The 72,089-nt window shown below is 36.8% G+C and overlaps 1 protein-coding gene across 1 annotated transcript; it reads left to right on the forward strand.

Moving 5' to 3' along the window:
• Positions 1–14,580: 14,580 nt before the first annotated feature.
• Positions 14,581–30,790, forward strand: AADAC (arylacetamide deacetylase). The gene is made up of 5 exons (XM_023232085.2): positions 14,581–14,857; positions 17,965–18,187; positions 22,979–23,048; positions 26,966–27,137; positions 29,869–30,790. Exons 1-5 carry the CDS (start codon positions 14,720–14,722, stop codon positions 30,463–30,465), a joined length of 1,200 nt encoding a protein of 399 aa, XP_023087853.1. The 5' UTR covers positions 14,581–14,719; the 3' UTR covers positions 30,466–30,790.
• Positions 30,791–72,089: the final 41,299 nt, after the last annotated feature.

Consider the following 72,089-nt stretch of genomic DNA (forward strand, 5'->3'; position numbering starts at 1 on the left):
TGGAACCAAAAAAGAGCCCGCATTGCCAAGACAATCCTAAGTCAAAAGAACAAAGCTGGAGGCATCATGCTACCTGACCTCAAACTATACTACAAGGCTACAGTAACCAAAACAGCATGGTACTGGTACCAAAACAGAGATATAGACCAATGGCACAGAACAGAGTCCTCAGAAATAATACCACACATCTACAGCCATCTGATCTTTGACAAACCTGACAAAAACAAGAAATGAGGAAAGGATTCCCTATTTAATAAATGGTGCTGGGAAAATTGGCTAGCCATAAGTAGAAATCTGAAACTGGATCCTTTCCTTACTCCTTATACGAAGATTAATTCAAGATGGATTAGAGACTTAAATGTTAGACCTAATACCATAAAAACCCTAGAAGAAAACCTAGGTAGTACCATTCAGGACATAGGCATGGGCAAGGACTTCATGTCTAAAACACCAAAAGCAACGGCAGCAAAAGCCAAAATCGACAAATGGGATCTAATTAAACTAAAGAGCTTCTGCACAGTAAAAGAAACTACCATCAGAGTGAACAGGCAACCTACAGAATGGGAGAAAAATTTTGCAATCTACTCATCTGACAAAGGGCTAATATCCAGAACCTATAAAGAACTCAGTCAAATTTACAAGAAAAAAACAAACAACCCCATCAAAAACTGGGCAAAGGATATGAATAGACATTTCTTAAAAGAAGACATTCATACAGCCAACAGACACATGAAAAAATGCTCATCATCACTTGCCATCAGAGAAAGGCAAATCAAAACCACAATGAGATACCATCTCACACCAGTTAGAATGGCAATCATTAAAAAGTCAGGAAACAACAGGTGCTGGAGAGGATGTGGAGAAATAGGAATACTTTTACACTGTTGGTGGGATTGTAAACTAGTTCAACCATTTTGGATTGAACTAGTATGGCAATTCCTCAAGGATCTAGAACTAGATGTACCATATGACCCAGCCATCCCACTACTGGGTATATACCCAAAGGATTATAAATCATGCTGCTATAAAGACACATGCACACATATGTTTATTGCGGCACTATTCACAATAGCAAAGACTTGGAATCAACCCAAATGTCCATCAGTGACAGACTGGATTAAGAAAATGTGGCACATATACACCATGGAATACTATGCAGCCATAAAAAAGGATGAGTTTGTGTCCTTTGTAGGGACATGGATGCAGATGGAAACCATCATTCTTAGCAAACTATCACAAGAACAGAAAACCAAACACCGCATGTTCTCACTCATGGGTGGGAACTGAACAATGAGATCACTTGGACTCGGGAAGGGGAACATCACACAATGGGGCCTATCATGGGGAGGGGGGAGGGGGGAGGGATGGCAATGGGAGTTATACCTGATAGAAATGACGAATTGATGGGTACTGATGAGTTGATGGGTGCAGCACACCAACATGGCACAAGTATACATATGTAACAAACCTGCACGTTATGCACATGTACCCTAGAACTTAAAGTATAATAATAATAATTAAAAAAAGGAAAGAAATAAAACCCTAACATGCAGGAGTGAAGGACACCAGTAAAGCTGCCCTAGGACACTGGTGAAAATGCATCGCAGTTGGCAGAAGGGAATAAAAAACAGCAACAACAATGACAACAACAAAAACCTTCTATGCCACAAGGAGGAGCAGCATTTGAAAATGAGAATATTATAGCTAAGAAAATAACCTTAAGCTGGGCACGGTGGCTCAGGCCTATAATCCCAGCACTTTGGGAGTTCAAAGCCAGTGGATCATCTGAGGTCAGGAGTTTGAAACCAACCTGGCCAACATGGTGAAACCCTGTCTCTACTAAAAACACAAAAATTAGCCGGGCATGGTGGCACATGTCTGTAATCCCAGCTACTGGGGAGGCTGAGGCAGGAGAATCACTTGAACCCAGGAAGCGGAGGCTGCAGTGAGCTGAAATGGCACCATTGCACTCCAACCTGGGTGACAAGCAAAACTCCGTCAAAAACAAATAAATAAATAAATACCTAAAAAAACAAAAAACAAAACCTTAAAAGTTAGGCTTAGTATTCACATATCTGTTTTACGATTGAAGCATAGTATTTATGGGGTACATGTGATATATTGTGGCATGTGAGAAAGGTTTGCTTTTGGATGAGTTAAAAACTACAGTTAATAATTTGTTATCGCTTACTGAAAACTAGATGCCCTTGTAGTACAGATGAGTCCAAATGACTATACACAATTGGTTTAAACAAGCCCCAATGATCCTGATTCATCAGGAAAGAATCTTTGGTTGGATTCATGTCAGGATTAGCAGGATTACTTAAAGGTCCTGGTTCTTTAAGAGGATAGTGTCAGAAGAATTATAGCGAAACACAGCATTAAATTTTGATTCTCTCCTGGGCAAGTGCTGGTGTAAATTGAAATTTTTCCATTTGTGTCATCCACTCTCCATGCAAAAATTTTCTTGACAACACAGAAAAAGGTGGTTATCCAAATTGTTTTCTTGCCTTTCTAGAACATAGAACCGTGTTAAAGAAAGAGTAAGTCTTGGCTGTGCGCGGTAGCTCATGTAATCCCAGCACTTTGGGAGGCCAAGGCAGGAGGATTGCTTGAGCCCAGGAGTTCAAGACTAACCTGAGCAACATAGCAAGACCTCATCACTACAGATAATTTATTAAAAAAAAAAAATTAGCTGGGAAAGATGGCACACACCTGTGGTTCCAGCTACTCAGGAGGATGAAGTGGGAGGATCCCTGGCGGTAGAGGCTACAAAGAGGTATGATTCTACCACTGCACTCCAGTACTCCAGCCTGGGCAACAGAGAAACATCCCCTCTCAAAAAATAAAATAAAATAAAAGGAAAAGAGTGAATCTTACATTAAAGACAGCAGAATAGCAGAATAAGCTTAAGGACACATCAAGGACTCCTTCATTTCTTATCAAGTACCTTGATATTCAACAACATATCAGGTGAGGTCACATATTAACTAAGATGGAATATGAAAGTGCAAGAAGTTATATAGATTAAAAGTTATATTTATAAAGCCTACTTTAGTGCCTTTTGTATTACAAAGTCCTTTATTTTTCTCATCTGCCAGTCAGCCTTTCTAAGACATGACTCAAAGTTTCTTTTGCAGCAAGGTTTTCCATTATTCAGTACTCCAGTTTGTTTCTCTCTCCAGTGGGAGGATGTGCTTCTACTATTTTTTCCAGAATATCTGAGAATTAATATGCTTTTCTCCAAGTCGGTGGGCAAAAGCCCTCTGCCCAGTGACGACCTGAAGATACAATAATGCTAGCAGTTTGGACAGAAGTTGCCAGAAGTGAGTATTTTCTTTTTCACAGTGCTCACTGGAATTTGTACTGTTAACTGCTAACACTTGATACAACATAACAATCTGTTCTGCTGATAAGAATTCTCTGGAATAGAAAGTTAAATAATAGTTTGGGGTGGGGGTTTTCCAATGTCTATTTAATTTCAGGCATGGATATAAACTATAATGCTGTCTTGTTGAAGAAACAGAGTTACAAAATGAGAAGAAACTCTTTTACTTTGTGATATTGGGAGTCCTCATAGCATATTGTATCTATACATTCCTCTCAGATAATGTTAAGGAACCATGGAAAATAATGCTGATAAAAGCTGTTGTGGAAAGTCGTCATATTCGGAAAGTGAAAAAATGTATTGATCAAGAAAGACAAGTTTTCTAGGATTCTAGTTGTTTTTCTTTTTAAAAAATAAGTTTTATATGTACTTGGTTTCTTATTGTCAAATTTTACTGGCTTCTTTATTGTATCCCTGAATGATCCTAAAGTATACCACTAACAAGATGAAGAAGGTGATATCTGGATTATATTTATAATAAAAATGATCTAATAGCAGTAAAGTCATAAAATATACAATAATTTTAAAACATTCTTCTATTTAGATATGATTTTTAAATTTCATACAACTCTCAGAAGTCATATGTTTGAACTACTCTAACTGTGACATTTAAGCATTAATAGTAGATTTGGGGTATATACTACAGATGGGTAAGTTCTTATGAAAATATACTATAGCTTCACTGACTGAAAAAAATGCATAAAAACTATGAGAGATGTGGTTAGTAGCTTTGGAAGAATGTCTCTCTCTACTATGACTATTTCACTGACAACCTGACCCAGTCGGTCTCCATATATATATATATATATGCACACACACACAAGTATATGTGTGTGTGTATATATACTTGTGTGTGTGTATGCGTGTGTATATATACACACACACACATATATATACACATACACACATATACCAATGTATACAGAGAGTAAATTTTAACCGTAACAAGTAAGAATTATTTGGTGGTAAACATTAGAAACTGCTGAATCTTCACAGGAAGAGGTCTTTGATCTTAACATCCACAATTCCAAGAATGGAGAGCGTATTACTTTCTTATATACCCACTCCTTGTCTGCAAGATAATTTAAAGAAAATTTTATTTTTTAAATAGTAATATATTTAAATAGTTGAAAATCAAAGCAAAATGAAAAAAAAAAGTATACAATGACACATCCTGCTGCCATTTCTAACTTTATTTATCCTATTCTCAACCCAGTCATCTATAGATCATCAGTCTTACTAGCTTCTTGTGACCCATCCTGGGTATTCTGTGTACAAGTAATACTGGTAATAATAAATACAGATAATAGAAAAATATACTCTTATCCTTCTTTCTTTCTTACATAAGAAACAGCATCACATGTATGCTATTATGGTCTTTACATTTTCATTTAATTATACATCCTAGAGATGTTTCTACACCTTTACATACAGATTGTCCTCATTCTTTTACATAGTGGCATAGGACTTAATATCTGTATAAACCATAGCTTATTTAACCAGATCTGTTCAGATGAAAACTTTTGTTCTTTCTAATGTTTTGTCATTACAAACAATAAAATGGTATTTCATATGGTTTGGCTATGTTCCCACCCAAATGTCATTTTGAATTGTAGTTCCCACAATTCCTGTGTTTTGTGGGAGGAACCCAGTGGGAGTTAATTGAATCATGGAGGTCTTTCCCGTGCTGTTCGCATGATAGTGACTAAGTCTCACAAAATCTGATGTTTTTATAAAGGGGAGTTCCTGCACAAACTCTGTCTTGCCTGCTGCCATGTAAGACATCCCTTGCTCTTCTGCCATGACTGTGAGGCCTCCCCAGCCACGTGGAACTATGAGCCAGTTACAACTCTTTCCTTTATAATCACCTGGTCTCAGATATGTCTTTATTAGCAGCATGAGAACAGATGAATACAGTATTATATAATAACACATTTAATTTGGAGGCTAGATTTTATCAATAAATAATCTATGCATTGAGCCAATTGTAATTTTGCTACTCTTTGCAAAATTGTCCTTTAGTAATTTCAATTCCTACAAATAAGGCATGAATATACCTTTGTCCTGTTAGCTTCTCAATAAAGTGTGTTGTGATTTTTCTAGATTTCATTTATCCAATATAAATGAGAAGCGGTATCTTAGTATAATTTAATTTTATACATCAGTTATTAAGAGTAAGTTTTAAAATCTTTTATGCTTGAGTCATTTGCATCTATTTTCCTTTGAACTCCAAGAAGCTTCTTTGTCCAATTTTTAATTGGGTTTTTGTTTTTTTTAAAAATTTCTATATTAAGAAAATACAATCTTTTCCAATTTGTCTTCTGTCTTTATTACAATAAATTGTCCATGGTGAAGTATGTTTTTTTAACTACTCTTCATTTTTAAATCAAAATTTATTGGTCTTCTAAATCATGTCTTCTAGAATTTGATTCATAGCTAAGAAGTTTATCTCCACTCTAAGACTATAGAATAATTCCCCTTTAGTGTCTTCTGGAGCTTTCCTGGCTTCCTTTTTATGTTTATTTTATTTTATTTATTTATTTATTTAAATTATACTTTAAGTTCTAGGGTACATGTGCATAATGTGCAGGTTTGTTACATATGTATATATGTGCCATGTTGGTGTGCTGCACCCATCAACTCGTCAGCACCCATCAATTCATCATTTATATCAGGTATAACTCCCCAATGCAATCCCTCCCCCCTCCCCCCTCCCCATGATAGGCCCCATTGTGTGATGTTCCCCTTCCCGAGTCCAAGTGAGCTCATTGTTCAGTTCCCACCCATGAGTGAGAACATGCGGTGTTTGGTTTTCTGTTCTTGTGATAGTTTGCTAAGAATGATGGTTTCCATCTGCATCCATGTCCCTACAAAGGACACAAACTCATCCTTAATCCAGTCTGTCACTGATGGACATTTGGGTTGATTCCAAGTCTTTGCTATTGTGAATAGTGCCGCAGTAAACATACGTGTGCATGTGTCTTTGTAGTAGCATAATTTATAATCCTTTGGGTATATACCCAGTAGTGGGATGGCTGGGTCATATGGTACATCTAGTTCTAGATCTTTGAGGAATTGCCATACTGTTTTTGAGGCAGAGTCTCGCTCTGTTGCCCGGACTGGAGTGCAGTGGCCGGATCTCAGCTCACTGCAAGCTCCGCCTCCTGGGTTTACGCCATTCTCCTGCCTCAGCCTCCCGAGTAGCTGGGACTACAGGCACCCGCCACCTCACCCGGCTAGTTTTTGTATTTTTAGTAGAGACGGGGTTTCACCGTGTTAGCCAGGATGGTCTCCATCTCCTGACCTCGTGATCCGCCTGTCTCGGCCTCCCAAAGTGCTGGGATTACAGGCTTGAGCCACCGCGCCCGGCCAGCTCCTTTTTATGTTTAAATCTTTGCTGCAGTTGGAATATATGTTGATAAGTAATGAGGAGTTTAGATTGAACTTTTACTTTTCTCAAATTTTCTACCCCAGTCCCATTTCTTGGAAAGTCCATTGTGATATAAGATCATTATAAAAGATTTGTGCAAATCAGGCATCTAAGATAAAGCTGAAGTGCTTCCTGCATAATCTATGAGATTTAATTAGATAAAGATAGGCGTGGAGAGAATAGCATAGTATATTCTTTCCAAGAAAAATGGTGGTGGTACATTCAATATAAAGGAGCAGATTTCCCTTAAATGCACAAGTGGCCAAAAATGAGGGTGAAAATGGCATTTCTGAGCACTGTCCTCAGAACACTAGAAAACCATCACAGCAGCCTACCATGAACCTGGAGCTTGGATATTTTTTTCTTTAATTTAAAGTTTCACTTGCATTAAAAAAAATTCACTCAGTCAGGTAACGTAAATGACTTTCAAACTTTTAGCTGTGATCAAGTTTTCAACATTGTTCAGGGAAATACTTTTGGAATTTAAATAGTAATCACAATCGAGATTTTGTGTGGCCCCATTAGGTACTGATGATTAATTATATTTTCAGTAGCAAATCAAGACTCTTCTCAAGCATTTGGAAACTTATTTTGGTTTGGATTTATTTTTTCATTGCCAAATTTATTTGAACTTCTCAGTAAATCTCTTTCTTTCTAGGAATACTGGAATCTGCTCACAAACTTGGAATATCAGGTTTTGGTATATCTGACATTATGGTCACTGAATAGTTCTCGCTGAATAGAGAGGCAAGAAATACGTTGTGCCTCACCTAAGTAAAATAGCCTGACCCATAAAAGTGTTATGAATGAAATGCCCTGTTATGGGATATTGAGAATCAGAGGCCACCAAATAAACCTACCTTTATTACTACAGAAAAACACCAACCCTGCTAAGCCAGGACTAAAACTGCTGTAAATCAGTACAGCGTGTTATCATAGCCATTCAAATTTAAAACAGTAATGACAGCACACACCACAGCACTTCTCACTAGCAGGACTATCTATTATTGAAGAAGAGCAGAAAATACTCATGGACCGGGAAAGGACCAATTTGTCTGCTAACTTCATGACAGGACACCAAAGCTATTAGTAAGGGTGCCCCTAGACTCTGCCTAAAGATCTCACAGAACAGAAACTTTCTCTTCCACATTTAATCCTTTAAGCTGAGTTACAATGCTACTACTGTATGCGAAGTCTGGGAATGCTTACACAACACTAAGGAAATACCCGATGCCTTCGCCTTTGTAACTACTAGCTCTATTGTGGTTTTTTGAGTACACTGATATTCATGACACGGGCTCACATATTTGTTCTTTTAGGGAAGCATCATAATAGTCCAGCCCTCTCCTCTGTACATCCATATTATCCAATGTGCGTATAAAAGTGCTTATCAGAGTTGGCTACATAATTTGTGGAGTGCAGAGCAAAATAAAAATAAAGGACACCTTGTTCAAAAGGCAGACTTAAAATGCAGTTAAAAATATTAAAACACAAAGACTTTTCTTTAAAAAAAGTATTATTTATAAAATGTAATAGGAGTACTAGTGATATGAATACAACATAAAGTTACAAATTGCAAAACCATGTTTGCATCATTTTATATAATATAATGAATAACAACAATCAATTTATCAGTGTGTTTTATTGATTGATCATAAGATTTTCTGGCCCACTTTTTTGTAAATGTATTTTATCGTTCAAATTTAATTTTTTTAGCTTCATTTTCTTTCTTTCTTTCTTTCTTTTTTTTTTTTTTTTTGGAGACGGAGTCTCGCTCTGTTGCCCCAGGCTGGAGTGGCATGATATCAGCTCACTGCAGCCTTTGCCTCCCGGATTCAAGCAATTCTCCTGCTTCAGCCTCCCGAGTAGCTGGGACTACAGGTGCACGCCGTCATGCCTGGCTAATTTTTTGTATGAAACTAGGTTTCACTATGTTGCTCAGGCTGGTCTCAAACTGCTGAGCACAGGCGATCTGCCTGCCTCGGCCTCCCAAAGTGCTACGATTACAGGCGGGAGCCACCGTGCCCTGCCCATTTTCAAATGACATAATTGAAAGTGAAGTCAGTTATTCTTGGCAAATGCAAGACTGCAATTAAGTTTTGATGATTTTTAATTTTGAGAAGGCTCATTCTTCTGATACAACTGTTAGTAGAAGCGGGAAGAGTATTTTATGGACTGTCACAACATTGGGATACATTTCTGATAACATTTAAAATATAAACTTCAATGCATCTGGAGTTGATGATTCCTTTGAAAGAATTCTTTAAAAAAGATTCAACTCTTGATATAAGTGGTTTTATAAAAGTTTGAATTAATTTTAAATGTACATTTGTACCACGAAATGTTAGTATTTGCTCTGACATTACCTATAACCTGTGGAGGCTGTACAAGAAACTGAATTTTTTGTATGCCTACTGTTTTTCTGCATACTTGTTCTAATCATACAATAATAGCAATTAAAATAATATTCTTCTAATAATAATAACCTATTATTAGACCATGTAAGAATTAATGAGATACGAGTGTTAATCATCAACTAATACTTTTTTTTTTCTTTTTGAGATGGAGTCTTGCTCTTTCACCCAGGCTGGAGTGCAATGATCTCAACTCACTGCAAACTCCGCCTCCTGGGTTCACGCCATTCTCCTGCCTCAGCCTCCCGAGTAGTTGGGACTACAGGCACCTGCCACCACACCCAGCTAATTTTTTGTATTTTTAGTAGAGACAGGTTTTCACCGTGTTAGCCAGGATGGTCTCGATCTCCTGACCTTGTGATCCACCCGCCTAGGAACCCAAAGTGCCGGGATTACATGGGTGAGCCACCGCGCCTGGCCAATAATTTTTAGTATTGCTATCTTTCTCCTTACTTTTTTCAGCTCTTGCTTCATTAACGATGAAGTTCTGTTGTTATATGCATATACACTTAGAATTGTTATGTCATCTTGGAGAACTGAACTTTTTGTTATTACAAAATGTCTCTATTCCAGTTAATATTCTTTTTTCCCAGACACTTATATGAATATTTTTCTCTTTCTTGAGATCATTGTATTAAGATTTCTCCTTGAACATCATTTTAATAATATTTGGAGAATAGAGAGGATGTTAAAACAGTGCTTACTTTACCATCTTGCTTTATAGGTATTTCCTTTTGAAATATACACTTGAAAAATGAACAGGATTTTTTTCTTTGAAATTTCAATAACTAGGCCTTCCATGAAAAAGCTGTAGAAGTTTTTCATCTACTTTATTGAGTTGTTGGTCTATTCCTTCTTTGTATGAGTTTGTTATACTTTCTATATACTAATATTTTCATATTTTCTTATTTATATGTGTTACATATATCATTATCCACATTGTAACTTGTCTTTTCTTTCCTTTCTTTTTTTCTTTTTTTGAGATGGATTCTCGCTCTGTCGCCCAGGCTGGAGTGCAGTGACACAGTCTCGGTTCACTGCAACTTCTGCCTCCTGTGTTCAAGCAATTCTCCTGCCTTAGGCTCCCAGGTAGCTGGTATTACAGGTGCCCACCACTGCACCTGGCTAATTTTTGTATTTTTAGTAGAGACAAGGTTTCATTTCACCATGTTGACCAGACTGCTCTAGAACTCCTGACCTCAAGTGATCTGCCTTGGCCTCCCAAAGTGCTGGGGTTACAGGCGTGAGCCTCCATACCTGGTCACATAGCTTGCCTTTTCAATCACTTTATAGGGCAGTTTGATTAACATAAATTATTAATCTTAACTAAACTCAATTTTTCAATATTTCTATCATGGCTTTTGATAGTTTCCTTTGTTTTTTCCTTAACGTGTGTGTGTTTTATTAAATTTTTCTTAAGGATTATCTCCTCTTACCCACTGTCAGACACTCAGAAGTATAGGAATAGCAGAAGACCTGCACTTCTCTCTTCCTATAGTTTTGTTTTTCTCTAGGCTAAGCTCATTTAATCTGACTGAGAGGCCTTCTGCTAAGTTTGTTGTCCAAACTCTACTTTCCTTTCAAGTTCCAGTTTCACTCCAAGCTGAAATTCTTTTCCTTCTCTTACATCTTTATGATTATCTCAAATAACGTTGTCTATATCTCTGGTAAGATCTTGTTTTGTCATTCATGTCTCTCATTTGGCTCCAAGGTTTTTGTTGGTGGTGGTTTTGTTTTGTTTTAGGATGATGAATTTACCTGATTCCACTTGGTCTCCACAGTATTTCACGCAGAATTATAGACCCATAATGGTATTCCTATTGAATGATGGGTAAATGAGGATTCATTTCACTTAGAATAATTCTTATTTTACAACATTTGAACTTCTGTATATTAAGGTGGTATCATTTTTCCAAGAATATGTAATTTAAGACCATTTGGATCATATCAGATATTAATGTGCACTTTTTGGTTCAAAATTATTTTTGACACTTAGAATGTGTGTGTATGTGTATGTGTTTTATTTTAGACCCTGTTTGCTGAAATGTTGGGGCCAAACAACTTGATAGAGCCTATGATGTTCCTCTCAAGATTCCTAAAGCTTCCACCAACCTCAGATGAAAATATAACTGTGAGAAGTAAATTTAACAGCATTCTTGTCTGCATATGTGTGCCAAAATGGAAGCCAGAATCATGAAGAAGAAGCTTATTTTATAACCATGGTGGTGGCTCATGTTTGAGTAGTAATGGTGAGTATCAATTGTTGGAAAATTTATTTAATACAATTCTGATATTACTTTGACTACTCATATCATAATCTACAAATTTAATATCATATTCTTGCTTCCTAAATTTATTTCATTAAAGCAACATAAAGTAATTGAATTTTTGAAATCTCAATCTAAATAAAAGTTTAGTAACAGTTGAACTTTGAAATATTTTACTAGTTTTTTGCCCTACCTAAGAGTTTCTGACCCTTCCATTCACTGACAGAACTTACAAATTTCACAGATTTACCAAGCTCCTTTGTGAGCTTGCCAACATACTGTTGCATTGTGAGCTTGCTGACATACTGCTGGAAATGACTTATTTTTCTTTCGTGGCTCAAATAAATAATTCTTTTCCAAATATGCTTTTCTCATGTCCCCAAATAGAGGTAGAAAAACTGCAGAGTTTCCATATACTAAAATTAAATATTGGCTGGGTGTGATGGCTCATGTCTATAACCCCAGCACTTTGGGAGGCCAAGGTGGGAGCATCACTTGAGGCCAGGAATTTGAGACCAACCTAGGCACAATAGTGAGACTCAGTCTATAAAATAAGTATAAACAATTGAATATTAAGGCATGGTTTGCTTTCTTTGAATTGTTTCCTGCTTAACATCATAGGATTAAATAATGGGTTGTATTTTCCTTTTAATTTTTTCTCCAACAATATTATTATCCTTTCCAAGATCAAAGCGTACTCCAGAAAAAATGCTTCAGTTTTCCTGTTTAATAAAACAGCTAGTATTTTTTTTCATGTGGAATATTTCAACGAACAAGACAATAGATTAAATGTAGAAAGACTGTTCAAGGCTCAAGGTCCAGGGTGCTGGGAGTATGGCCTAGAAGGGAAGGGATGTGCCCCCTTGCTCTGCTAGTCTATGCCCTACAGTGAAGCCAGCAATCAGAGGAAAGCCAGACAGTCCTTTGAAGTGTGGAGCTTGGGACAGAGGCCTCAACTGCCTAGATTTAAGGAGGGTTCTGATTGCCAGTGTTACAGGTTTGGGCTTAGAGTGTGCTGACCTGAAGCAACTTGCAAACGGTGAAGAGAGAGGATACACTCTTAGGTGACTGAGAAGGGCTAGAGATCTACAGGAAGCTAAGAGAAAAGAATATCAGGAAAGAGGATGGACTTAGTAATTTTCCTTTTTGCATACAAATATTTTTTAATTTTATGCAACAGAACATAAGACTTCAGTAATGTAAAATGAAAATTAAATGTTAACTTGAAAAACTATAAAATTGCAAAAGTAATGAAATCGAGACAATCTTGTAGTGTTAAATTTAAACATCGTTTTAAACTCATATTTTCAAAATCTATCTTTTCTAGCTCTGCAAACTAAAATGGCTTAGTACCAATGAGTACATATAATGTCAAGATTTTTTTCTCTACTAACATTTGCCACTAAAGGAAACCAGGACTCCTTGAAGAAATTATTTACTCCAGGCTTCAGCCAGGAAAGATTTATGTATGTATAAAAAACGTTATGACAGTAAATACACGAAGGTGTCAACATCAGTGAGCTTAGCAATGTAGGAATCTGATTTATTATTACTGTTAGGGTCCACCCAACTGGACTGTTTTCCCCTCCCAAAGGCCAAAAGTAAAACCCCCTACCCCAAACCCACCTGTGACTGTCTGACTAGAGGCCAGCTGTTTCAGGATGTGGTCAAGACGTCTACCTTACATAACAGAGCTGGCAAGAAAAACATCCCCAGGAAGCGGTCAGACACCTGGCACAAAGTACCCACGCCCCCAACCTTTTCTTTTTCCTTTACCCTGACCCATTTCTACACCCTGTACAACCTTGCTATAGCCTGTAAGCGGGGCTGCTTTCTCTGCTTTTGTCAGAAGGTAGCCGGGCAGGACTGACAATAAATCAGCTTGCCTGAACTTGAGTCTATTGGCCTCATTTCTTTCTTGGCTGTCCTTCCAATTATGCCTTACAATTATTATTTTTCTTTTGTGCATTTTAATTGTATAACATATATGTATATATACACACACACACACACACATACATACATACAAGGTCTTGGAAAAAAACTAAGTTGTTTGAAAATGTTTTCTATGTACTCTCCGAGCTACCTTGATTTTTTCTGGCTTTAGTACTTGAAGTATAATGACCTTGGCGAAGTGTTTTAGATGTTTAAAAACCCATTTTACTCATTTTGAGAAAATAATAGTACTAATCTTATAGGTGTCTGGACTCAGATTATATATCCAAATCACTTCACATAGGGTTTGAATCTCGGAGTAAAAAATAAATGTCCACTATTACTATTATCATTACTATCATTATTATTTTTATAATCTCCCTCTCAAAAAATTTTCAGAATGAATTGTTAATATTTCTGTCTCTGACAAGATAATCTAAATTTTATAAGGGCAGAAATAATAGCTATTTCGTTTTCTATACTCTCAACACTTTAAGAATATATTTGTCCAGGCGCTGTGGCTCACTCCTATAATCCCAATACTTTGGGAGGCCGAGGCAAGCAGATCACTGGAGGTCAGGAGTTCGAAATCAGCCTGGCTAACATGACGAAACCCCGTCTCTACTAAAAATGCAAAAATTAGCCAGGCATGGTGGCACAGGCCTGTAATCCCAGCTACTCAGGAGGCTGAGGCAGGAGAATCTCTTGAACCTGGGAAGCGGAGGTTGCAGTGAGCCAAGATTGTGTCACTGCACTCCAGCCTGGGTGACGGAGTGAGATTCTGTATAAAACAATATACACACACGCACACACACACTATATATGTACATATATATGTATATGTGTGCGTGTGTGTATATATATATGTGTGTATATATAATTTGTTTTTTCCATGATAAGCTGTTTTAAAACAAAGATTCTGAATTCTGTATGTTTTCTATGGATAATTCTGTTAGAGTTAAAGAATTTTTTCCCAAGTTGTTACTCAATACATGCTGTCTGTTGGAATACAAATAACACTACAATCATTGACGAACTTTGCTCTAGTTTCCTATTACTCATTAAACCTTGAAGTTGCACTTAACACAAGTGTATCTGGATAACGGATAAAATTTTGACCTTATTATGCCAATCCTTAAACTAAGTGAGTAACTCTATATTCAAAAGAGCAAGATAAAGCTTTTGGGTGGAGCCGAAGCACACTGCTTATTAAAGTACACTATTCAGGCACATCATGTAAGTTTACTTTCTGTGTTTCTAGAGACCAAGAAGCAGGACGTACACCATGGGAAGAAAATCACTGTACCTTCTGATTGGGGGGATCCTCATAGCATATTATATTTATACGCCTCTCTCAGATAACATTGAGGAGCCATGGAGACTGATGTGGATAAACGCAAATCTGAAAACTATAGAAAATTTGGTAAGTTTGGAATTTTATGAATTAAGATGTGCATACACCACGAATTGACCCAGAGAATTAAGTTTTTCAAGATTCTATTCTTTCAATTTTTTGATTTATTCATCTTTTAAAATAAATGCTGTGGCCTCTGACGATGTATTACTTAGAAATGTTGTTTGTTTTCTGTCTTATGTATTGGAATCATGTTAAAAAACTATCAAGAACAGCAAGCAAGGAGTCATTTGAATAAGTTTTACTAAAAAGTACTTTGTTTAGGTAGCTTTAATGTCATGATAGTGGCTCTCCTTTGAATTATTATCTTAGGTAGGGTTTGTTACCTAAATTTTATACTCAAATTAGAGATCATCTGATTATGCAGCACTGTGTTGGTTATAGATTTTTATGCATTTATCTTTAGAATTCAGAATATAGACTAAGGACATGTAAATAAGTTCTCAAGAAAAGTTTCAATAGGCAGGCTGGTTGGCACATGCCTAGGATTAACCACGAGAGGCACAATATGCATAAATGAGAAGGGGAGGGAGACTTGGGTGTCCTGGCAACTGGCTGCTTGCCAGGGCAGCTTGAATGCTGGCAAATTAAAAAGGTGTAGCTCTCTCTGGATCCTTGAGGATATTTTACTATTACTTCTTTGGTTACTTTATTATCTTCATTAAAAAAAAAAAAAATCTCTTTTCAAAACTTAAACCAAATGAATGTTGTAACTCCTGGATTAATCTTTTATTTTGCATTTATTCAACAATTCAACTCTGTCAAATCCTATTAGGCAAACAAGTGGTCTGTCCCCACACGGTTGACATTCTAGTGGTGGAGAAAAAAATCAATTAGAATTAAATGAATAAACGATTTTAATTCATGAGAAGTACCTTGAAGGAGGTAAGATGGAAAAAAAGAGTAATTTGGGCAGAAGGCAAGAGTGGGATACTGTATGTATGGCAAGAAAAAGCCATTCTGAAGAGGAAACATCTACTTAGGGACCAGAAGAATGAAAAGAAACCAACCATTCTAAGTGCTAAGACAAATGTTTTCCAGCAGAGACAGCAGCAAGTACAAAAACCCCAGCTACAGAATATTGACAGTCCAAGAAATCATATGAAACATTTGGGTTTAATGGGGAAATTGTTGCAATTAGTTTGGAGAGTTTAGAAGCCACATTATACAGTGCTTTGTGGGTACTGGTAGCAAGTTTTGATTTAATTCTGTATGTGATGCAGAACTATTAAAGAGCTTTAAGAAAGGGACACATTTTTTTCCCTCATATTTGCTGTCTGTGCTACAATATGTGAGAGGTCTTTGATTTTTTTTCTTGGAGTCTTTATATTAATCTTTTTATTTATTTAAGCAATTATATATATATTCTTATCTGGTAGCCTTTTCATTCATTCATTCATTCATTTACTTACATTCTGCCCACAATTTATGAAAGTAACATATTTTCAGAGCTCTCAGTAGATATACCTTTTAAAGGTTGTTTTAATGCTTTTTCTTATTCCTGAATTATCTGCTTGTTTGTTTGCTTGCTTTTTTGTGGTCAATTATGCTCCTGGTTTGTCTCTTTTTTCCTGATTAGTTTTCCTGGCTTCTCTGAAACGTCCGGCAATCTTTGAGTGTTCATACCCTTTATTAAATGTTTACATTATGAACATTACATCAAGAATCAAACTACTCGATTGAGAATCCTGGTAAATATCATTTACTAGCTGTGTAGGCATGGATGACATATTTAACCTTCCTGGGCTCACTTTCCTCATATCTGACATGGATACAAAAATGTATCTTCCTCCCATATAAGCAAGTTGTTAATATTACTGAGATGACTACAATAGAGTGCTCAGAACACTGACTCATTCTACAGTGAAAGGATGGGCTACAGGCAGGCAAGCTGCCCTCCCTTTTTCTCCCACTCATTCCTTCCCTCCCAACCCTGACTCTCAGCTCCCATGTACAACCAGTTGCATAGCCACACCTCACTGCATCTTCCTATTTCTAAACTAAACCAGTTCCTCGACCTGCCAGGATTTTTCCTTTTCTTACTTGGTTAGCAAAAGACTTAGAAAAATGTATTTACTTCAAGTCTCAGATAAAATTGTTTTTCCAGTGGCTACTCCCAGGTAGCTTTTTGTAATCACGTGCTGTTTGCTCCCAAGGTACCTTGTACGGAGCTCTGTCATATGTTTACATTGTTTTGTAACCATTTATTTATCTGTCTTTCACACTTAACTCTGAGATGCTTGAGAATAGCATTTGTCTGGTTCATCTCTGAAACCCTAAAGCCTGGTAGAGAGCCTGACACATTTTAGTGAAATAGGAGCTAAATTAGTAGCAGGGGTCAATATAAAACTTCATTTTTGCCCTCTAAAGGTTGCTGAAAGTCAACTGACAGGTCTGGTTAATAGGAGAAAAAGGCATATACATTTTTTAGCATACGTAATAGAGTTACAAAACATAAAACCTCAAAGAAATGGCCAGATGGTTGACACTTTTTTTTTTTTTTTTTTTTTTTTTTAACTATCCTGAGGTTACAGAAAGAATGATGGCTTGGCCAAAAAATGTTATGGTGGCAAGACAGGTTATGGGAAGAAGAGAAGAGGAGACATGGTTAGCGAAAGTGGTCTTGTTAGTTACATGGATCCTCATAGGCAGCAGCCCTCAGAGAGAATAGATGGTAAAATTTCTTTCAGACCTTTAAAGGTGTCAGATTCTCAGTAGATTTTTCCTAGATCTGGACAAATAAAGGCTCTCAGAGAAAGCCTGCATTAACGCAGATTTTCTTTGCAGATGCAAATCATCTCCACAAAAGAAAAGCTCTCCAGCTATTCTTGTATTTCCAGCCCTTCTGAAAAGCCGCCTTGCAATATGTCAATGAGATATATTTTGGGGATGAAATATTTTTATTTCCTTCACTGTATACTCCCTCTTTTTTAAGAACCACCCTAGGCATAACCTTTGAATTTTGGTTTCTTTTAAAAGGACCAAACAAGATTCATGCATGAAAATTTAGTTCATTCCATTTGAGTTTATTAAGGGTTAATGTGTACCTGTGAGTCCATAGATGTCTTTGCCATTTGATACTTGAATTTTAAGATGTTTTTGAATTTCATTTTTAGGCTACATTTGTGGAGCTGCTGGGACTTCACCACATTATGGATTCTCTTAAGGTTGTCTGGAGCTTTTATGAAGTCCCACCAACCTCAGATGAAAATGTCACTGTGACTGAGACAAAATTCAACAACATTCTTGTTCGAGTATATGTGCCAAAGAGAAAATCTGAAGTACTAAGAAGGGGATTGTTTTATATCCATGGTGGAGGCTGGTGCCTGGGAAGTGCTGGTAAGTGAATGCTTTGAAAAATCTCTGTCACTGAGGTAGTTTGCAAACATTTTACTAAGTCTTCAGCAGGTATACATGCCCTTCGGCATGGACATTAACGCCTCTTTTATCTTCTCGTACTTTGTTCTGATGGCAAAGTTTTACTTTTCCTTGAATCTTTATATCACTCTTTTCTGCATATGCATTTCCTCATCAACCCAGGTAGAGGTGAGAAGACCCTTTTTTTTTTTTCTATTTATTGCAATTACTCTAAGAAAGTTGTGCTATTTCTGTCATTCTCCACTTGATATTACAGAACCATTTAATGTTTTCATCCATTTACTCAAATTTACTATATGCCTGGTAATACTTTGAGATCTTTGAATGTATTTTTGAATAGACAAAATTTCCTCACACCTGTAATCCCAGAACTTTGGGAGGCCAAGGCGGGTAGATCACTTGAGATCAGGAGTTTGAGACCAGTCTGACCAACATGGTGAAACCCCGTGTCTACTAAAAAAAAATACAAAAATTAGCCGGGCATGGTGGCAGGTGCATGTTATCCCAGCTACTTGGGAGGCTGAGGCAGGATAATCTCTTGAACCCAGGAGGTGGAGGTCGCAGTGAGCCAAGATCGCACCATTGCACTCCAGCCTGGGCAACAGAGCAAGACTCTGCCTCAAAAAATTATAATAATAATAATAATAATTCCTGTCTTCCTGTCTTCTTGGAGCTTACATTCTAATGAAGACAGTCTTTAATCAATTGATAAATAACTAAAGAATACAGTGTGTTTTAAAGTGATAAATGTAGGAAATAATAGGTCAGAATGTTAGAAGAAAAACCTTAGACTAATTGGCACCGTCCCAAACCAGAATAGGTTCAGAGAGTCTCCAGCACTGCCTCATGGATGAAGAAGAGTTACGAATAGAAAAAGGAAAGTGACATTTAGAAAACAGAAGTGAGGTACAGAAATAGGTGGATTGGTTACAGCTCAGCGTTTGCCTTATTTGAAACTGGTTTGACAAGTTGGTTACCTTTGGCTGAAACTCAGTGATTGGGACAAGAGTAGGTTAGACATCCAATTAAGTTACAACTTACTATGTATCAAGAAACCTTTAAACTAAGGAAAGAGGCAGCTTTGGGCTAAACTTAGTTTATTTGGCAAGAGTAATCAAGATTGGGTGTGAAGGTTGTATATTTCTTAATGTATAGAATTATAGCAGAAAGAGAAAAACGTTTAGAAGTGGAAATACTGGGATAAAAGTCCCAATTGTGTGAGAAAATCATCCTAACCCACCTGAGCTCTAGGGCTCTTGATATTTATCAGTTTACCTCCAATGAATACAGTATAGATTAACTGGAGGAGTGAAGATTGGACTGGGCCTACTAAGTTAAGAACTCTGAACTCTAAAGAGGAAGAATAAATTAGTCCTGAAAAGAAAATGTTACAAGCTTGAAATTAAGCAGATTTGTCCATTGATGTGGGAAGTTAGAGGAGAAAAAGACAGAAAAAGAAAGAGACAGATCTGAGTGAATGTCTCATTTCTGACAGACTGACTGGGAGGGTGAGGACAGATCTCTGGAGAATGGAAACAAAATTGTTGGGTGAAGGAATAAGCAGACAGCAAAGCACTGAGGTGGTCAAAAAAGTCAAAAATGAAAAGAAAGCCAAAGAAGGTGAGAACCTCAAGGAAGACGAAATAATAAAAGTACTGGATTGTGTAGAAATGTCAAGTAAGTAGGATGGAAGTATGTCTCTTGGATGTTGAACTTTTTATATTAATATTGTTGAGGAGAGACTTGCCGACATGATGGATATTCACAGAGAAACACATCACAGCAAGCAAAAAGAGAGAGAGAAGAAAATAAAATGCTAAGAATAATTGCTGGCCTTGTACTGATGGAACGTATCTCAAAATAATAAGAGCTATTTATGACAAACCCACAGCCAATATCATACTGAATGGGCAAAAACTGGAAGCATTCCCTTTAAAATTGGCACAACACAGGGATGCCCTCTCTCACCACTCCTATTCAACATAGTGTTGGAAGCTCTGGCTAGGGCAATCAGGCAAGAGAAAGAAATAAAGCGTATTCCGTTAGGAAAAGAAGAAGTCAAATTGTCCCTGTTTGCAGATGACATGATTGTATATTTAGAAAACCCCATCGTCTCAGCCCAAAATCTCCTTAAGCTGATAAGCAACTTCAGCAAAGTCTCAGGATACAAAATCAATGTGCAAAAATCACAAGCATTCTTATAGACCAGTAACAGACAAACAGAGAGCCAAATCAGGAATGAACTCCCATACACAATTGCTTCAAAGAGAAAAAAATACCTAGGAATCCAACTTACAAAGGACCTCTTCAAGGAGAACTACAAACCACTGTTCAGTGAAATAAAAGAGGACACAAACAAATGGAAGAACATACCATGCTCATGGATAGGAAGAATCAATATTGTGAAAACGGCCATACTGCCCAAGGTAATTTATAGATTTAATGCCATCCCTATTAAGCTTCCAATGAGTTTCTTCACAGAATTGGAAAAAACTACTTTAAAGTTCATATGGAACCAAAAAAGACCCCTCATTGCCAAGACAATCCTAAGTCAAAAGAACAAAGCTGGAGGCATCACGCTACCTGACTTCAAACTATACTACAAGGCTACAGTAACCAAAACAGCATGGTACTGGTACCAAAACAGAGATGTAGACCAATGGAACAGAGCAGCGCCCTCAGAAATAATACCACACATCTACAGCCATCTGATTTTTGACAAATCTGACAAAAAAAAGAAATGGGGAAAGGATTCCCTATTTAATAAATGGTGCTGGGAAAATTGGCTAGCCATAAGTAGGAAGCTGAAACTGGATCCTTTCCTTACTTCTTATATGAAAATTAATTCAAGGTGGATTAGAGACTTACATGTTAGGCCTAAAACCATAAAAAACCCTAGAAGAAAGCCTAGGCAAGACCATTCAGGACATAGGCATGGGCAAGGACTTCATGTCTAAAACACCAAAAGTAATTGCAACAAAAGCCAAAATTGACAAATGGGATCTGATTAAACTAAAGAACTTCTGCACAGTAAAAGAAACTACCATCAGAGTGAACAGGCAACCTACAGAATGGGAGAAAATTTTTGCAATCTACTCATCTGACAAAGGGCTAATATCCAGAACCTATAAAGAACTCAATCAAATTTACAAGAAAAAAACAAACAACCCTATCAAGAAGTGGCCAAAGGATATGAACAGACATTTCTCAAAAGAAGACATTCATACAGCCAACAGACACATGAAAAAAATGCTCATCATCACTCACCATCAGAGAAATGCAAATCAAATCCACAATGAGATACCATCTCACACCAGTTAGAATGGCAATCATTAAAAAATCAGGAAACAACAGGTGCTGGAGAGGATGTGGAGAAATAGGAACACTTTTACACTGTTGGTGGGACTGTAAACTAGTTCAACCATTGTGGAAAACAGTGTGGTGATTCCTCAAGGATCTAGAAGTAGAAATACCATTTGATCCAGTCATCCCATTACTGGAGATATACCCAAAGGATTATAAATCATGCTGCTATAAAGACACGTGCACACATATGTTTATTGAGGCACTATTCACAATAGCAAAGACTTGGAATCAACCCAAATGTCCACCAGTGACAGACTGGATTAAGAAAATGTGGCACATATATACCATGGAGTACTATGCAGCCATAAAAACGGATGAGTTCATGTCCTTTGTAAGAACATGGATGAAGCTGGAAACCATCATTCTCAGCAAACTATTGCAAGAACAGAAAACCAGATACTGCATGTTCTCACTCATAGGTGGGAACTGAACAATGAGATCACTTGGACACAGGAAGGGGAACATCACACACCGGGTCCTATTGTGGGGAGGGGGGGAGGGATATCATTAGGAGATATACCTAATGTAAATGATGAGTTAATGGGTGCAGCACACCAACATGGCACATGTATACATATGTAACAAACCTGCACATTGTGCACATGTACCCTAGAACTTAAAGTATAAAAAAAAAAAAAAAAAAGAAGAATTGCTGGCCTTAAAAGGACTTAGTTGTGAAATTAGCAAGAAAATTATAGATTGAAACGAGAGCTAAGTAAGAGCATTTTCTTTTATTTTTGTGCAGGAGAAATATAAACAGGTTGGTAGACTGAAATAAATGAAGGCAGTAAGTAGAAATATGTCAGCCAAGTAATGGGCTAGGAGTGTTGACTAATAGATACACATCCCAGAGGAAATGAAAGGGAAGAAGATTTAGAGCACTAGTAAAATAATTGGATATAGATAGGAAGGTTGGAAATGGAAAAAAGAGTATTACGTCTTCCTCTTAGATAAGAGAAAAAGAGACAAAGACAGGCCTCAGCTAGGTATATTCTTACAGTAGTAGTACAGATGCAAGCAGTAAGTTCCGGTGTTTGTTTAAGGGGACCTAGTTCTATTCCACTTATATTCAGGGGCCTTTTCTATTGTCCCGTGCAGACTTAGGTGATCCTTGAATCTGACATAGAAGGATCAATGGCAAAATGTGCAGGACAAAAGATAAAAGGGAGGGAGAGCATTAGGAGGTTCGCTGGGAAACTTGAATTCCACTGAGTCATGGATGGATGGCTTCTTATAAATACAGTGTTAAATTTGTGTCTCCTGTTTTAAGGTGAAATAGACCTTCCAGAACGTGAAAAAAGTGCAGCAGGATTTTTTTGTGAAGGAAACAGCCTTGTCTTCATTTGTCTATTTTACTAATATGTTGCTTTTATCCTTTTATTTCAGCTGTAAATGATTATGACTTGCTGTCAAGATGGACAGCAGACCGACTTGATGCTGTTGTCATATCAACCAAGTAAGAGTTGTGCTGTTTGGTTTTCTGGCCAGATGCCTGACATGCCAAGATTCTCTCAGCTTTCTTTTTTTGTTTGTTTGTTGTGCGTGTGTGTGTGTGTGTATGTGTGTGTGTCAGAGTCTCACTCTGTCACCTAGGCTGGAGTGCAGTGGTAGGATCTCAGCTCGCTGAAACCTCTGCCTCCTGGGTTCAAGTGATTCTCAAACCTCAGCCTCCCAAGTAGCTGGGATTACAGGCGCGAATCACCACACCCAGCTAATTTTTGTATTTTCAGTAGAGATGGGGGTTTCACCATGTTGGTTAGGCAGGTCTCGAGCTCCTGACCTCAAGTTATCTGCCCTCCTCAGCCTCCTAAAGTGCTGGGATTACAGGCGTGAGCCACCACGCTCAGCCGATTCTCTCAGCTTTCTCAGCCGATGCATGATTATGCCAAAAATAAATGTTTCTCAGATGACACTAAGTAGGCAATTGCAAGTGAGTGCTAGGCCTGACCTGATTAGAGCTGAGAAAAAAAAAAAAAAAAAAAAAATCTGTATATGTGGGTACATGTGTTATTTAGGCAAAAAGAAACACCAAAAAGTAAAAAAAAAAAAAATGTTTTCACATAAATTCAAACTGTATCATTTATGGACGTAATTACCTGGACGATATTTCCTTTCAACCCTTAATTCACGGTCTTTAAAAATGAGTGCCCTGGAATCACAGGATCATCTATAAAAGTGCATTATAAATAATTTCCGTAAGTGATAACTTTCTTGAAACAGACTTAGCCCAGTGTATAGCACTTGGTGAGCCTAAACTGTAGGCTATATAATTTTAAATATTTAAAATACAGTCTACAATTTAGGCTCACCAAGTGCTATACACTGCACTAAGTATATTAAAAATTTATTATCAAATTAAACAAATAAATGAGGTCATATAAAATTGTGTTAAATAATCCACTTATGGAAAGAGCACTTAGGGACAGTAAAATTAGGGGTGGATTGCTGGATAGACCCATGCCAGAGCAATATATATTTAAATTGAAATTTCAGAAAGTAAATGAACAGTTAAAAAATAACATATGTATCCCCATTTGTCAAGTTAATCATTATTATAACGTTGGGACATAATCTTGATCAATATTTGGTTGTATGTGATCACTCATAAATGTAGTGGCTAGAATAATATTTTGTAAAATGCAATTAGAAAATCAAGGCTTATGGTGTTTTGCATTCCAACTTTATTCTTAAAGAGAATTTTCTTAAACATGGCAAGTCAAATTACAGGATAAGACCTACACCTGTGTTTGATTCATTGAAATGACTCGTAAATCGCATGCACTTGAAAGATAAAATATACTTTAAAATACGTATGAAATATATGCCTTACCTTCAAATATTCTCATTTTATTGATATTAAAGATGAAGAACTCCAATATTAAAAGATAGATAATTTTGGTTGTATCTAAATTAAAATGACCAATAAGCACATGAAAAGATGTTCAATATCATTAGTCATTAGAGAAACGCAAATCAAAACCACAATGAAATACCACTTCACACTCACTAGGATGGGTATAATATATATATTTAAAAAGATAATAACAAGTGTTAGTGGGGACATGGAAAAATCATAATCCTCTATGCTACTGGTGCGAGTAAACACTTTGACAGCTCCATAAAACGTCAAACGGAGTTACCATATTGACCCAGTATTTCCATTTCTAGGTGTATACACAAGAGAAATGAAAACATGCCCATATAAAAACTTGTATGTTTGTAGAAGCATTATTCATAAATCTTAAAAGTGGAAGCAACCCAATGTTCATTAACTGATAAATGGATGGATAAAATGTGGTATATCTATACAATTGAATATTTAAAATTCAATCAAATATTTAAATAAAATGCGGCATATCTATACAGATATTCAGTTGTGTAAATATATCACATTTTATTCATCCATTTGTCAGTTAATTATTTGTTTGTTAATAAAAAGACTGCTACAGTATGGACAAATCTTGAAAATACTGTGCTAGATGAAACGAACCAGTCATAAATGTCAAGTTTTGTGATTCCATTTATAGAAAATGTCCAAAATAGGGCAAATGAGTAGAGACAGAATGTAGATTAATGATTGCCTATGGTTGGGTTTGGAGGATGGTGAGAAATGAGAAGTGACTACTAATGGGTATAGGATTTCCTTTTAGCGTGAGGAAAATCTTCCAAAATTGATTGTGGCAATGATTGCACAACTCTGAATATATTGAAAATCACTGAATTGCATACTTATAATGTGTTAATTTTATGGGTTATGAATGTCTCAGTAAAATAGTTATATTAAAAATTCAGGTTGGGTGCAGTGGCTCATGCCTGTAATTTGGGAGGCCGAGGCAGGTGGATCACGAGATCAGGAGTTCCAGCCCAGCCTGGCCAACATGGTGAAACTCCATCTCTACTAAAAATACAAAAATTAGCCAGGTGTGGTGGTGGGCACCTGTAATCCCAGCTACTCGGGAGGTTGAGGCAGGAGAATTGCTTGAACCCGGGAGTTGGAGGTTGTGGTGAGCTGAGATTGTGCCACTGGACTCCAGCCTGGGCAACAGAGCTAGACTCTGTCATTAACAGAAGTCTTAAAGTTTGTGTGTGTGTATATATGTGGGTATAGACATATGTGTACTTTAAACAGTTTTAAATACATATATACTTTTTCAAATTCAAAATATAAAAACACCTACCAATTAATAGAAGTATAGGGGAAAGACTCAAAAAGACAATTTACAGAAAAGGATATCCAAATCATCAAACAATATATGAAAATGTACTGTATACATCAGGAAAATACAAATTAAGACTATTGTGATACCTTTATATACTCAAAATTATAGATAAAATGAGAAAGACATAAAATACCAAGTGTTGATGAGGTTTTGAATCAACAGCACTTCCATAAGCTCTGGTTTGAAAATGACTTGGTAGACTACTCAGCAAAACTCTTTGACATTATTAAGTAAAGCTTATGCATACCTCTGTTACTATCAGTAGCACAGGTATATATCAACAAGGATACATCCATATGGTCACAAAAAAACATGTACTAGAATATTCATAGCAGCACTGTTTGTGCCCAAGACTGCAAGCAGTCTAAATCCCCATAATATTTTTTTATCTGGAAAACTATTTATTTGGTATTTATTGTTTGTTTAATCATTTGCAAGAATATTTAATATGTGATCTACCCTCTTAATGAATTTTTAAATTTGCATTATTTTTGACTCTACAGCAGATCTGTAGAGCTTATTCAACTTGTTTGACTGAAACTTTATGCCAGCTGATCAGTAACTCCCCATTTCCTCCTCCCCACAGCCCTTGCAACCATCTTTTCACTCTGATTCTATGAATTTGACTATTTTAGACACCTTATAATAAGTGGAAACATACAGTATTGGTTATTCCATGACTGGCTTATTTCACTTAGCCCGTCAACATGTTAATGGCTAAATGATTTGTGGTATATTCAAACAATAGGGTACCATACAGGAAGATAGAAGCAATGTGAATGAGGCTCAAAAACATAATGTTGAACAATTGAAACCAGATACATAGTATATGCTATATGATTTCATTTATTTAAAGGCAAAAACTAGGCAAAATTAATTTATGCTGTTATGTCAAATTAGTGGATACTTCAGGAATTAAAGAGAGTAAACAAAAGGTTTCTGGGATGCTGGCAATGTTATATTTCATGATCTGAGTACTGATTATGTGGCTGTGTTTAGTTTGAAAATTAAAGAAATTATATACTTATGTGCACTTCCAGCATGTATTAGGTTGGTGCAAAAGTTATTGCGGTTTTGCCATTATTTTGCACCAATAATATATTACGTTCTAATAAAAACAAAAAAAAGTGTGAAGTATGTTTTCTCTCTACAGCTACAGATTAGCACCTAAGTATCATTTCCCAATTCAGTTTGAAGATGTATATAACGCCTTAAGGTGGTTCTTACGTAAAACAGTTCTTGCAAAATATGGTGTGAACCCTGAGAGAATCGGTATTTCTGGAGATAGTGCAGGAGGGAATTTAGCTGCAGCAGTGACTCAACAGGTATGATGTTGATAATTTCTATGCTTTTTAAAAATAGTCTACTTACAAACATATCTAACGCATGTATTAAAATATAAATGCAAATAGGAGATACTAATTTTTTGAAACTATTAAAGAGAATATTGAGAAGAAATGACTAAAACATTATAATGTCAATCTCTGCTTCTGTCATAGATTTTTTTTTCTTTCTTAAGGGAATGTTAATTCTTTGGATAAATCATTAATTTGAAATTATAGCCTGCATGTGGTAGCTCAGAAGTGCAATCTCAGTGCGCTCTGAGAGACCAAGGCAAAAGGATCACTTGAGACCAGGAGTTTGATAGCAGCCTGGGAAATACAGTGAGACCCTGTCTCTACAAAAATAAGTGAATAAATAAATGAATAAATAAATAAATAAATAAAATAAAATAATAAGAAGAAAAGAAAAATTAGCCTGGCATAATAGTGTGAGTTTGTAGTCCTAGCTACCTGGGAGGCTGAGGAGGCTGAGGCAGAAGGATCTCTTAAGCACAGGAGTTCAAGGTTACAGTAAGCTATAATCATGCCTCTGCACTCCAGCCTGGGTGACAGAGTAAGGTCCTGTCTCTTAAAAGCATAAAAAATAAAATAATATGTGTCAGCAAAATATTATACTAACTAGGTGAATGAGATCATGTAATTGTGAGACTAATGACCCTATTACCCTATTAGAGGTTCAGACGAATTCATAGAATCTTCGATGGCATATTCCTCTATTACCATAAAAATAATCCTATTTTTAGAAAATTATCAACACATTCAAAGATTCCCATGCTACTTACAAAGAAGAAATATGAACAATTCAAAAGATTTTTGTATGTAGATGTAAAATCAGATCTTTGTATCTGTCATTTAATGATAATATAATAATAATAATAATAATAATAATAATAATAATAATAAATGGCATTTTTGCCCCAGATTATATGTAGAATAGATTTTGTTTTTATGATGAAGAAGAAACACTGCTATTGATTGTTTAAACATCTAAACTCTTTCTTCATGTAGTAGTCAGAAAGGAACTATTTTCCCATGGAGTAGAAGTCAGGAGAAGGAGCTACCTAAGATCTTCTCTCTAAGAACATATGTAGAAGGTTAAATTTTATTAGTTGACTTTAGTTACAAATGAGGGTTCTAAAGCAATTTTAAAATATTGCTGTTATTGGTTTTGTTAATTATATTTATTTATGATTTTTCACACTAAAAGCATTTTGACTGCTAGAATCTGTTGAACAATATTCTCAAAAGTAAAGATTTATAGTTGCACTTTGTTTCAATCATAATACAGAACAAATCTTTGAAACTTCACAGGTAGGTTTCTAATCATTACGATGAATTTCATAATGTAGCAGCAAAAACATTAGACTGGACATCAGGACACTTGGAGATGCAGTAATTTCTAGAATTGATACTGGCTTAATCTCTCTAAATAAATATTCATTTTCTCTCCTGGAAGAAAAATGAACTCTTTCAACTTTAAAGAGTTGTTTGAGGGTCATATGAATAAATTTATATAAAAATGCTTGGCAACTTGTACCAGTCTTTACAAATAGTCTCCAAAATGGTCTATTTTGATAATTATAGTTAAAATGTAGATAAATACCACAATTTGCAAAATATTTGAGGTTACATCTAATAATATCTGTAATTTTATGTAGAAGTTCTATACATCTTTTATAGCATATTATACACTTTGAAAACATAAAATTATTTTTTAACCTATATGTTTTCACAATTTAAAACATATTTCGTAATATTTCATTCTTATAAGTGTCCTTTTTTCCTACCTGGTATTGGTATATCTCTTTTTACAGACTGATTATTACAAATATTAGCACAATGGACTTGATATAAAAGATGATGTTAATAGACCATTTAACACAGAAGTCTTGCCCAAGTCTCCTAAAGTAACATGTTGCTTTAGCATCAAAGCCATGTCAGAAACCTCTATTAAGTGATCCTTCTTCTTCATAGCAAAGCTTATTGATATACTGGTATATTTTAATAATTTTTTTTTTTTTTTGATACAGTGTCTCACTCTGTCTGCCAGGCTGGAGTGCAGTGGTGTTTTCTCAGCTCACTGCAACCTCCACCTCACGGGTTCAAGCAATTCTTGTGTCTCAGTCTCCTGAGTAGCTTGAATGACAGGTGTGCACTACCACACCTGGCTAATTTTTGTATTTTTAGTCGAGACAGGTTTTTGCCATGTTAGCCAGCTGGTCTCGAACTCCTGACCTCAAGCAATTCACCCACTTCAGCCTTCCAAAGTGCTGGGATTACAGGATTGAGTCACCATACCAGGCCTATTTTAATATACTCTTACATGAACAGAAGAGAATATTTATGCAGTTCTTCTGGTTATCATTCCTAGCAGAAAGCATAGGAGATTAACTTTCTAATGATCACTTAGATCTTTTTGTATTATCCATAAAGCATATATGACAGATGATTTTCCTTAAGTTGAAAATATTGATGAACATCTAGCTCTAGAAACCCATTTCGAATGTTAGAAAGTTTGTTGTGATGGTATGTTTCATTTATTATTTAAGTCTTTTTGAGATCATGAATAGATAGATAGATAGATAGATAGATAGATAGATAGATAGATAGATAGATAGATAAAGACAAGATAGATAGACAGATAGATAATCTTATTAGGGATACTTTATTGTTTCAAATGAAAATGATTTGTGCAAATCATCTTGTTTCTCAGCTCCTTGATGACCCAGATGTCAAGATCAAACTCAAGATCCAGTCTTTAATTTATCCTGCCCTTCAGCCTCTTGATGTAGATTTACCATCATATCAAGAAAATTCAAATGTTCTACTTCTATCCAAATCACTCATGGTTAGATTCTGGAGTGAATATTTTACCACCGATAGATCACTTGAAAAAGCCATGCTTTCCAGACAACACGTACCTGTGGAATCAAGTCATCTCTTCAAATTTGTTAATTGGAGTTCCCTGCTCCCTGAGAGGTTTATAAAAGGACATGTTTATAACAATCCAAATTATGGCAGTTCTGAGCTGGCTAAAAAATATCCAGGGTTCCTAGATGTGAGGGCAGCCCCTTTGTTGGCTGATGACAAAAAATTACATAGTTTACCCCTGACTTATGTCATCACCTGTCAATATGATCCCTTAAGAGATGATGGACTCATGTATGTCACCCGACTTCGCAACGCTGGAGTTCAGGTTACTCATAACCATGTTGAGGATGGATTCCATGGAGCATTTTCATTTCTGGAACTTAAAATTAGTCACAGACTTATAAATCAGTATATTGAGTGGCTAAAGGAAAATCTATAGTAAAACATGTAGCTATAACATATTTTTAAAATAAAGTAAATCTCAAAACCTCAGAAAATTTGCATTAGAAATTGGCCTTTCTTAGAATGGTCTAATTTAGTTCCACATGTAGCATAATTCTTAGATAGTCACTTTTCTGTTTGTTTGTTTTTTTCTTACTGTGGGATTTCATTTCAATTTTCTACATTGTCTATCTGCTTTTTCTGAGATTTTCCTTCTGACACTGTTAATCTTATTTGTAAAAATATTACATTCTTGTATACTTTATTTTTGTGTGTTGGCTACTATTTACAATGCAGGAGAATAAATGTGAGCAAACATTGCCTGTCTGGATAATGTCAAGATTTTAATCAATGTTCATTTACAACCTGAAACATTCCTAATCACAGATATGAATTAAATGCCAATTCTTTTCAAAAGCAGTTGTCTCAGTGAAATGTCAATTTATTACCACAGTAAATTTCTCTATGTAACACTTTTAGAATTCAGGTACCAAGTGTTAAACTAATCAATGCTAAAAAAAAAAAAAAAAAAAAAAAAAAAAAAAAAAAAAAAAAAAAAAATCACTGTGGTACTGTGGGGAATTAGCTGCTTTTTATTCGAGGAAAGGTAAAGAAACTGAAGTTTAGTAAAGACAGAAGAAATATTTGGGATGAAAACTGACCTAACAGCCAAAGACTATAGATGTGGAAGTGTGGAAGTCACTGACCAATAATAGAAAAATCAGAGAAAATTTTAATCTCTGAAAATCCCATCCCAATATTGCAGGGAGAAAAATAAATAAAATGGAATATATTTAATGCTGGGCAGAATTACTTGTATTGACTATGAACTATGTAGTGTTTTCTAATTATAAAGAAGCCCAACTACAGGCAGTCTTCAGATGGTGCAAAAGCTCCACACCATTATCGGGGACTAAAGCTTTTTCTATCTTTGTATTCACTGACATGGTTTGACTGTGTCCCCACCTAAATCTCATCTTGAATTGTAATTCCCACAATTCCCATGTGTCATGGGGGGAACCCAGTGGGAGGTAATTGAATCATGGAGGAGACTCTTTCTCATGCTGTTCTCATGATAGAGAATAAGTCTCACAAGAGCTGATGGTTTTAAAAATGAGTTTCCCTGCACAAGCTCTCTCTCTCTTTGCCTGCTGCTATCCATGTAAGACATAACTTGCTCCTCCTTGCCTTCCACCATGATTGTGAGGCCTCTCCAACCATGTGGAACTCTAAGTCCATTAAACTCCTTTTGCTTCCCAGTCTCGGGTATGTCTTTACCAGCAGTGTGAAAACAGACTAATATACTCACCATCCTCAGTGTCTGTTTGTGTGCATACTTATAATTATTGTATTTTTGAGTAATATCTAAATATTCTATCTAGGCAGAGAAGGGATATGGCAGAAGAGCTGTATTTGAGGTAATTTTATTTTATCAGGAAAGCAGTAGTAATCTCAGGATATCCAGCTAAGAGACTTCTTATATTTCATTTTCTAGGACAGTGTCACAAGGAATTTTGCAAAATAGAATTTTAGTAGTTGGGCAAATTGTAGTTTCTTATGTTAAGAAATAAGGCAATACCCTAGCCAGAGCAATCAGACAAGAAGAAGAAATAAAGGGCATCCAAATCAGTAAAGAGGAACTCAAACTGTCACAGTTTGCCAATGATATGATTATATACCCAGAAAACCCTAAAGGCTCATCAGATCATAGATCTGATAAATGAATTCAGTAAAATTTCAGGATACAAAATAAAATTACACAAATCAGTAGCTGTGCTATACACCAGCTCAGTGACCAAGCTGAAAATCAAATCGAGAACTCAACCCCTTTTACAACAGTTGCAAAAAACAAAATAAAATTAAATACTCAGGAATATACCTAACCAAGTAGGTGAAAGATCTCTATAAGGAAAACTACAAAACACTACTGAAAGAAATCACAGATGACCCAAACAAATGGAAATGCATCCCATTCTCATGGATACATAGAATCAGTATTGTGAAAATGACCATACTGCCAAAATCAATCTATAAAATCAATGCAATTCCCATCAAAATACCATCATTATTCTTCATAGAACTAGAAAAAATATATAAAATTCATGTAGAACCAGAAAAGAGCCCACATAGCCAAAGAAAGACTATGCGAAACAAAAGCAAAAGCAAAAACAAAAACAAATCTGGAGGCATCACATAACCTGACTTCAAACTATACTACAAGGTTATAGTTACCAAAACAGCATGATACTGGTATAAAAACAGGCATGTAGACCAATGGAACAGAATAGAGAACCAAGAAATAAACCCAAATACTTAACAGCCAACAAAGCAAATAAAAACATAAAGTGGGGAATGGACAACCTATTCAACAAATAATGCTGGGATAATTGGCAAGTCACATGGAGAAGAATGAAACTGGATCCTTATCTCTCATCTTATACAAAAATCAACTCAAGATGAATCAAAGACTTAAATCTAAGACCTGAAACCATAAAAATTCTAGAAGATAACATTGGGAAAAACCTCTTCTACTTATTGGCTTAGGCAAAGTGTTCTTGATGAAGAACCCAAAAGCGAATGCAACAAAAACAAAAATAAATAGGTTGGACTTAATTAAACTAACATACTTCTGCACAGCAAATGAAATAATCAGCAAAGTTAACAGACAACCCACAGAGTGGGAGAAAATCTTTGCAATCTATGCATCCAACAAAGGACTAACATCCAGAATCCACAAGGAACTCAAACAAATCAGCAAGAAAAAAAAATCCAATCAAAAAATGGGCTAAAGCAATGAATAGACAGTTCTCAAAAGAAGATATACAAATGGCCAAGAAACATGAAACAATTCTTAGCGTTACCAATTATTAGAGAAATGCAAATCAAACCACAATACAATACCACCTTACTCCTGCAAGAAGGCCATAGTTTAAAAAAAAAAAAAAAAAAATAGATGTTGGCATGGATGTGGACAAAAGTGTAAAAGAAAACACTTTTACACTGCTGGTGGGAATGTAAAGTAATACAACCACTATGGAAAACACTATGGAACTTTCTTAAAGAACTAAAAGCTGAACTACCATTTGATCCAGTAATCTTGCTACTGGGTATCTTGCCAAAGAGAAAAGAAGTCATTATATGAAAAAGACCTTTGCACATGCATGTTTATAGCAGCACAATTTGCAATTGAAAAAGTATGGAACCAGCCTAAATGCCCATTAACCAACAAGTGGACAAATAACATATATATGTACACACATACACACACACACACACACAACATGGAATACTACCTAGACATAAAAAGAAATGAAATAATGGAATTTGGAGAAACCTGGATGGGTTTGGAGACCATCACTTTAAGTGAAATAATTCAGCAGTGGGAAACCAAATATTATATGTTCTCACTCATAAGTCGGAGCTCAGCTATGAGGACACAAAGGCATAAGAATGGTACAATGAACACTGGGGACTTGGGGAGAAGGTTGAGAGGGTGGTGAGGGATAAAATCCTACACATTGGGACAGTGTATACTGCTCGGGTGATGAGTGCAACAAAATCTCAGAAATTACCACCAAAGAACTTATCCATGTAACCAAACACCACCTGCTGCCCCAAAACAATTAAAATAATGAAAAATGAAAAAAAAAAAAAAGTCAAGGGGATAAAAGTTGGAAAAAAAATAAAAGCACTTAATCTATAAAACAGGCAAAAAATAAATAAAGAAAAGAAAAGGAAAGAAAGGAAAGAAAGCAATAATATAGGCAACTAGTAGAATGTGCCACACATATCTACAGCAGGAATTTGTTAAAAACCAATTGTGGAATAATGATTTTCTGAGTAAAGAAGGAGAGTTGTAGGTTAATATTAAAAGTAATGAATAGAAACATAAGTTGCATTATGGTCCCAAATTGACCGTTTCTGTACCATGTACAAATAAAAAATGTGTTGGCTGCTTTGAAATAATCTCTAGAACTCATCCATGCCTGGTGTGTTATTGTTTTATCTGATCCTTCTTCAAGGGTAGAAAGCAGTGACACTAACATGGACACTAACAAGCAAACACCTTCTTAGTCAGAAAGTTGGGTTTTTAACTGTTATCTGTGATATCTGTATGTTAAGCAAGTATTTTCTTTGACACTTTGATATTCTGCTTTTTGTCCTAAAGGCAAAAAGCAGACAGGAGAAGCAGGTTAGAGTGTCAGCCTACTGAGGTCTATGAAACGAACATTCTGAAAGTTGGAACTTTATCTTCATAAAGATGATAATCTTTTTAGATTAGTTTAATTTTTAGTAAAATTGAGTGGCAGTGATACAATTTCAAAACCGGGGGATTACTTTGGGAGAAAATCCAAAAATTCCAATGATCTGGCAATTCTACTTTCAGGTGTTTTTCTCAAAACAAATTGAGACATAGGTCTACAAGACAGACTGGTACAGGTAAGTGTACTTTAGCTTTATTAGCATCAGCCAAAAATTGGGGAGGGTGGAATTCTCTAACATTTTGTATTTTCCTCCTCTTCAACTAACAACTGAAACTAGAAACTTGAGGACACTGCTTTCTCTATATTCCTGATACCACAAGGACTAGGAGTGAAGTGGAGATTTGCCTTACTTACTGCTCCTTGAAGACCATTCCTTCTACCTCCAGTTTTGCTCAGGGGTTAGCAACCTACAGCCTACAGGCCAAATTCAACCTCTTGCCTGTTTTTGTACAACTCTAAGATAAAAATGGTTTATACATTATAAAGCATTGTGGAAAAAATAAGAAAAATAAGAAGCAGTGATGGTAGCAGTGGAGGAGGAGTAGCAGTGGAGGAGGAGCAGCAGCAGGAGGAAGAAGAGCAGGAGGAGGGAGGAACAGGAGCAGGAAACAAACACTATATATGACTGGCAAAGCCTAAAATATTTATTATCTGACCCTTTACAGAAAAAGCTTGCAATAGACCTTACCACTAATACTCAGTTCTCTTTGAGGTCATCTCCTGAGCCCTGTCTTACTCTCTCTCATATCTTAAAAGATTTTGAGCTCACTGACAACATCTCACAATTACATTGGTAATCTCAGTATTTATCTAGATGATCCGTTGAGCTACCTAGAATCCCGGCTGTTTGGCATTCTCTCCTCCAATAATCTTGTTCTTTTCTTGGATAAAAGACTCTCATGGGCCGGGCGCAGTGGCTCAAACCTGTAATCCCAGCACTTTGGGAGGCAGAGACGGGCGGATCACGAGGTCAGGAGATCGAGACCATCCTGACTAACACGGTGAAACCCCGTCTCTACTAAAAAGTACAAAAAACTAGCTGGGCGAGGTGGCGGGCGCCTGTAGTCCCAGCTACTCGGGAGGCTGAGGCAGGAGAATGGCGTAAACCCAGGAGGCGGAGCTTGCAGTGAGCCGAGATCTGGTCACTGCACTCCAGCCTGGGCGACAGAGTGAGACTCCCTCTCAAAAAAAAAAAAAAAAAAAAGACTCTCATGGTCAATCCTAGAATGTGTTATGATCAATCACTGTGCCCACTCTAGAATAGCAATACCAAACATTCTAGTTCACTCTAGTTGGGTCTCTAATTTTAATAACATTTAAGAAATAATAGAAGTTAAAATTCATTGACTATATCCAACATTTCACTCTTCCTCATTGCCCTAATGTAATTTTTTCTCTTCCTTACCCAGAATGTGTTCTGTGGTCAGTTAGAATAATGCCTCCCTTGCATATGCCATCAACCATCAACCCCTTTGGATCTCTACTAATGTACTTGTTTATCAGAACTCCAACCTTGAAGACATTCACCCACTGCCTACTCTTCACATGTACCTATGCAGCTACACATGGTTGAAGAAAAGCAAAAAAGTGCTGAAATGTCCCAATTAAATGAAGTCTGTAAACCCCAATTATGCCTTTAATAATGCCTAGCAATCATACTATAATTTTCTAGTCCCTTGAGTCTTCTGTTCCTAACTCTCATCAGGTCTATAACACCCCCTCCACCATCTTTTATCTCAACTGATGACTGTGCTTCCCATTTCACCGAGGACACAGAAACAATTGAAGAAAATTTCCACAAGTTCTCACCCTATATCGACCCAAGCACCAATATCCTCACCTCTATAGTGTATTTCACCTTTTATTACTATAGATGAACTGAGCATTTGTGCTTCTGTGTAAGGATTGTTCCTCTCAATATGTGCACACATGAATGACGATTTTGATGTTTCTTCAAGTTTAGTGTGTATTAAGAATCATCTCAAAGGGTTCTTTTAACAAATGAATTTTGGGATACCACTACCCAGAACTTTCCTTCATCAGGAAGCCCTTAGATTATTCCAAATAAAGAACATTTGAAATAAAACCAATCTGGTGACAGAGAAAGATAAATATATTAACCACTTCAGCTGAGAGAAATAAGAATTTTGTTCTTCAGACTGGAAAGAAGGAAGGAAGCGCACTGCCAAGAAAACCTTGACACTTGCCCTGAATTGGGAGGAACAGACAGGAGTCCCCAGTGAAGAGGACAGCTGTGGGAAAGCATTTGAAACAGCAGAAACAATGCTTTGGAGATCCTGGAGGCAGTAAACCACATAGTTCATTTCATTCTTTGACATCTTTCCTGGAGAGTAGAAGGCAGGGAAGCTAGCTGGAGAAGTGAGGTCCTGAGAAGCCTGGGCTGCTGAGCCAAATTCACTGAAGGTTGCTCTGATTGATGTGGTACATGATGTGATCTTTAGGAGAACAGTGTGGTAGGTGGACTGCAGAGACACTAAATGGAAACAGAATGAGGCACTGGCTATACCTGCAGTGATTGCATGGCTTGAGAAGCTGCAAAAAAAAAAAAAAAAAAACTAGGAGAGTGTCTCTGAGGAATTTGTAGGGACACAAGAATTTCAAGAAGAAGGGGGTAATTGGTTCTGTCATTGCCAAAAATAAGATGTGAGAAAGTGTCAGCTAGTCTCCTACACACCTGTGGCTCATGCAGTTACTTTCTGGATCTTCCTTTTTCCTTCCCTGAGCTTCAAATATAAGGGTGAAGTCAAGTCATTCCTTTATGACATAGGGCAGTGGTCTCATATTACTATCACATGAGAGTTTTAAAACATCATTTGCTGAAGCTACTATTGTGTCTCAATCTCTGATGGTATGGCCTAAGCATCAGTATTTTTTTGAAGTTCTTCACAAGATTTCAATGTACAGGACGATCAAGAAACACTGGCTTAAAGAGTGAGGAACATTTCTTTTCACGTACAGAGTTCCAAAACCATTTCAGTGATTCAATTTTCCAGTAGTAATATTTATCACCGACCAATGATATTCATCAGACTTTACTTTAGGAAATATATATCTTAGAAAATCCTAGACATACATAGATAGATAAATAGATACAGATGTACACAAATATATATCGTAGAACTAAATGAGTATATAAATATGTGTGTACACACTCATTTAGTTTTCACAATTTCATTAGGTAGACAATATATATAGTATATATAAAATATACATATAGTTTATGACATATATACACACGTATATAAAATATATTTAAAAGTATACACACACACACACACATATATATATATATATATATATTTTTTTTTTTTTGAGACGGAGTCTTACTCTGTTGCCCAGGCTGGAGGGCAGTGGCGCGATCTCGGATCACTGTAACCTCTGCCTCCCGGGTTCAAGAAATTCTCCTCCCTCTGCTTCTGGAGCAGCTGGGATCACAGGCGCCCACCACCACGCCCGTCTAATTTTTTTTTTTTTTTTTTTTTTGAGAGGGAGTCTCGCTCTGTCGCCCAGGCTGGAGTAGTGCAGTGGTGCGATCTCGGCTCACTGCAAGCTCCGCCTCCCATTTTCACGCCATTCTCCTGCCTCAGCCTCCGGAGTAGCTGGGACTACAGGCGCCCACCACCACGCCTGGCTAATTTTTTGTATTTTTGGTAGAGACGGGGTTTCACCCTGTTAGCCAGGATTGTCTCGATCTCCTGACCTTGTGATCCGCCCGCCTCGGCCTCCCAAAGTGCTGGGATTACAGGCGTGAGCCACCGCGCCCGGCCTAATTTTTGTATTTTTTAGTAGAGACGGGGTTTCGCCATGTTGGCCAGGCTGGTCTTGAACTCCTGACCTCAGGGGATCCACCCTCCTTGGCCTCCCAAAGTACTAGGATTACAGGCGTGAGCCTCCGCTCCTGGCTGACAACAATATTAATAGGTGTTTTGCAGAGAAGGAAAAGGAAGAAATTGAATTTACATGGGTTTCCAAGGTCCCATAGCTAACATGTGGCAGAGCTGGAAGCCATCCCCCATAGGCCAGCTTCAAAGACTTTGCCATCAATTGCTTAAGGATTTTGGAGACTACTTTTTGCTTTCTTAGAAAGAGTGGTAGGAAAACAAGGGAATCTGAATCGTAGAAATACCAGATTAAGTATAAAACCACTAACTAGGTAACCTCAGGAAAGTCTCAAGATTCCTGAGACTGCCGCAAAGATCCACAGCTCTGTTGTTAATAGTGTACAACGTGGATAATCAAGAGTTCATTATGCGTAGTTTCTTTACCATAGAAACAAATCAACACCACTTCTGATGTACCTCAATCGTGGAAAAAGCATTTAACACTTTGCAATGAATTGCAAAGTGTTGCAATTGGTATGTTGCTTTGGTCCCAAGTGTATGTGTTGGGGAGCAGCAGGAGGGAATTTGAGCTGCACAAATACCCAGTGAACCAAAAAGGTGCTCAGGCGTTTAGAAACTCACCAGATGCCAGAGGAGGCATGATGTCAGGATCCAGGAGTTAGATTTTTATTTCCTCTGTGCTCTGAGCTCTTTAACCTGGACCTGAGGAGTATCTGCCTAGCAACCCGTCAAAAGGAAGCAGTGGGAAAAACACCCATTGTGGTTGGTGACCATTTTAGCTCAAAAAAACCACAGCTGCTGTTTGTTACCAAATGCCAAAAAAAAAAAATCACCAAACCTTGTTAATTGTTTCACATAACTTATGTCTAGCCTTCTAGCCTTTAAAATTTTTCATTTACAGGGGGAGCAGGATTGAAAATGAATTAAATTAAAAAATAAAATAAAATAAACTTTTCATAGCTTTCCTGGAGTTTTTCAAGTTTATTTTATATTATATTATTGTTAAACGGGGTCTAATCTTGGTACCAGTACTTTAAATTGTTCTCTTAGGATGAATATTCACAATTTCTTTCTCTTGATACCAAAAAGAGATTAATTAGAGCTGGAATTATTTCCAATGGCATTTCAAAAATTCTTAGCTCCTCCCTCTCCCTAGGCTTGAGCATTTTTATAAAATTAAAAATAGCCCTTTTTTGGAAAGTCTAAGATTCTTTAAAACTGAAGTCTCTTATAAAAAATCAAGAGGAGGCTGAGAGGAGGCTTCTCACTCATTTGCCAGTTCCTTTAAAAGAAGAGGTACTGTTGTCAGTATTTTTAAAGTGCTGGAAAAGACTACATGGCTGCAAAAGAAGGCTGAGTGTTTCATTCTAGAGCTGTTTTCTCTCAGTGAACATCCATTGACTTCATTTGGATGTTGTATCTGAGTGAGACTTCTTTTTCACAAGTAAAGTCAGTCAGTTGAACTCTTTATCAGACAAATATACTCTTCATTTATCTCTTGATGAGACAATGTCATTCTTCCCTTTGAAGCTGAGGCTTCGGATTCTCCAGAGGTCTCCGCCTCCCACAAAGTCTTCAGGAGGTGACTCGCTCTTCAAGGAGCCCTACTATTATGCCATATGGTGTTATGACTCAGCAAACCTGCAGTCCCTTCTACTTCCAAGACCTGGAGAGACATGTTCTAACTGCTTCTGGATGAGCCAGTCATACCAGTACCAGTTCATGCCATCCAAAAAGAAACTTCGTGTTCCTTTTAACTCTTAAGTTACTAAAGCTGAAAGTTATATTCTTCTGATCTTCAAGAGTTCCCGGAATTACACTCTCCGGTGATTAAACTCCCTTTCCTAAAAAGTGGCACATCCTAATAGTGCAATGTTCACTATGTGTCACCTTTAAAATTCGATGCCTGTAAAATACTCGAATTAGAGAATGCATTTTTTTTTTCAAACGGTTCTTCTTAACTTTCTGAGGGTGAAGACCAATTGAACAGGATTACATGTAAATTGGCCTTTCAGCTACGACCATTTCATATCTAGGAAAATTTTTCTCCTGCATATGCTTTATCCTTAGGTAAAGATACATAGTATCTATTTAGAAAGCTAATCTCAACTTTATAACCTTTAAAATATTTATTCTATAAATTAAATACCAAATATGAACATAAAGTATGTACACATATACATGTATGTACATATGTGTGTGTGTATATATATAGGTATACACATATACATAAAATCTCAAAGAAATTGACAATAAGATTAAACTGTGACCCCCTGGAGTATAGGAGAAGTTATATACATGAGCTAGAACTCAATCAGCAGTTTGGAATTGAAGATTGGTTAGGAAATAAGAAACTTCATACTTTATACTAATTTAAGTAAAACACTTTGCTTGAATATATTTAAGTATATAGACTGTTAGATGAATTCTATTATTAATCTAATTAAATTAGAAGTAACGTGCATTAATACATTAGCTAAATCTCATTTATTTACAGTGAATTGAAGTTGGACATATTCCTTGAAGATATTTTGAACATTATTTTAATGATTATTCAATTAAAAGGTGATTTTACTTTATTTGCTAAAGAATGACTTTCAATAGTTTAGTCTCAAAATTGTTACACATGATTACCAGTGTGAAATATATGAGCACACATAAAAATAATATCTCCCTGACAAAAGCAGCTTCTGTTAGGAAATATTTTATTAACTAATCAAATAATCTTCTGGGAAATATAGAGAGATGTTTAAAGTTGAAACCAAATTATGAGGACACAATAAAACCAGAGGAAATGCAAGAATACCTGAACCATTTATTCATAAAATACCGATTTATACAATTGATATGAAAAAATGACAGTTATTTTGTCATTTTCTTTTGAAAATAAACAAACTATGCCTGTAATCTCAGCACTTTGGGAAGCCGAGGTGGGCGAATCATGAGGTCAGGAGATCGAGGCCATCCTGGCTAACATGGTGAAATCCCGTCTCTACTAAAAATACAAAAAATTAGCCCAGCACGGTGGCAGGCGCCTATAGTCCAGACTACTGGGGAGGCTGAGGCAGGAGAGTCACTTGAACCCAGGAGGCGGAGGTTGCACTGAGTCGAGATTGCGCCACTGCACTCCAGCCTGGGCAACAGAGCGAGACTCTCTCTCAAAAATAAATAAACAAATAAACTATTATTAAAAATTAATTAATGGAAAATAATGGATTAGAAATTATTACAATTCGCTCCTTTAGCATAATCGTGTATGACTTCTGCACAGGTTTCTCTTAGAAGAAAATGAGAAGATGGGTATAGTCAAATGAGTTTAGATTTTTTAGTGCTGAATTTTCAATATTGTGCAAAGAAACTTAAATTGCTTTCACAGTCAGAAGAAAATAAGATAAAATTCAGAAAAAGGAAATAAAGCCAAATGCATTCAGTTGGAACGGAACTCCACCACGAGTCAGTGACTACAGAGTAAGGATTGTTTTCTTTCATACGTTCTTAGTCTGCCCCCTTGTGGGCTCCAGAAAGCTGTTACCCAGCATAAGCTAACGTGATAAAGCTGGATAGATATCCAATAAAATCATGTTTTAATAATTCCTTTAATGTGGTTTAGAAAAATGCCTAAACTTGCTTTAGTTGATCAAATAAAAGCGTTTAAAATTATAAATAAATATCTCAAAACTTAGACCTCTAAATAAATTGAAAAAAGATATTTCCTTTAATTCCTAAATTTTTTTTAAGAATGAAATTACCTGTCCTGGAAACATAGCAAGAGTCTGTCTCTAAAACAATTAGCCAGGGATGGTGGCATAGTCCCAGCCTCTCAGCAGGCTGAGGTGGGAGGATCCTTTGAGCCAAGGAGTTTCTTTTTTTTTTTTCAAATTCTAAACGAATGCTTTTATTGGTTAAATTTTAAAACTTGCCAGGCATGGTGGCTCACATCTGTAATCCCAACACTTTGGGAGACCTAGGCAGGAGGCTCACTTGAGCCCAGGAATTTGAGACCAGCCTGGGCAACAGTGAGACCCTGTCTCTACAAACAAAATAATAAGAATTAGCAAGGGTTGGTGGTGCACATCTGTGGTCCCAGCTATTCAGGAGGCAGAGGTGGGAGGATCACTTGGGCCCAGGAGGTCAGGGTTGCAGTGAGCCAAGGAGTTTCAAGTCGCAGTGAACTGCTATCATTGTGTCACTGTGCTCCAGCCTGGGCTGAGACAGAGACTCATCTCTCAAAATAAAAGAAAAAGAAAATAAATTACTATATAAGCCTCATAGAAATTGGAACTATAAAACAATGGTCAAGAAATGTTATCTGAAACAATCTGGCTGAGGTGATTTTTTGGTTTTTGTCTTTTTGTTTTTTTTTTGTTTTGTTTTGTTTTTTTTTTTTTTGCATTTATTTAATGTTCCATGTATAGAATGGAAAGCATTTATGACTTCTTTGTAAAAATAAACTACATTACTATTATCGGAGAGAGGAATAGGCACATTAACTACAGTATCTTCGTGTAATTGAAAATTGCTCCGATGGAGATATGCAAGTTTGAAGATCTGAACTTCATTGCCGATGTCATTGTCATTCCTTGATTTGCCTAAACTTAAAATTTCAATATTTGTAGATTATAAAAGGTATCCTGTGATAACCATCTCCTGGCATATTTATAACTAATAGCTAAATATTGTTGATGTGTTTTAAATTAAATTCTTAAATTTTTAGTATTTAAATAGGCAATCACTAAGTAACTATAATCAAAATGCTTGATTTTGTTTTTTATTACGTATCCGTATGTTTCATTTTATCTTCTACATTACACACAGTTCTTCTATGAATTCAGGCATACGTTGTTTTTCATTTTTGGCAGTACAATACACTTTTGGCTTTCCATGTTTAATTGGATGAGTAGATTCTTACACATAATAAGACAAAGAATAAACATTAACACTTTGATTAATTATTATACCATTTTCTCGAGTCGTGTTCCAGGATTCAGTAAGATCATAACCTTTAAGTAAAGTTCACTACGTTGTTTCAAGATATAAAGCAAAGTAAAACCAGGTGGTACGAACTATGTTACATGTTCATACAGGCCCACGCGTGTGTGCACACACACACACACACAATTTTCTTACCAAGACATCTCCCTATAACTCTTTGGTGATCCTGGACAAGGTTCCCTTGCCTCTTTGGATTTAGTTTTCTTACCTATGAAATGGTAGTATATCACTATTTTTTTGAACTGAGGTCTACAAATCTGCTTGTGTGTCCACAAGTGGTCCAGGAGGATTTTAAAGTACAGTTTTCCCTCAGTATCTCTAGGGAATTGATTCCGGGCCCTCTCGCAAATACCAAAATCCACTGATGCTCAAGTTCCTGTTATAAAATGGCATAGTATTTGCATATAATCTAAGGAAATCCTCCTCTGTAGATATAGAGGATTATGTAAGTCCTCCTCTATACAGTCATGCATCACTTAACCATAGGGATACATTCTGAGAAATGTCGTTAAGCAATTTTGTTGTTGTGTGAATTTCATAGAATGTGCTTACACAAACCTGGATACACGACTATACACCTAGGCTATATAGTATAGACCTATCACTTCTAGACTGCAAACCTGTACAGCATATTAGTGTACTGAATACCACAGGCAATTGGAATACAATTGTATTTGTGTATCTAAACATATTTAAAGATAGCAAAGGTGATGCCATGCCCTATAATGTTAAAATGGCTGTGATATCACTAGGCAGCAGAAATGTTTCAACTTCATTAGAATATTATGGGGCCACCATTGTATATGTGGTCCATTGTTGACCAAAACATCAACATGTAGCACATAACTGTGCTTTAAATCATCTCTAGATTACTTATAACACCTCATCCACTGTAAATGTTATGTAAATAGTTATTATACCATGTTGTTTAAGGAATACGACAAGAAAAAATGTCTGCATATGTTCAGTGCAGATGTGATTTAAAAAAATGTATTTTTGATCCAGGATTGGTTGAATCCACAGATGTATAACTCATGACTATGACGGGATGACTGTACTTTGTTTTTATAATTATGGTAACATAAATATACACAAATTGTGGATAATTTAGATGACCACTTTATAACTGGGCACAGCCATGAAACCAAAACCTGAAGTCGAGGTTTTGAATTTTTAAAATTGAAAAATCTTTGTAGTCCTCATAGGTACTCTTGATAGTCCACAAGTGTCCAAATTTAAGAAACGTTTCTCAAATTCCTTTCAGCATTTAATATTGATTTAAAAATATGATGTTCACTTGCTTTAAATGAAGCTACCAGCAGAAAGCAGCACACTGAAAAAAAAAAAAAAAGACAAAATTGAATTTCCTCTATTAGGTTTGCGTACTCAACTCCTACAAGCATCTTGAAAGAAGTAGAGCAATTTAGACGATAATGCGTGTGATGTCTAAAGTCAAGCAGTAACAATGTTTGTGATGGAAAACCTCCAAGAAGCACTTGCTAAGATTTCTAACAAAATGATGTTAATCTATAGCGCTCTTTGTCAGTATGCAATAGAAGAGATGTCATAAACTCTGAGAGAAAAGAAAAGCCAAAACATTAAAAGGATTCATGACATCAATGATACAGAAGCAAATAATGTTAAGCATTTCAAGGAAATACACTCCACAAGCACAAAAGTCACTCCCTTGTGATTTCAAAATAATTGAACTTATGCAAAAATGAAGTTATGAATGGACTGAACATTATTAAGAGCAGTTTATCAAAAGAAAGACAGGTTGCTGATCAACTGCAGAATGAACATACTCCAAAGGTAAAGATGGTTCACAGTATTTGGACTAATCAGTTGTAATAACTCAAAACAGAAGGAAATAGACGGCAAGTAGAAAGACTAATATCTGTTGAGCTTCTACTGTGTGTTTATTTTAATCAAATAATTACTAAGATCATCTACCAATAACAATCATGGGTTCAAACGCGGTCTCCACTAACAAATAGTTCAAAGCCCACAAATTTGTAACGATCACTAAAAAAAAAAAAGCAGAATTCAAAAATTGTCAAATACAGAATTTCTTATTTTTAGGAGCCAATATAATTAGTTACCAATATTTATTTTTTGTTTGTTTTGGAGGTTTTTGTTTCATTTTATTTTTGTTTTTTGGGTTTTGTTTTTGCTTTTGTTTTGAGACAAACAAAAACATTCTGTCACCCTGGCTAGAGTGCAGCAGTGCATTTATGGCTCAGCCTTATCCTCCCCAAACTCAGGTGATTCTCCCGTATCAGCCTCTGGAGTGGCTACAGGCCTGTGCCACCATGCCAGGCTAACTTTTCTTTTTTCTGTAGAGACCAGGGTTTTGCCGTGTTCCCCAGGCTGGTCTTGAATTCCTGGGCTCAAGGGATCCTCCCGACTCTGCCTCCCAAAGTGGCTGGATAACAGACTTGAGTCACCAGGCACAGTCAGTTACCAACACTTAATTACCATATTAATGCTACTTTTGTGATCTAATTATTTGAGTTTTATTTAATTTGATCTGATATGTTGAGTATAATAAAGACAATCATGAATCTGTTACCAAAATATTTAATGATTATACTTTTTCATTAAAGAAACTAATTTAAAATTCATGACTGAATAAGCATTTGTCATAAAATACATCATTATCCTATAATTAATATGTCCTATAATTATATCCTATAATCCTTTCTTTTTAGCATATATGTGTTCTTTCTAGACATATAACGGAGGAGATATGCTTTAATATTAAAATTATAACTTTAATTTTTTAAAAAAATTATATTTCTTTGTGAATCAGTCTTTAAAACTTTTAGACTCTTTATGGCACCATATATTCATTTCTGAACAAACACACCAAAAATAAAAACAAAATCCCAGATAAACACCAAAACTGCCCATCTAAGTTAGATCTTGCCCCTTTCTCTCTTGCCAATAATGGAAAAATCACCAGCTTTCACAACTTTGCAGAAAAGGTCAAAAATAAACGAAAGAACAGGCCCTGTGTTTTATTATGATAACACAAATAAAAGAGAAAGCAAACATTTCTCCCTCTGCTTTCATGGTACACAAGATTAAAAGCAACAGCTGGCTTTGCCTTCCTAAAGCTATCTATCATGTTCACAATTGCCAAACACTTACTTAGAGATAAACTGAGCTGAAGGTATATGGAGAGAAGGGGACTATCATAATTGTGCCGTGACTTCTGGCTGACCGAATTCTGTGAAACCTACAGCACCCCTGATATTCTCCCTCACTTCAGAGCAGTGTCTCAACACTTTACTAATTAGTGTACTAGCTTTGTGATTTTGCCATATCCATGTGTCATTCATACTATTAATTTTCTTAATGTTTTCTATTATTATGAAATTAAATACACTTGTTCTTAAGAAGTCAACTTTATATTATATCATAAATAGGAAAGCAGTGTCTCCTGTCATGAATGTAATAGAAACAAAATACTAGTACATACTATCTGAATACTCTTGCGTATCAAAACTCTGAGCCTAAGGTCTCATATGTCTTTTATAAAGGATAACAGTAAGTGTTACAGAACACTAAAAACTTGAAATAATCAAATAAGTGTTTCTTGATGTATTGGTTGAAAGGTAATTGTGAAAAGGAAATGCAAGATGAGAGTTTGGTAATAAAAAAGTCAGAATTGAAAGTGTTTTAGATTCTTACATTTCCAAGTACTTCAGAAAAATATCAATTTTATGTCAAGTTCCAAGACAACCCAGAATATCCCATCAGGCCTCCCAAAGTTTGGAGTGAAGTCTGCTGGAGGCATAACAGGTTTCATCCTCCACAGACTCAGCTCTCCATCTGTCCATATCATTCCTTTCTCCTGATATACGATTCTCTCACTATGTTTCCTTCAAGTTAATAGGCTGTTAAATGTACACTGGCTACTATATTAGAGTAACAGCAACTTATTGGGTATAAATAAAACTATGAGATTTGACAGAAATATAGTTTGGAATTTGCTGTTGTTTTCCAGGTTGACTTCCATCCAATACTAGGCTGAGGTCAGTTATGTTTATTTTGTTTGCTTGTTTTCTCCCCAGTTGTATCAATTATTGAGCATTTAAGATCCAGTTTTGTTTGCCTCCAAAGTTTGCCATTGATCAACATATAATTCAATTTCTAGAAGCAAGTGATGAAACTTAACTGAACCAACTATGCCCAAACCACATCAGTTAACACCACTTGGCTGAATATAATACTTTTCATTCTCTAAGGCTCAACCCGAAAACATTTTATTTTTACTTTTTCAATAAGAACTTTATTTCATTGTTGCAACACTCAATTTTTGTCCTCCTTTTAAAAATTATTTTAAAAGTTATTTTTATTTCATATTTCCCTGTAGTACCTTTTACAATGTTTTATATTAGAAACTAAATAATTGCTGATTTCATTTATGAATAAATAGGAAGTGACTATATTTGAACCAAACTCTATTAAAGACTTCCCAAACAATTATGTTGATTGCATTAAAAAGAATATATATCTTGCTTTTTGCATACAGTATATTGAATCTCTAATGAAAACAAGCTTTGAAAATATATTTAGGAGATTAACTTTGCATTTTAAAATCCAACATGTAGAATTTTCACAAAGATGACAGTATTTTGCATAGAAATATACTCCCTCCCTCAAAGGAAGGATGGAGAAAGTCATTGCTTTATCCTGATTCCATTTAATAAAATTTATATCTGTCCTCAGAGAATTTATATAACCAAGTATTTAATTTTTATGTATTAAAACTGACATAACTATGTCATGTAATAGCAACTTATATTTAAATGCAGAGACTAAAACTTTTAGAGTTGTTTTATAAAAGCAGACCTAACAAATACTTTTAAAATGTTTATCTTTTTAACTTAGCTATAATTTATTACTGAGTAAGATATAAATCAAAGTTAATCATTCTCTGTATTTTTATTGCTTTAAAAGGCATATCTGAAATGGTGAATTATTTTCTCATTAGAATTTTAATCAATTACAAAAGTTCCATTTTATAATTTATTTATTTTTGTATTCAATATTTAATCTGCTATTATGTGTTATGCACTTCAAGTGAATAATAATTAATCAGCTTTGTCTTTTCTGTTTAGTTGGGACTCTTGTTTTTAAGTAAAAGAAACACGTTTAATCATTTAAATAATAAAGCAGTTTAGTGGGAATTTGAAGGAATATGGGAGAGCAATTTCTAAAATACGGCAAGGCAGCTCATAGAAAACCAAAGGCAGAAATTGCATAGAGCCAGAGATCATGGAAAAGTGAAGGTAACAGCTATCAATGACCCAAGGGCCTATCTCTTAGAGGGTGATTCCCATACCTTGCTCTGGATTTCTGATTTAAAATGGCATAAATGACACAGCAACAACTTTTACCTTATAGAAATCTTGATACATGCTTTGACTTCTGCTCCTGATGATGCCTCATTTTCTCAGTTACCCAGTTTGAAATTTCCAAAGATAAATCTAATATCTAGGCTTACTTTTCCAAACCAGATTATATGGAGATTCAGAGATCAAACCATGAGAGCCCACCCTTGAACGTCATGCACAATAAGGGCTTACTTGCTCAGCACGCCCTGCGGGTTAGCAGGATCTCTTAAGTATGACTGAGATTTCTTGAATATTTTCCTCCAAAAACTTTTGGTTTCTAGAGGTAGATAAGCACATCATTCAGAGTATTCTTTGCATATTCACAGTAGAACCTAATTTCACTTTTTAGTTTTTTGAAATAATGTTAACATAATCATATATGTTTTCTTATCTCACTTTACAAGTAAAAATCTTGTCAGATTACATGAAAATTCTACTCCCTATGTTATATTTCTTTTTTTCTTTTTTCTTTTACTTTAAGTTCTGGGATACAAGTGCAGAACATGTGAGTTTGTTACATAGGTATACATGTGCCAGAGTGGTTTGCTGCACCTATCAAGCCATCATCTAGGTTTTAAGCCCCATGTGCATTAGCTCTTTGTCCCAGTGTTCTCCTCCGCTTCTCACCCATGCCCCTGACTGGCCCAAGGGTGTGTTGTTACCTTCCCTGTGTCCGTGTATTCTCATTGTTCGACTCCCACTTATGAGTGAGAACATGTGGTGCTTGGTTTTCTGTTCCTGTGTTAGTATGCTGAGGATGATGGCTTCCAGCTTCATCCTTGTCCCTGCAAATGACAGGAACTCATTCCTTTTTATGGCTGCATAGTATTCCATGGTGTATATTACCACATTTTCTTTATCCAGTCTATCATTGATGGGCATTTGGGTTGGTTCCATGTCTTTGTTATTGTAAATAGTGCCGCAATAAACATTCATGTGTATGTGTCTTTATAGTAGAGTAGAATGATTTATAATCTCTTGGGTATATACCAGTAATGGATTGCCAGGTCAAATGGTATTTCTCGTTCTAGATCCTTGAGGAATCACCCCACTGTCTTCCACAATGGTGGAACTAATTTACACGCCTACCGACAGTGTAAAAGCTTCCCTATTTCTCCACAGCATCACCAGCATCTATTGTTTCTTGACCTTTTTAATAATCGCCATTCTGACTGGCATGAGATAATATCTGATTGTGGTTCTGATTTGCACTTCTCTAATGATCAGTGATATTGAGCTTCTTTCATATGTTTGTTGACTACATAAAAGTCTTCTTTTGAGAAGTGTCTATTCATATCCTTTGCCCACTTTTTGATGGGGTTGTTTGGCTTTTTTTCTTGTAAATTTGTTTAAGTTCTTTGTAGATTCTGAATATTAGACCTTTATCAGGTGGGTAGATTGCAAAAATTTTCTCCTATTCTTTAGGTTGTCATTCACTCTGATGATAGTTTATTTTGCTGTGCAGAAGTTCTTTAATTAGATCCCATTTGTCAATTTTGGCTTTTGTTGCCATTGCTTTTCATCATGAAGTCTTTGCCCATGCCTATGTCCTGAATGGTACTGCCTAGGTTTTCTTCTAGGGTTTTCACGGTTTTGGATTTTACATTTAAGTCTTTAATCCATCTTGAGTTAATTTTTGTATAAGGTCTAAGGAAGGGGTCGAGTTTCAGTTTTCTGCATATGGCTAGCCAGGTTTCCCAGCACCATTTATTAAATAGGGAATCCTTTCCCCATTACTTGTTCTTGTCAGGTTTGTCAAAGATCAGATGGTTGTAGATGTGTGGTGTTATTTCTGAGGTCTCTGCTGTGTTCCACTGATCTATATGTCTGTTTGGGTAGCAGTACCATGTTGTTTTGGTTATTGTAGCCTTGTAGTATAGTTTGAAGTCAGGTAGCATGATGCCTCCAGCTTTGTTCATTTTGCTTAGGATTGTCTGGGCTATATGGGCTTTTTTTTTTTTTTTTTTTTTTTCATTTAAATTTTAAAGGAGTTTTTTCTAATTCTGTGAAGAATATTAAGGGTAGCTTGATGGGAATAGCATTGAATCTATAAATTACTTTGGGCAATATGGCCATTTTTATGATATTGATTCTTTCTAACCACGAAGATAGAATGTTTTTCCATTTATTTGTGTCCTCTCTTATTTCCTTGAGCAGTGGTTTGTAGCTCTCATTGAAGAGGTCTTTCACATCCCTTATTAGCTGTATTCCTAGGTATTTTATTCTCTTTGTAGCAATTGTGATAGGGAGTTCATTTACAATTTGGCTCTCTGCTTGTCTATTGTTGGTGTATAGGAATGCTTATGATTTATGCACATTGATTCTGTATCCTGAGACTTTGCCTAAACCGCTTATCAACTTAAGTAGTTTTTGGGCTGAATCAATGAGGTTTTCTAACTATAGAATCATGTCGGCAAAGAGAGACAATTTGACTTCCTCTCTTCCTATTTGAATACTCTTTATTTCTTTCTCTGGCCTGATTGCCTTAGCCAGAACTTCCAATATCGTGTAGATGAGGAGTGGTGAGAGAGGGCCTCCTTGTCTTGATCCGGTTTTCAAAAGGAATGCTTCCGGCTTTTGCCCATTTAGTATGTTATTGGCTGTAGGTTTGTCATAAATAGCTCTTATCATTTTGAGATACATTCCATCTGTTGGGGTCCACGTGTTTTCCTAAACAAAGGAATGAACACCAAGACAACACAAGACGAGACAAACGTGGTGGTCACCCCGAACGACACGCTCTGCTTTATTTTTATACCGTCCTTTGTGGAATGTTAGCAAGTCGCCAGACACATTGTTGTTTCTCTGATCTTTCCCTGACTTTCTGAATTTCCAAGATGTTTACATATAAACAAGCCCTCAGGGTCTGCTATTTGCAACTGAGGCCAGTCTTGTAGGCTCCTTTGTCCTCCCTGTTTGCAGAGGAGGAATGCCCAGCTTCATTTGCGAGAGTGGGACTATAATGTTAATGGGGGAATGGCCTGCTCAGTTGTAAAAGCAGATAGTCCTCTACATTTCCCCTTTCCTTATTTACAAGTTTGAATTTCTTTCAAAACCATCATTACATATTGAGCTCGCTGGGATTCGGTGTTTGCCTTTTGGCACCATCTCCAGCAGACTGTGAAAATGACAAAAGTAAGAACAACAATCAATACATTGCTAGAAATAGAGGTCAGTAAGGTTTTTACAGGGCTCATAGGGTTCAAAGACGTCAAACTTTGTGCAATACCAGTCATCAGATCTGCACCAGTCAGCAATGGTAACTGATTGCGAAATGTTTCAGAAATGTTCTGTGTTAATTATTGTATTTCTAGGGAAAGATTATTATGACCAATTAAAAGTCTCTTTATCTGAGTCCAATTATGTACAGTGCTGTTAAAAGGAACAGGAGTAATACAAAATTGGGTAGTATTCCAATCACATTTCAACAAAGCTCGTGTATTCAACACTGTTAGCTGATCTCCCAACCAAGAAACTGCTAGTTCCAGATTATCCACTCGCTCAGTCAAATGAGCATCTATGTCTCGTTGCTGCTGCCACAACAAATGTGATTGTTCATGCCACTGTTGCACAAATTCTGCATTTTGTATACTCTGGTGTAGAGCTAGTCCAGCAACAGCAGAAGTGGAAGCAATTGCCACAAGCCCTATCACCGCGGTCACGACAATTCCAACCATCCTCCGACTGCGGTGGACAAGATCTTGCATAGCCTTGTAGATTTGAGTAACCTCAGCAGATTCACTCCAAGTACGTGTTAAGTTTATAGGTAGCCAGGTTTCTTTTCTGGCTCTTAGTATATATAAATCGGAATGAGACTCATTCCAATTATTATTCCACCAGGTAGTATTTATACAATTTAAGAACGTACAATTGTTTGTACAGTTAACTACCCCTGTATTATTATCCCATTTAAAAATTTCTGTCAACAAGTAAGGCTTTCTTACACATGCAATAACATATCTAGAACTATTTTGATGCAAAGATATATGGAAAGGGTTAGCAATATTAGTAGTAAGATTTAAGGACATGGTTCCCGTGAAAGTGAACATTGGTTTATCAGCAGCTAGCAACTCCCAAATATAACTTTGTATTTGTGAGGTATTAGCCAAATGCGGCATAGGGTGTGATAGACCACCATCATGCCAAATAATAGTTTCAATGCCATCCGCAGAAATGCTGTGATTACCTCTATGCCAACATAGGTTGGCATGACTAAATTTAGTTTGAAAATCTCCATGTACACTCCAATCTGTGATAAGGTAATTATGACTTTTTCTTTTTACTTCTAATAATAATCACGGCCCACTACCTCTACACCTAGTCCACTCTAATTGGGAAACACCTCCATTCACATTAGGGATAGGGCATAAATATAATGTAGTTGGTAGAGTTTTATTAAGTACTACAGTATGATTATACTTAAAACTTTGAGCCACAATAATCATAGTAAAGGCAGAGATATGACTATAGTTATAGCAAACAGCCCAAGCCTCATGAGAAAGATGCAGACAATGTGGACTACTCCTAAGACATATAGGTAACCCTTCAACCCCAAATTGATATGAACTATTTACTGTGCCAGTGTCTAATTTAGGATCCTGGTTTTAAAAAGGCAATGGCATCCACGCAGTATCATTAGTAAATACTGGGACTTCTCTGTCTCCCCAGGCCACACCTTGACATAAGGGTGGAAAAGGAATATAAGCCCAGTATGTAAATTCTCCAGCTGTTACCTGACAATTTACTATGGCCGGCATAGCCAGGAATAAAGTCAATGGGGTTTTGGGCTGCCTAGCTTGTTGAACAACCCCTTAAGCTTTCTGAGTAAGCTTTTTCAGTTGACCCCATGTCGGGGGCTCCGCACGCCCAGTCCTGAAGGTGAATGTTCTCTGAGCGCTCAGATTTAGCTCCTGAAATTCCTTGAGGAATTCTTCGGATTGGCTCCTCTTTGCCATGGCACTGTTTCAACCGTCAAGATGGAAACCACTCGTCTCCGGCACCTGTACAGACAAGAGCATAGCCTCGGCCCCATTGTGAAATTTTCCTTTTAAATATTTCTCTTGTAATGAAGGATAATACACCCATAGATTACTATTTTGCAGCTTTTCTAAAGGCTGTTGAAAATGTTTCACCGCTGCAGACTGCTGTAATTGGCGCCAATGGTTGAGAAATTTTAAAGTAAAAAGGGCTTTCAGAATTTAATGTATTGGAGAATCTCACCCATTTCCCCCTTTTTTTGTTTAACTAACTGAGTTTTGAGTGTTCTATTAGTTCTTTCACTATGGCCTGTCCTTGGGAATTCAAATAAGGAATTTCTGTTGTGTGTGTAATATTCCACTGATTTAAGAATTTTTGGAAAACTTTACTACAATAAATTTTTTTTTAACATGGGAAGTACTTTCTCTTGTCTGGCATGTTGCCCATATGAAATGTGAATAAGTATCAACTGTTACATGAACATATGATAATTTTCCAAATGAAGGTACATGGGTAACATCCATTTGCTATAATGCATTAGGACACAGACCTCTGGGATTAACTCCTGCCTCTTGAGTGGGCAGGTATAGTACTTGACACTGGGTACAATGTTGTACAATATTTTTTTGCCTGTTTCCATGTGACATCAAATTTGTTTTTTAACTCTGCTGTATTTACATGAGTCAGAGCATGAAGTTCTTGTGCTTTTATGAATGCAGAAGATACCAGTAATTTAGCTTGTTTATTTGCTTTAGTTAAAGGTCCTGGTAAATTAGTGTATGCTCGAATATGAGTAATGTAAAATGGGAAATTCCTTTTTCTTACAGTTTGCTGTAACAAATTGAACAGCTGGTTTAACTGATCATCCATGTTATATTTAATTAGAACTGTCTCAACATCCCTTGTAGCCTGTACTACATATGCAGAATCTGATATAATATTAACAGGTTGATTAAAATTTTCTAACACTGTAATGACTGCAACCAACTCTGCCCTTTGAGCTGATTGATATTGAGTTTTGATTACTCGCTCTTTTGGCCCTGTGTAAGCTGCTTTTCCATTGCTGGAACCATCAGTAAATACTGTCAGAGCATTTTCTAAAGGTTCATGTCTGGTAATTTTAGGTAAAATCCAAGTAGTCAATTTTAAAAACTGGAAGATTTTTGTTTTGGGGTAATGATTATCAATAATTTTCACAAAATCTGCAAGGCCAATTTGCCATGCACCAGAATTGATAAAGGCTTGTTTAACTTGTTCCTTGGTTAAATGAACAACTAATCTTGTCTGACCAATTAATGTAGCTATTTGATCCAAGCACAATGTAAAAGTCTTAATTGTACTGTGAGGAAGGAATGACCACTCCACAGGATCAGTATTTTGAACAAGGATGCCTGTTGGAGAATGTGTAGTGGCAAAAATCAAAAGTTGGAGTGGGGCTAAAGAATCTATTCTACTTATTTGCTCTGACTGAATTTTTTCTTCCACTAATTTAATTTCTTTTGTTGCCTTTGGGGTTAATATTCTTTTACTATTTAAGTCTGGATCTCCTCTGAGGATAGAGAACAAATTTGACATGGCATAAGTAGGAATGCCTAGAGTTGGCTGAATCCAATTAATATTGCCTAGCAATTTCTGAAAGTCATTTAATGTTTTTAATGTATCTTATTTTATTTTTATTTTTTGTGGCTTAATTTTTCTATTTGTTATCTGCATCTCTAAATAATAAGAAGGATCAGAGGTTTGGATCTTATTAGATGCTATTGTTAGTCCTGCGTTGGCAACCTCTGCTTGCAGAAATGTGTAACAGTCAATTAATTTGTCTCTTGTTTCTGCAGCATATAAAAATCATCAATATAGTGAATGATATAACAATCTGATAATTTGTCTCTAACTGGTTGAAGGACTTGACCTACGAAAGTTTGACAAATAGTTGGACTATTAAGCATACCTTGAGGAAGAACTTTCCATTGATATCTTTGAGTAGGCTGTCCATTATTATATTTAGGTCACAATCTTGGGGTTGTCACAGGATAGTAAAAAAAAAAAAAATCTTTAAGATCTATAACCATTAATTTCCAATTTTGTGAGATAAGAGTTGGATTAGGAAGCCCAGGTTGTAAAGTCCTCATAGGTTGAATACAAGCATTTACAGCTTTAAGATCAGTTAATAAGTGCCATTTCCTTTTTTTTTTTTTTTTTTTTTGACAAGACAAACACAGGGGAATTCCATGTAGAAGTACCTGGTTCAATATGCCCCTCAGCCATTTGTTCCTTAACTAAATTCTTTAAAGCCTTAAGTTTTTCTTTAGATAATGGCCACTGTTCCACCCAAACAGACTTGTGGACAGTGGCTAAGAGTTTAAAGGATTGTAGCCCATTTTGAACATCATATTTTTGGCAGCTGAAGAAATATGAGGAATGCTTAAAAAGGCACCAAATTGTTGTAAAAGATCACCGCCCCAAAAGTTAATGAGAACAATATAAAAGCACACCTTTCCTTGTTGTCCTTTAGGTCCTACACAGCTCAGGGGCTCAACACTTTGGTAGACTATAGAAGCAGTACCTAGGCCGGATACAGTAACCGATACTTGTTTCCTTTTTCAATGATCAGGCCATTGAGCCAAGCATATAATAGATACATCCGCTCCTGTGTCGACTAATCCCTCAAAAAGTATCCCATTAATTTGCAATGAACATAAAGGTTTTTGATCAGAAACTAAAGTTTCCCAGGAAATAGTTTTCCTAGTACTACCGAAATGTCCTTAACGAGACACATCTCCAGATAAGAAAAGGAAAAAAAAAGCAATAAAAGCAATTGTGCAATACATTCCCCTGCCTCTAGGTGCATAAATTGTGAGACTTCTACCATAATAAGGATTTCATCAGTAAAATCAGGATCAATAATTCCTGGGACCACCATTAATCCTCGCATAGCACTGCTGCTTTGACCTAACAAAAGTCCTACATGTCCCTTTGGTAAAGGACCACACACTCCAGTAGCTAACTGATATATTCCTCCATTAGGAGACAGAGTATAAGGCTGAGTAATAGCTAAGTCAGCAGCAGCGCTTTGCTTAGTTGCTGCATAAAGCTGAGAAACTGGGGTAAGGTGTGATGCTCTTAAGGAGGACTTGAAATCACTCCTTGATGTTGTAAACCATTGCTTACAGGGTATTGTGGTAGGCCTGCATTGTAATTGTTGGGGCCCCAAGCCTGCGGGTCCCGACACCCGTTTCCCCGACTCCCGTTTCCCGGAAGGGGTGACAACAAGTTTCCACCCTTATCAGTTTTAGAATGACATTCATTTGTCCAATGTCGACCTTTCCCACATCGTTTGCATATCTCAGAAGGTAACCTTTTTTCTTTTGAGGCAGAAGAGCCTAGTTTTTTCCTGCATTCCTTTTTTAAAATGACCAGGTTTTCCACAATGATAACATACACCTTGTTTAGAACTGCCTCTTAAAGCCTTAGAAAGTGCCCCAGCAAACAATTGAGCATTATAAATGGCCCCTCCAACACCTGTACAAGCCCTAATGTGTTCATCTATATCAGCTCCACCGGCCTTTAGAGGACGCAGCAATTTTTGACACTCAGGATTAGCATTCTCAAAAGCCAGAGTATCCAAAAGAATTTTAGCAGCAGGGCCTGAACCTACAGTCTTTAATACAGCATCTTGAAGACAGGCTACAAAATCTGGATACAGCTCAGTGGCTCCTTGTAAGATCTTTACAAAAGATAAAGAAGTTTTACCCGCTATTTCAACCTTAGTCCACGCTTTTATAAACAAGGTTTTAATCTGAGTGAGAGCAATATCATCTAGGCCTGCCTGAGCATTAAGAGTGGCGTATTGTCCTGAACCCGTAAGCTCCTCTTCAGTAGGTCCTGGGGGATTTCGGGTAGCATTTTTTCTAGCTTGTACTCTTGCTTCGTCCCACCACCAACTTTTTAATTGCAAGGTAACAGGGAAGGCTCCTGGTGGATAGCAGAACAGGAGCAGCGGCACCTAGCAATCAATTTTAATAACTGTTGTAACATCTCTAAAGTACGCTGCAAATCAGAATTTCCTTCAGATGAAGGAGGCATTAGCTCTTCTTCCAATTCCTTGTCCTCAGCAACCAGGGCATAAATATGTTTCTCTCTAGGATCATTCCTCTCTAAAGCTTCAGATGCCTCACCTCCTGTGGCAGTATCCCCACGCTCTGAGTCAGTTTCAAATAACTCTAATGCCTGAGTAATGGAACTACACAAAGTCCACAAAGTCAGAGGCATCATTTGCCCTCACTGATGAGCTCGACGCAAGCCTTTAACCACTTGTAACCATTCCTTTCGATTTAATTGCACTTTGGAACAATTTTGTTCAACATGGGCAAACAATCGCTTCAAAGTCTTATGTTCCTTAATTAACTTCTACTCCTATAGACATCGACAGTCCTTGTAGTAACCGCAAATATTCCGAGGCCAGAGAGGTGGAATTCCCTATAATTTTCCCGTGGGTCCCCCTTCTTTTTTATTTACCTGCCCGCAGTCTTCCCGCGCCTGCCCGGGGTGTTCCCCCTCCGGTTCCTTGCTCTCGTGGAGCCACGGACCCTGCTCGCTGCGCCAGATGTTGGGGTCCACGTGTTTTCCTAAACAAAGGAATGAACACACAAGACAACACAAGACGAGACAAACGTGGCGGCCACCCCGAACGACACGCTCTGCTTTATTTTTATACCGTCCTTTGTGGAATGTTAGCAAGTCGCCAGACACATTGTTGTTTCTCTGATCTTTCCCTGACTTTCTGAATTTCCAAGATGTTTACATATAAACAAGCCCTCAGGGTCTGCTATTTGCAACTGAGGCCAGTCTTGTAGGCTCCTTTGTCCTCCCTGTTTGCAGAGGAGGAATGCCCAGCTTCGTTTGCGAGAGCGGGACTATAATGTTAATGGGGGAATGGCCTGCTCAGTTGTAAAAGCAGATAGTCCTCTACACCATCAATACCTAGTTCATTGAGAGTTTTTAACATGAAGGGATGTTGAATGTTATCGAAGGCTTTTTCTGCATCTATTGAGATAATCATGTGGTTTTTGTCATTGGTTCTGTCTAAGTGATGGATAATGTTTATCAATTTGTGTATGTTGCACCAGCCTTGCATCCCAGGATGAAGCCAAATTGATCATGCTGGATAAGCTTTTTGATGTGCTGCTAGATTCAGTTTGCCAGTATTTTATTGAGGATTTTCATATCAATGTTCATCAGGTATATTGGACTGCCATTTTATTTTTTTTGTTGTGTCTCTGCCAGGTTTTGGTATTGGGATGATGCTGGCCTCATAAAATGAATTAGGGAGGCCCTTTTCAACTGTTTGGAATAGTTTCAGAGGGAATGGTACCAGCTTTTCTTTTTACCTCTAGTAGAACTCAGCTGTGAATCCATCTGGTCCTGGACTTTTTTTGGTTGATAAGCTACTAATTACTGCCTCAATTTCTGAACTTATTATTGGTCTATTCATGGATTCAACTTCTTCCTGGTTTAGTCTTGGAAGGGTGTATGTGTCCAGGAATCTATCCATTTTATAAATTTTCTAGTTTATTTGCATAGAAGTGTTTATAGTATTCTCTGATGGTAGTTTGTATTTCTGTAGGGTCAGTGGTGATATCCACTTTATTATTTTTTATTGTGTCTATTTGATTCTTCTCTCTTTTTTTCTTTATTAGTCTAGCTAGTGGTCTATATATTTTGTTTTTTGTTTTCAATAAAAACAGCTCCTGGATTCATTGATTTTTTGAACTCTGTGTGTATGTGTGTGTGTATGTGTGTGTGTGTCTGTATCTCTTTCAGTTCTGCTCTGATCTTAGTTAATTGTCTTCTGCTAGGTTTTGGATTTGTTTGTCTTGCTTCTCTAGCTCTTTTAATTGTGAGGTTAGGATGTTGACTTGAGATTTTATAGCTTTCTGATCTGGATATTTAGTGCTATAAATTTCCCTCTTAACACTGCTTTAGCTGTCCCAGAGATTCTGATACTTTGTGTCTTTGTTCTCATTGTTTTCAAAGAACTTCTTAATTTCTGCCTAAATTGCATTATTTACCCTTGATTCATTCAGGAGCAAGTTGTTCCATTTCCATGTAGTGGTGTGGTTTTGAGTGAATTTCTTAATCCTGAGTTCTAATTTGATTGCACTGTGGTCTGAGAGACTGTTATGTTTTCTGTTCTTTTGAATTTGCTGAGGAGTGTTTTACTTCCAAGTATGTGGTTGATTTTAGAATCAGTGCCATGTCCACTGAGAAGAATGCATATTATTTTGATTTGTGGTGGAAAATTCTGTAGATGTCTATTAGGTCCACTTGATCCCGAACCTAGTTCAAGTCCTGAATATCCTTGTTAATTTTCTGTCTCACTGATCTAATATTGGCAGTGGGGTGTTAAAGTCTCCCACTATTATTGTGTGGGAGTGTAAGTCTCTTTTGTAAGTCTCTAAGTATGTTTTGTGAATCTAGGTACTCCCATATTGGGTGCATATATATTTAGGATAGTTACCTCTACTTGTTGAATTAATCTCTTTATCATTATGTAATGCCCTTCCTTGTCTTTTTTGAACTTGGTTGGTTTAAAGTCTGTTTTGTCAGAGACTAGAATTGCAACCACTGCTTTTTTATATTATTTATTTTATTTATTTATTTATTTTGCTTTCCATTTGCTTGGTAAATTTTCCTTCATCCCTTTATTTTAAGCCTATGTGTATCTTTGCACATGAGGTGGGTCTCCTGAACACATCCTGAGCACATCAATGGGTCTTGACTATCCAATTTGCCAGTCTGTGTCTTTTAATTTGGTATTTAGCCCATTTACATTTAAGGTTAATATTTTATGTGTGAATTTGGCCCTGTCATCAAGATGCTATCTGGTTATTTTGCACAGTAGTTGATGCAGTTTCTTCATAGTGACATTGGTCTTTATATTTTGGTGTTTTTGCAATAGCTGGTACTGGATTTTCTTTTCCAAATTTAGTGCTTCCTTCAGCAGCTCTTGTAAGGCAGCCCTGATGAAATCTCTCAGCATTTGCTTGTCTGTAAAGGATTTTATTTCTCCTTCGCATATGAAGCTCTGTTTGGCTGGATATAAAATTCTGGGTTGAAAATTATTTCCTTTTACAATGTTGAATATTGGCCCTAACTCTCTTCTGGTTTGTAGGGTTTCTGCTGAGAGATCCACTGTCAGTCTGATGTGCTTCCCTTTGTAGGTGACCTGGTTTTTCTCTCTGGCTGCCCTTAGCATTTTTTCCTATATTTCAACTTTGGAGAATCTGATGATTATGTGTCGTGGGGTTGATCTTCTCATGGAGTATCTTAGTGGTGTTCTCTGTATTTCCTGAATTTGCATGTTGCCCTGTCTAGCTAGGTTGGGGAAGTTCTCTTGGATAATATCCTGAAGTGTGTTTTCCAACTTGGTTCCCTATCTCTTTCAGGTACTCCAGTAGATCATAGGCTTGGTCTTTTAACATGGTTCCATATTTCTCTGAGGTTTTGTTCATTTGTTTTCATTCTTTTTTCTCTAATCTTATCTGCATGCCTTATTTCAGCAAGATGGTCTTTAAACTCTGATATCCTTTTTTCTGCTTGGTCAATTCGGCTGCTGATACTTGTGTATGCTTCATGGAGTTCTCGTGCTGTGTTTCTCAGCTCCATCAGGTCATTTATGTTCTTCTTTAAATTGGTTATTCTAGTTAGCAGCTCTTTTAACCTTTTATCAAGGTTCTTAGCTTCTTTGCATTGGCTTAGAACATGTTCCTTTAGCTCAGTGGAGTTTATTATTACCCACCTTCTGAAGCCTACTTCTGTCAATTTCTCCATTTCATCCACTGTTGAGTTCTGCACCCTTGCTGGAGAGACATTGCAATCATTTGGAAGAGAAGATCCACTCTGACCTTTTGGGTTTTCAGTGTGTTCTCATAGGTTCTTTCTCATTTTCATGAGTTTCTCTAATTTCAATCTTTGAGACTGTTGACCCTTGGATGAGGTTTTTATGGGGACTTTTTTTTGTTGATGTTGTTGTTGTTGCTTTCTGTTTGTTTTTCTTTCAGTGGTCAGGTCCCTCTTCTGTAGGGCAACTGCAGTTTGCTGGGGTTCACTTCAGGACCCATTCACCTGGTTCATTCTTGCGCCTGGAGATGCCACTCCAGGAGGCTGGAGAACAGCACAGATAGGTGCCGGCTCCTTCCTCTGGGATCTCTGATCTCAAGGGGCACTGACCTGATGCCAGTAGGAATGCTCCTGTATAGAGTGTCATACAACCCCTGTTGGAGGGTCTTACCCAGTTGGGTAGCATGAGGAGCAGGACCCTTTTAATGAAGCACTTTGTCCCTTGGTGGAGTGGGTGTGCTTCTCTGGGGGGAAACCCATTCATCTGGGCTGCCCAGATTCCTTGGAACTAGGGGAGAAAAGACTAAGTCTCCTGGTCTGTGGAGACTGTGGCCATCTCTATCTACCCTAGGTGCTCAGGTCCAAGGAGATCAGGAGATCAGAGTTCTATCCCAGAGCCCCTGGCTGGAGTTGTTGGAGTTCCTGCGGAGAGGCCCCACCCAGTGTGGAAGGATGAGTCAGGGTAAGGCCCAAAGAGGCACTCTGACCACAGTCTACCACAGCCGGTGTGTTGAGCTGTAGGGGATACTGGTTGGGACCAAGCCATCCAGCCCTCCCTGGCTCCACCAGGGGAAAAGCAAGGCCTGGAGCTATAGAGATGGCTGCTGCCCTACCCCGACCCTGGAAGCTTAGTGTATGAGGCAGCTATCAGTCCCAGTGTTGGCTGCTGCCCCTCCCACAAGTGGCACAAATGGATTAGACATCAGGCAGCTGCAGCTGAGGTCCTGGCCTCCCCTCCCCCCAGGAATTGGACAGGCTTAAGCAGATTGTATCTGACTGGCTATTGAGAATCTGTGTGATTCTGTGGTTGGGACCCTAGGCCTCGGTGGCATGAGCTCACAGATGGGATCTTCTGATCCACAGGTTTCACAGTTCCGTGGAAAAAGCACAGTTTCCCAGGCTGGGTAGCATGCTCACTCACCACCTCCCTTGGCTGGAGGGTGGGGACTCCCCTGTCCTGTGTGGCTCTCAGGTGCGCCGCTGCACCACACTGCTCTTCCTTCCTCTCTGTGGGTTATGCCAGCGGCCTAGTCAATTTGGATGACAGAGCCTGGATACCTCCATTGCCAGTGCAGGATTCACACGCTGTTACGGTTCTTTTCGGTGGGAGCCTCCATCATCACTGCTTCCAGTCAGCCATCTTGGCCACGCCCCTCCTTAAGATATTTTTCTACATTTTGTTATAAAAAGTTTTAAACTGTTTTCTAAGATTTTATCTCAGTTTTATGTCTCTACCTTCATAATATACCAGTGCTAATGTTTTTCTTTCAGTTATGCTCTAGTTAGGACTGAGAGCTAAGACCAGATGGTTTTTTCTCAATAAAGGGAACCAAGCAGCACACCATGATTTTTATATTTTGGAGAAATATTTGTAACATAAAAGTTATTCATCTCTAGAAAGTTTAGAAAAATTCCATGCAGTTTATTTTTGAAGTTTTTTTTTTTTTTATTGTTCTTGTCACGTCCTCTATTTGATGCTGACCTTTTTGCTATGTTGGGTTTTTTAAGTAGTTTTCCATTTCCAGTTGGAAATAAACTTTGTATTTCTTAAGTATAGTATTTTGCCTGTCTATTGTATAACCTTTTTCTACCTTGTATTTAATGACATATCGTATCCTATCTTTTATTAATTAGGTGATTTTTGTCTAGCCAGAGATTTAAATAACCTGATTTCATTAGCTTTCAGATTATGTTTACTTCTGCTCTTTTCTTATCGCCTCTTTCTGGATTCCTTTTTCGCTCTTTATTATAGATAGAAACACGGTGGCAGTGTTTACCCTTTATCTGTCTTACAAATGGAAACACCTTGGTCAATACACTACTCCTTAAGGAAGATTTGGTGAAAAGGCCTACCTTCTGTGAAAGGTTATGTTTTTATTTTCAGTTTTTGTCAATTTTTTCCAACATTTAATATGATGATTTTCAAGCACTCAGAAAATTTGAGAGAATTTAATATGAATACTCATATACCCACCACCTAGATGCACCCGCTTCATCAGTTATTTTATTTGTCTATCTATTCTTTATCAATCAATCCATCCTTTTTTTTTTTTTTTTGAGAAGGAGTCTTGCTCTATCGCCAGTCTGGAGTGCAGTGGTGGGATCTCGGCTCACTGCAACCTCCACCTCCTGGGTTCAAGCGATTTTCCTGCCTTAGCCTCCCAAGTAGCTGGGATTACAGGCACCCAGCACCACACCTAGTTAACTTTTGTATTTTTAGTAGAGACAGGGTTTCACCATGCTGCCCAGGCTGGTCTAGGACTCCTGACCTCAGGTGATCCACCAGCCTCGGCCTCCCAAAGTGCTGGGATTATAGGCACGAGCCACCACTCCCGGCCCCATCATTTTTTTTTTGTACATTGCAGACATCAGTACATTTAATCCTTAAACATTTTAGCATGCATTTTAATAACCAGAGTACAGTATTTATTTTTGCTCCTGCTCTTTTTGAGGTAAATTTATATACAATGAAAGACAAATATATATATAAATATATATCATATAAAAATACATACATTCTTATGCAGCATATATATATCATATATATATATATCATATATATATATATATAAAGGAGAGTTTATAAAGTATTAACTCACACAATCACAAGGTCCCACAATAGGTCATCTGCAGGCTGAGGAGCAAGGAGGGCCAGTTTGAGTTCCAAAACTGAAGAACTTGGACTCCAATGTTCAAGGGTAGGAAGCATCCAGCTCAGGAGAAAGATGTAGGTTGGGAGGCTAGGCCAGTCTCTCTTTTCACATTTTTCTGCCTGCTTATATTCTAGCCATGCTGGCAGCTGACTAGATTGTGCCCACCCAGATTAAGGCCATGTCTGCATTTCCCAGCCCACTGATTCAATGTTAATCTCCTTTGACAACACCCTCACAGACACTCCCAGGATCAATACTTTGTATCCTTCCATCCAATCAAGCTGACACTCAGTATTATGCATCACACTTAGGCAACCCAAATGCTATCTCTATCAAGTTACAGAACATTACTATCATCATCTCTCAAAAAGTTTACTGGAAAGTGCCTCTTTCCAGTAAATCCCAGTCCCATGGCCACAGATCCAGCCCTTGCTCAAATGTTTCCACAATAAATTTGTGTTTCTATACTCAGAAATCTTTTAATTTGCCCTAGTTTTCATCACAAATCAAAGTGTTGTTTGATAAAATACTGTTAAATTTCAATAATAGGAGTCATGTTATAGTAGTTTATAGCCTAAAGCATTTCAAAAGTCATAAACTATCTGATTTGATACTCCCCTACCACCACCAAGCACATTTCTTTTACAGATGAAGATCTGATTACAGATGAACATCTGAGGCTGGTAGAGGTGGAAAAACACGTTTGAGTGCAGTCAGAACCTAATCCCAGATTTGAAGATTCTGAAGCCGAAGCTCTTTTCTGTTGTTTCATATAGTGTAGTGTTCTAATTTTGTTTTAGTATGAAATGAGAATGCACAGATTGGCTGTAAAATATAGAAACATAGATAAAGTTTCTTTTTTAGCAGAATGAACCTACTTATTTTTCTCCATAATGTGCCAAAAATGAAATTTTACTCAGTAAAAATGAGACACATGATGTGAGGCAGCACATCACAGACACATGTACAGGTTTGCTGGAAATGCTGTGTGGATGGACTGTCTTCACTGCAGTTTTGCACAGCACCTTGACCTATGCATTGCTAGTGAGGCACAATGCACTGGACATGTCACTAATGTTATGAAACATGTCATGCATTACAATGTGATATCAATAATTTATATATATATTTGAATCTGTTCCTAAGTTTTACAGAAACATTATAGCATTTATACTTCTGACTACTAAGATTATATTAAGAGTAACTTTCCTTGCCATAATATAAATAATGTTTATATGTGATTTTTATGAATAAAAAATTTTACTTTACAAATATCAGCTATTTTCCTGTGTCGACCCAAATAAACCTCTAGAGATGTCTACCAGTGGCTAAATCTTGTATTTTTTGTAGAGCCAGAGTTTTGCCATGTTGCTGGGGCTGGTCTCCAACTCCTGGCCTCAAGCAATCCACCCACTTCTGCCTTCCAAAGTGCTGAGATTATAGGCATGAGCCACTGTGCCTGGCCCAATTTGATTAATACTGATTTTAGTTTAAAACATGGTAGAAATTAAGTATATAAATGTCAAATTTGGCTTACAAGTAAATTTAATAAACTACTCTCATTCAGCATATGATTGGAAGAGGTGACGCACCTTCCCCAAAGATCTGTGATTATTTTACTTTACACAGAGCATTGAGCAAATATAAATTTCTCTGCAACTTCAAGAAATACCACTAGATGAGGATGAAGAAATTGCATCATATAAATCTCCAAGAGAAGGATAACAGAAATGGAGAAAACAGAGCTCTACATGTTTTTGGAATATAGTAAGACTTGAGAAAGCGAAAACAGCCCATGCCTGTTAAAGGCTAGCAAAGATGGCCATAGAAAAACCTGATCATTTCAGGAGTTTGATATGCAAGGTTTTTTGAAACTCAGTGGTGTTCAGACAGTGGATAAGCTACTTAGGAAAAATCAATCAATGCTGTTAACTGTTGGCTTGGTTCCAATATTTTGCCAAAATGGGCATATCTGATGCCACGGTATTTAAAAGCAAGCAGTGCAAGTAGCCTGGAGCTGTGGTGATTCAGCACATGCATTCTCAGTTAATTTTCTGTTATCTTTCATGGGCCTGTTGTCACCAAGACTGGTGACTAGTTATTTATTTTAATTTATCCTGAAAATTCATATCCAGTCTTCTGTAAATTTAATTATCTTATGAAAGTTTTCATCAAATCCCTATGTCTTTACACCCTGCCCCCTCCACCTAACCATTGTTTCTGTGTGTGTTGGTGTCCTGATCGCCTCTTCTTATAAATACTCCAGTCACATTGGATTCGGGCATACCCTAATGACTTCATTTTAACTTAGTTTTTTCTTTAAAGAGTTGCTCTCCAAATGCAATCACATTCTGATGTACTGGGGATGAAGAATTTTTTTTTTTTTTTTTTTTTAAGACAGAGTCTCACTCTGTGGCCCAGCCTGGAGTGCAGTGGCCGGATTTCAGCTCACTGCAAGCTCTGCCTCCTGGGTTCACGCCATTCTCCTGCCTCAGCCTCCTGAGTAGCTGGGACCACAGGCGCCCACCACCACGCCGGGCTAGTTTTTTGTATTTTTTTAGTAGAGAGGGGGTTTCACCATGTTAACCGGGATGGTCTCGATCTCCTGACTTCGTGATCCGCCTGTGTCAGCCTCCCAAAGTGCTGGGATTACAGGTTTGAGCCACCGCGCCAGGCCAGGATTAAGAATTCAGCATGTGAATTTGGTGATGGTGGGGAATTCAGCCCCTAACAGGAAGAAAAGATAATCAATTCACCAACGAAAGTAGGTGTATTTCCACACATACAGGCCCTACTAAGTGCCCAGCACATTCAATAAAAAATACTTACCCTAAGGTATGCTAGCACCAAACTTAAAACCCATAGGGGAAGAGAAACTAGATGCAAGGTGCAAAAATTGTTGCTTGTAAAAGACTGAATGGCATTGAACTTTTTAATTATTATTAGAGATGAGGGTCTTACTATGTTGCCCAGGCTGTTGTCTTTTTTGTTTTGTTTTTTTGACACAGAGTCTCCCTCTGTCTCAAATCCTAGTCTCAAGTGACACGACTGCCTTCCAAGTAGCTGAGACTACAGGCATGGACCACTGCACCCAACATGGCACCATGGCATTGAACTTAACAAAGGTTTGAGAGCTTAAATACAATGTAAATTTCTTTTAAAATTCTGAAGTAGAATTATTTGCAATCAAACATTCACCTTCTGAGGTAAGTATATATATACGTGTGTGTGTATGTGTATATGTGTGTGTGTATATATATATACACCACACACACACACACACATTGGTAGTTAGTTACAATACATTGGTAGATACTGAATGGAGATCTAACAAAAATTGCAATCTAATTTTGTAGGGATGATGAAAGAAGATGTTGTGTTTAAATATCTGTAAGAGGGTATATACTTATCTTGAAAAGAAAGTCAAACAATAGCACCTAAAATTGAAAGAGTAGCCAAGGTGGGTGGATCACTTAAGGTCAGGAGTTCGAGACCAGCCTGACCAACATGGTGAAACCCCATCTTTACTAAAAATACAAAAGTTAGCCTGCATGGTGGCGGGTGCCTGTAATCCCAGCTACTTGGGAGGCTGAGGCAGGAGAATCGCTTGCAGAGGTTGCAGTAAGTTGAAATCGTGCCAATGTACTCCAGCCTGGGCAACAAGAGCAAAACTCTGTCCCCCCAAAAACTGTAATTATCACATTTAGAATTAGGGAAATACATACTAGTGTTTTCTTATCTACATATACTCTCTCTATATATCTACACATACTGTATATATACATATACATATATACATTTATATACACATATATACACACACATATATATATATATAATTCTATTAAAACATATTTTGAAACAGTATCTGTGCAAAGTACTCTTCTGGCTATGACCAGGGGCAGGGTACAATATAATATATGTGATACATTCCTTGGCATTAAAAATGTCTAGTCACATATCGTTATCAATTGTCTTAAACTCAACATTTTTTATTGTATAACTGTACTTAGATGCCTACATTAGTGGCACTAACATAAGTATTGGGATTTAGCAGCAGAAGATTTATCTCCAGTTAATATTCCAATGTAGGATTTGAAACTTGAAGAATAGACAGAATTTTGACAGGAAGTGAGGGAGAAAGAATTCCCCACTTGTGGGGAATTTTATCATGGATTAAAGAAAAAAAGAGTGTGGCATCCAACATGTATTTGAGACTCAGTATGCAAAAGAACAAACTTAGTTGGTTAGAAAGATGGAGTGTGATAGATTGGTTGGGCTTCTTGAAAGTTAAAGGATTTGTACTTAATCCTCATGTAGTAGGTAGCTGCTGAAAGTTTTTAAATAGGAGAATATATGATGAAAGGGGTTGCTTTAAGTTTCTTAAAATTTATTTTGAGGATAATTTGAGCTAGAAATGAGAATCTTACTTTTTTTATTAATACATGATTGCCCATATTTGGGGGACATGTGATATTTTGATACATGCTTATAATGTGCAGTAATATGAGAAAATCTAAATCAAAATGAGAAAGTGGAAAAAATGTGTGTGTGAGTGTATTTGTGTGTGTGTATTTGTGTGTATTGAAAGACAGATTCTTTCAGAATGCAAATATCATTCTATCACATTTTTACTTAAAACGTTTCTGTTGTTTCCTCTGCCTTCATATTGTGAATATCTTTAACTGTTCCCACATGGTCTTGCACTAGGCAGCCCTGTATATGAGAGCCCAGTCTCTCATAAATTGCTGTACTTTGAAGAGTGAATTTTAAAATGTTATTTTTACCTATGTTATTTCTTATATTCAGCCAATAGAAAAGCAGCACCATCAGAAACATAATTTATTATTTAAGGAATTAAATAGTACACTTAACAGACTTTAAATATATCGTTTTTTGGCTGCAGAGTTGAGAGTTTAACATACAAGCTGTTTGGAATGTTACATTGTAGTTGATATAAAAACATTGGTCAAAGTTCTTATTTTTGTAAAATAAATAAAAATACACTATGCTTTAAATCAATACGATTTGCTGAAGTTTATCATACGTCCTTTGGAACTCCTAATTAATGTATCCAAGAGTTTAATTCTGAAACTTATAGAACAAAGGAAAATGCTTTTAAAAATATGAAACAGAAAAGGTAACCTAAGATGCAGTTTAATAGTATTTCCATTTAATTCAAGTAACATTTATTGGGCTCTATGTGACCATAATATGAGAGGTGCTCTAGAACTTTAACAATGACAGTATTGAACTTGCTATATTCACACAGCAGAATGTGTTATTTGCCCTATTAAAAAGTGCTAAGAGAAGGCTAAGCTTTGAATTAGTTAAGAGGAGGAAAGGTTAAGAGCACAGTACAAAATAGTAGCCAATAAGACAATTATTAACACATTTCCTCTAGAAAATAAATAACAGTTCATAAATCAAGGTTCTGTAATGTTGAATGGAGAATAATTTGTATGTGCAATTCCATCTGTGTATGTAAATATATTGCTGCAAAATGAATCAGAAAAGTGGGACATTATAAAACAGTTAATAGATTTCTATATGAATCTGGCCAAAAATCAACATCAAATAAATTATATCTTGGGCCATCAATGTCATAAGAACAAATATGCGAGAATTATACACTTATTGCTCAAGTTTAGCTAACAGGAGCTCTACTCTAGTTAACATTTTCCACTCTTCCCCACCCACACTTCTATATACAAACATATGCATGAGGGCTTGGGCCACACAATTATCATGAACACATAGTTATAGAGAAAAAAAAAGACTTTTCTACTCTAGATATTGAGAAAGAGATGCAATGATTAATCCAATTTGAAATAAGACCCAAGACAGATAGGGAAAAGTTGAGTTGACAGTATAATACTAAAATTGTGTAAAAGAAAAAAAAATACAATGACCTGCCCCTACTTATAAAATATTTTTAAATATGGGAAAGATTGATTAATTGTGCCTCTTTCTCTGTTGTATTTCTAGCTAGCAGTACTCATAAGTTTACTTTTTAAAAAGGTTAGATGTATTTAAATTCTCCTTTCAACAGCCCTTACAGTATCGAGACCAAACAGTGAAGAGAGCCAGACATTCTGGGTATCAGGGATGGTAAGAAACCCTGTCTGGAAAAGGGAATGGAGGCAGGAAATAACACAGACATAGAGTGGAGTAGGTGTTCATTTATCATTGTCCAACTGGCTCCCTTGAAGTTAAGTAAGGTAAAATTAATCAGTAACTTGCCCATTAAGGAGTTAGCATTAGAGGTAAACTAACTACAGCAAAGACCAGATGTCCTGAATCTCCTGGTTACAAATACTCCAATTTCCTGTTAGGCGAGGCAGAAACTATGGTACTGATATGTCTGGAAGCAGAGTGCCCAGAACAAAAACCCAGTTCTATCTTTTACTGTCTAGGTCATTTTGAGTAAGTTACTTAAGCATGCTAAGTTTCTGTTTCCTTATGTATAAAACATGGATACTCTATTAAATTTGAACTTATTTTCAGAAGTTAAAATATTGCAAATAAAGTTCCAGCAAGTGAACGGCACTTAAGTCATAAAATCAAGTGATCATAACCATTTAAGAACTGATTGAATGTGCAGGGGAGATAGGGAAGAGAAATCAATAATGTCTGCTATCCTCTTAGATTAGATAACCAGGTAAATGATGATGCCATTCATCAATATAAGGGAAACAAAGAGGACAAGTATGGTGTGCATGTAAGCTGAGGAAGGATATGGAGAAGAGAAAGATGATTGTAGCTTTAGGCATATTGTGATTTAGGTGCCTGTTTATAAGGTGTACATTTAACTACCTACTTCATTCATATCCCTTTCTAGGGAAATCTATATTCATATACCATATTACTCTATGCCCTGCCTACTACTTACTCAGAGCCACAGAACTTGCTGGGAAATGTAAGCTTGAACAATTAGACCACTCATTCAAAAACTGGGAGTTAAGTCATTTAAGCTAAGAAGTGCTGAAGGAACATGCAGTCCTATTGGCTAAGAGAACCATCAGAAGCCCTGCAGAAATGAGTAAGCTAAGAAAGCCACTAGAGAAAGAATAATGAAGTAAATACTGCGATGATACATGAATGATAGATAGATAGATGGGGTGGGGGGTTATACAGGCAGGTAGACTAGATAGATAGATAGACAGACACTAGTTTCCATTCATTAATTGCCAGCTTTTAAAATTCTAGCTTTTCAATTAAGTCTAAATGTGGTTACATTTATGTTTTCATTCATACAATAAGCCTCTTTTGTGAATAGATAGGTCCTGACTATAAGACTGTGGGTGAATCTATCTATTTAGTTGATATTTCTTATTTTCTATAATCC

Source organism: Piliocolobus tephrosceles, chromosome 2, assembly GCF_002776525.5.
Source record: "Piliocolobus tephrosceles isolate RC106 chromosome 2, ASM277652v3, whole genome shotgun sequence".
Taxonomy (NCBI): Eukaryota; Metazoa; Chordata; class Mammalia; order Primates; family Cercopithecidae; genus Piliocolobus; species Piliocolobus tephrosceles.

What these genes read in the sequence shown, in the direction of transcription:
- AADAC (XM_023232085.2), top strand. Translation starts at nt 14,720, where the DNA reads ATGGGAAGAAAATCACTGTACCTTCTGATTGGGGGGATCCTCATAGCA. An exon ending in TGAAAACTATAGAAAATTTG is followed by an intron (nt 14,858 to 17,964) that starts GTAAGTTTGGAA and finishes TTTCATTTTTAG; the next exon opens with GCTACATTTGTGGAGCTGCT. An exon ending in GCTGTTGTCATATCAACCAA is followed by an intron (nt 23,049 to 26,965) that starts GTAAGAGTTGTG and finishes TTCTCTCTACAG; the next exon opens with CTACAGATTAGCACCTAAGT.